At 42.0% G+C, this 61,541-nt stretch overlaps 2 pseudogenes; both read right to left on the bottom strand.

The window, feature by feature from the left end:
- Positions 1–39,653: 39,653 nt before the first annotated feature.
- LOC140344395 (uncharacterized) lies at positions 39,654–40,947 on the bottom strand (annotated as a pseudogene).
- Positions 40,948–41,240: 293 nt separating this feature from the next.
- Positions 41,241–41,375, bottom strand: LOC140344658 (U2 spliceosomal RNA; annotated as a pseudogene).
- Positions 41,376–61,541: the final 20,166 nt, after the last annotated feature.

Below are 61,541 nucleotides of genomic sequence, written 5' to 3'. Positions count from 1 at the left end.
GCCAGATACTAATGCCATCCACACTCCGTCTCAGAGCCCACCACCTCCTCCTCCTGCTGTAAAATTATGCTGCCGCCTGCCCAGTACCTGACTTTAGATGTCATATACGAATGCTGTCCACGTTCTGTCTCAGAGACCAACGCCTCCTCCTCCTCCTCTTGCTATAACTGATGCTGCCATCTGCCCAGTAACCGACTATAGATGCCAGATATTAATGCCATTCACACTCCGTCTCAGAGCCCACCGCCTCCTCTTCCTGCTGTAAATGATGATGCCACCTACCCAGTACCTGACTGTAGATACGAGATACTAATGCCATCCACACTCCGTTTTAGAGCCCACCGCCTCCTCCACCTGCAGTAAATGATGCTGCCACCTGAGCAGTACCTGACTTTAGATGCCAGATACTAATGCGGTCCACGCTCCGTCTCAGAGCCCACCGCCTCCTCCTCTTCCTCTTGCTGTAACTGATGCTGCCACCTGCCCAGTACACTTCTGTAGATGCCAGATACTAATGCCATCCACACTCTGTCTCAGAGCCCACCGCCTCCTCCTCCTGCTATAAATAATGCTGCCGCCTGCCCAGTACCTGACTTTAGATGCCAGATACTAATGCCGTCCATACTCCGTCTCACAGCCTACCGCCTCTTCCTCCTCATCTTGCTTTAACTGATGCTGCCACCTGCCCAGTACCCGACTGTAGATGCCAGATACTATTGCCATCCACACTCCGTCTAAGAGTCCACCACCTCCTCTACCTGCTGAAAATGATGCTGCCACCTGCCCAGTGCCTGACTGTAGATGCCAGATACTAATGCCATCCACACTCCGTCTCAGAGCCCACCGCTTCCTCCTCTTGCTGTAAATGATGCTGCCACCTGCCCAGTACCTGACTTTAGATGCCAGATGCTAATGCCGTCCACGCTCCGTCTCAAAGCCCTCCGCATCCTCTTCCTCCTCTTGCTGTAAATGATGCTGCCACCTGCCCAGTACCAGACTTTAGATGCCAGATACTAATGCCAGATACAGGTACTAATGCCATCCACACTCCGTCTCAGAGTCCACCGCCTCCTCCTCTTACTGTAACTGATGCTGCCACCTGCCCAGTACAAAACTCTAGAGGCCAGATACTAATGCCATCCACACTCCGTCTCAGAGCCCACCACCTCCTCCTCCTGCTGTAAAATTATGCTGCCGCCTGCCCAGTACCTGACTTTAGATGTCATATACGAATGCTGTCCACGTTCTGTCTCAGAGACCAACGCCTCCTCCTCCTCCTCTTGCTATAACTGATGCTGCCATCTGCCCAGTAACCGACTATAGATGCCAGATATTAATGCCATTCACACTCCGTCTCAGAGCCCACCGCCTCCTCTTCCTGCTGTAAATGATGATGCCACCTACCCAGTACCTGACTGTAGATACGAGATACTAATGCCATCCACACTCCGTTTTAGAGCCCACCGCCTCCTCCACCTGCAGTAAATGATGCTGCCACCTGAGCAGTACCTGACTTTAGATGCCAGATACTAATGCGGTCCACGCTCCGTCTCAGAGCCCACCGCCTCCTCCTCTTCCTCTTGCTGTAACTGATGCTGCCACCTGCCCAGTACACTTCTGTAGATGCCAGATACTAATGCCATCCACACTCTGTCTCAGAGCCCACCGCCTCCTCCTCCTGCTATAAATAATGCTGCCGCCTGCCCAGTACCTGACTTTAGATGCCAGATACTAATGCCGTCCATACTCCGTCTCACAGCCTACCGCCTCTTCCTCCTCATCTTGCTTTAACTGATGCTGCCACCTGCCCAGTACCCGACTGTAGATGCCAGATACTATTGCCATCCACACTCCGTCTAAGAGTCCACCACCTCCTCTACCTGCTGAAAATGATGCTGCCACCTGCCCAGTGCCTGACTGTAGATGCCAGATACTAATGCCATCCACACTCCGTCTCAGAGCCCACCGCTTCCTCCTCTTGCTGTAAATGATGCTGCCACCTGCCCAGTACCTGACTTTAGATGCCAGATGCTAATGCCGTCCACGCTCCGTCTCAAAGCCCTCCGCATCCTCTTCCTCCTCTTGCTGTAAATGATGCTGCCACCTGCCCAGTACCAGACTTTAGATGCCAGATACTAATGCCAGATACAGGTACTAATGCCATCCACACTCCGTCTCAGAGTCCACCGCCTCCTCCTCTTACTGTAACTGATGCTGCCACCTGCCCAGTACAAAACTCTAGAGGCCAGATACTAATGCCATCCACACTCCGTCTCAGAGCCCACCGCCTTCTCCTCCTGCTGTAAAATGATGCTGCCGCCTGCGCAGTACCTGACTTTAGATTCCATATACTAATGCTGTCCACGTTCCGTCTTAGAGACCAACGCCTCCTTCTCCTCCTCTTGCTGTAACTGATGCTGCCACCTGCCCAGTAACCGACTATAGATGCCAGATATTAATGCCATCCACACTCCGTCTCAGAGCCCACCGCCTCCTCTTCCTGCTGTAAATGATGATGCCACCTGCCCAGTACCTGACTGTAGATACGAGATACTAATGCCATCCACACACCGTTTTAGAGTTCACTGCATCCTCCTCCTGCTGTAAATGATGCTGCCGCCTGCCCAGTACCTTATTTTAGATGCCAGATACTAATGCCTTCCACGCTCCATCTCAGAGCCCACCGCCTCCTTCTCTTGCAGTACCTGATGATGCCACCTGCCCAGTACCCTACTGTAGATGCCAGATACTAATGCCATCCACACTCTGTCTCAGAGCCCACCACCTTCTCCACCTGCTGTAAATGATGCTGCCGCCTGCCCAGCACCTGACTTTAGATGCCAGATACTAATGCCGTCCATACTCCGTTTTAGAGCCCACTCCATCCTCCTCCTGCTGTAAGTGATGCTGCCACCTGCCCAGTACCCGACTGTTGATGCCAGATACTAATGCCATCCACACTCCGTCTAAGAGCCCACCGTCTCCTCTTCCTGTTGTGGATGATGCTGCCACCTGCCCAGTACCTGACTGTAGATGCAAGATACTAATGCCACCCACACTCCATTTTAGAGCCCACTGCATCTTCCTCCTGCTGTAAATGATGCTGCCGCCTGCCCAGTACCTGATTTTAGATGCCAGATACTAATGCCGTCCACGCTCCATCTCAGAGCCCTCCGCATCCTCCTCCTCCTCTTGCTTTAAATGATGCTGCCACCTGCCCAGTACACTTCTGTAGATGCCAGATACTAATGCCATCCACAGTTTGTCTCAGAGCCCACCGCCTCCTCCTCCTGCTGCAAATGATGATGCCTCCTGCCCAGTACCTGACTTTAGATGCCAGATACTAATGCCGTCCACACTCCGTCTCAGAGCCCACCGCCTCCTCCTCTTGCAGTAACTGATGCTGCCACTTGCCCAGTACCCGACTGTAGATGCCAGATACTAATGCCATCCACACTCTGTGTCGGAGCCCACCGCAACCTCCTCCTGCTGTAAACGATGCTGCCGCCTGCCCAGCATCTGACTTTAGATGCCCTATACTAATGCCGTCCACGCTCTGTCTCAGAGCCCACCACCTTCTCCTCCTCCTCTTGCTCTAACTGATGCTGCCACCTGCCCTGTACCGTACTGTAGATGCCAGATAGTAATGCCATCCACACTCCGTCTCAGAGCCCACCGCCTCCTCCTCTTGCTGTAACTGATGCTGCCACCTGCAAAGTACAAAACTCTAGATGCTGTAAATGATGCTGCCGCCAGCCAAGTACTTGCCTTTAGATGCCAGACTTTAATGCTGTCCACGCTCTGTCTCAGAGCCCACTGCCTCCTCCTCTTGCAGTAACTGATGCTGCCACCTGCCCAGTACTTGACTGTAGATGCCAGATACTAATGTCATCCACACTCCGTCTCAGAGCCCACCACCTCCTCCTCCTGCTGTAAATGATGCTGCTGCTGCCCAGCTCCTGACTTTAGATGCCAGATTCTAATGCCGTCCACGCTCCGTCTCAGAGCCCACCGCCTCCTCCTCCTGCAGTAACTGATGCTGCCACCTGCCCAGTACCTGACTGTAGATGCCAGATACTAATGCCATCCACACTCCGTCTCAGAGCTCACTGCCTCCTCCTCCTGCTGTGAATGATGCTGCCGCTGCCCAGTACCAAACTCTAGATGCCAGATACTAATGCCATCCACACTTTGTTCCAGAGTCCACCACCCCTTCCTCGTGCTGTTACTGCTGCCTTCCCAGTACCCAGTACCCAGCTTTAGATACCAGTTAACAAGGCTGTCCATGCTGCATTTTAGAAAGTTACAGCTAGCATTACAGCTAGATTGGAAGGGCGTAGGACGACCTAAGGTCAAGTTTAGTAAAAACTCTGGCATTGACTACCAGGCTTGTACACTGTCCATATTGGTGATGGCCTCAACCAATAATGCTGTCTTTGCTCTGTCTCAGGGCCTACCGCCTCCTCCTCCCAGTACCCAGCTCTAGATGCCAGTTAACAATGCCATCCACACTTCTCAGAGCCCCCCGCCTCTTCCTCCTGCTTTCAATGATGCTGCCCCCTGCCCAGTACCGAACTATAGAGATCAGTTACTAATGCCGTCCAAACTTCGTCTCAGGGCCCACCGCCTCCTTCTTCTGCTGTTAATGATGCTGCTGCCTGCCCAGTACCCTACTCTAGATGCCAGTTACTAATGCCGTCCACACTTTGTTCCAGAGCCCACCTCCTCTTCCTCCTGGTATTACTGCTGCCGCCTGCCCAGTACCCAGTACCCAGCTGTAGATGCCAGTTAACATGGCTGTCCATGCCGCATTTTAGAAAGTTACAGCTAGCAGATAGGAAAAGGCAGTCCCCTACACAGCAATGTCTCCAGTATCTAAAGCTTCTACACTGTCCGTATAGGTGATGGCCTCAAACAATGCTGCCCTTGCTCCGTTTCAGGGCCTACGGCCTCCTCCTCCCAGTTCCCATCTCTAGATGCCAGTTAACAATGCCATCCACACTACTCAGTTCCCACCGCCTGCTCTTCCTGCTATTACTGCTGCTGCCTGCCCATTGTCCAGTACCCAGCTCTAGATGCCAGACTAGACTCAAGCTCAACAGGATTTTCTTTCCCCACTGATTCCGCCAAGCCCCTTTTCCTTTCATGTGCTTTCACTCAATAGCAGGACCTGGGACGGAGTGTGGAAGGTATTATTAACTGGCATCTAGAGCTGGGTGTAGTGCATCTTTAATGACATCTCGAAGTGTGTAACCTGAAATTTGTGATTGAATGTAGTAGGCAACATCTTCTGTTTCATCCATCGGTACCAAGCTTTGTCAGACTGAATTTCTGTGTATGTTACCCCAGAACTGGGAAGTGGGACAGCAGTCCCTCTTTATATGTTGGGGGGATGAGATGGGAAACACCTGTATATTTAACGGGAACCGAGAGGTCCTGGATGACCACATTGAGCCATGAAGTTATTGAGCTCAGCAGACATCCAGGATACTTCTCCACAACAAGTATGTGGCCATCCTGGGAGACTCCATTTAAAGATCCGTCAACAAGGATGATAAGTTTCGGACTGAGAAGCAGCTGAAAGGGAAGGGTGAGATGTCATTTGCAAACGACACTTTGGGGGATCTCTGGGTGAAATGCACAATGCCATAATTTACCGCCAAGTGCAGCATTACACAACTGACCACCAACCTGTACGGTCCTATTTCCTGACCCGTGTCTCTTCGGAGTACATAGAGAGCGTGCTGGCCGACATCGAACATGGACCTTAGCCCGATGTTGTCATCATCAACTCGTGTATATAGGATGTTAACAGGTATCATGAGCTGCGCTCCAGGGTTAAAGATGCCACCCACTCGAATCAGCTGGCTCATCAGAAGTATACCTGCATCCTGATGGCTCATATTGATTAAGCCTGAGGCCTGCATCAGGAACAGCAGGAAGAGGTGGTGGTAGGCTTTGAGACTGAGCATGGACAGCATTGGTAACTGGCATCTAGAGCTGGGTACTGGGCAGGTGGCAGCAGTAAGAGCATGAGGAGGAGGCGGTGGGCCCTGAGATGGAGCAAGGAGGCATTAGAAGTTGAGGCCATCACCTATATGGACAGTGTCGAAGCTGTAGCTATTGGACACATGAATGGATGAACGAGATTCCAATCTGTCCTTACCTACTATGTAGCAAAACCACATGAAAGGGAACGGGCTTGGCGGAATCAGCGTGGAAAGAAAACCCTGTTGAGCTTGAGTCTAGTCTGGCATCTAGAGCTGGGTACTGGGCAGTGGGCAGGCGGCAGCAGTAAGAGCAGGAGGAGTAACACAGCCATCCACACTACAACTCATGGCCCACTGCCACTGTAGGGACAGTGGGAATCTCATTCATCCCAATAGCTACAGCTTCTACACTGTCAATAAAGGATGATGGCCTAAAGCTGTAATGCCGTCCGCCACTGTAGGGACAGTGGGAATCTCATTCATCCCAATAGCTACAGCTTCTACACTGTCAATAAAGGATGATGGCCTAAAGCTGTAATGCCGTCCTTGCTCTGTCTAAGGGCCCACCGCCTCCTCCTCTTGCAGTAACTGATGCTGCCACCTGCCCAGTACTCGACTGTAGATGCCAGATACTAATGTCATCCACACTCCATCTCAGAGCCCACTGCCTCCTCCTCCTGCTGTAAATAATGCTGCCGCCTGCCCAGTACCTGACTTTAGATGCCAGATACTAATGCCGTCCACGCTCCGTCTCAGAGCCCACTGCCTCCTCCTCCTGCAGTAACTAATGCTGGCACCTGCCCAGTACCTGACTGTAGATGCCAGATACTAATGCCATCCACACTCCGTCTCAGAGGTCACTGCCTCTTCCTCCTGCTGTGAATGATGCTGCCGCTATGTAGCGAAACCACATGAAAGGGAACTGGCTTTGTGGAATCAGCGGGGAAAGAAAACCCTGTTGAGCTTGAGTCTAGTCTGGCATCTAGAGCTGGGTACTGGGCAGTGGGCAGGCGGCAGCAGTAAGAGCAGGAGGAGTGAGGAAAGAAAACCCTGTTGAGCTTGAGTCTAGTCTGGCATCTAGAGCTGGGTACTGGGCAGTGGGCAGGCGGCAGCAGTAAGAGCAGGAGGAGTGACACAGCCATTCACACTACAACTCATGGCCCACCGCCACTGTAGGGACAGTGGGAATCTCATTCATCTCAATAGCTACACCTTCTACACTGTCAATAAAGGATGATGGCCTAAAGCTGTAATGCCGTCCTTGCTCTGTCTAAGGGCCCACTGCCTCCTCCTCCTGCTGTTGCTGCCGCCCCCGCCTGCCCTGTACCTGGCTCCGAATGGCAGTTAACAATGCTGTCCACACTCTGTCTCAGGGCCTGCCGCCTCGTCCTCAGGCTGTTACTACCGCCGCCTGTCCACTGCCCAGTACCCAGCTCTAGATGCCAGACTAGACTCAAGCTCAACAGGGTCTTCTTTGATGAAACCTGGTGGCCAATTTTTGGACCAGAGGAACCCCCTCATGTCCCTTTCTGCCTCTACTCAAAGACCGTATAAAATCTGGCATGTTCCCTTGATCCCCCCATAAAATGGCCCTGCCAGCAACAGAAAAAAGACTTCCTTATTTTTTTTTACATGTACAGTGTTGTGCAGAGCTGGAGGAGTCTTGACATGTCTTTTTAAATGTATTTATAGGCTGTAGAAGCTCTACACCGTCCCAAAAAACAACCCAAATTTTTCCCCCATTGACTTTATTGAACTTCGAATTCGACGGTCGATCACCCAAATAAATATGCATTATTCAACCGAATAGCGGTCGAATCGAATAGTGAGCTATTCGACCAACACTACTAATGGTCTTCCTTGGTAAATAGCAAGATGTATCAAACACTGAAATAGCTGTATTTTGTATATATTAGTACAGAAATTTTTCTATAATAATACAATAATTTTCTATAATATATGTAAAATAACTTTTTTGTAGGACAGATTTTTTTTTACTAAACTGTCTTTTTTAATTAATAGTTAATTGCAAGAGCTATCAAAGACTGATATTCATGTATTTTATATAGTAGGACAGAATTTTTTTTTTACCAGTCCACTTTGGTAAATAGCAAGAGGTATCAAACACTGAAATATCTGTATTTTGTATATAGTAGGACAGAATTTTTTTTTACCAAACGGTCTTCCTTGGTAAAAAGAAGGAGGTATCAAACACTGAAATATCTTTTTTACAGTAGAACAGAAATTTCTATTTCCAAACTGTCTTTTTTGGTAATTAACAAGGGGTATCAAGCACTGAAATATCCATATTTTTTTATATGATAGAACTGAAATTTTTCTGTACCTAACGTTCTTCTTTGGTAAATAGCAAGAGGTATCATACACTGAAATATCTGTATTTTTTATATAGTTAGACAGAATTCTTTTTTTTTACCAAAGGGTCTTTTTTGATAAATAGGGAGATATCAAACACTCAAATATCTGTATTATTTACTTAGTAGGACAGAATGTTTTTTTAACAAACTGTCTTCTTTGGTAAATAGCAAGAGGTATCAAACACTGAAATAGCTGTTTTTTTTTAATAGATCAAAAAATTTTCTGTACCAAACTGTCCACTTTGGTAAATAACAAGAGGTATCAAAGACTGAAATATATGTATTTTTAATATAGTAGGGCAGACCTTTTTTTTACCAAATGGTCTTTGGTAAATAGCAAGAGGTATTAAACACTGAAATATCTGTATTTTTTTATATTAGAACAGAAATTTCTCTTTCCAAACTTTCTTTTTTGGTAGAGATAAAACACCTGTATTTGGTAGAGATAAAATATCTGTATTTTTTATAGAGTAGGAACACGTTTTTTTTTTAAAAGTCCTCTTTGGTAAATAGCAAGAGGTATCAAACACTTAAATATCTTTATTTTTTATATAGTAGGACAGATTCTTTTTTTTAACAAACGGTTGTAAGGAATATAATTTTACTGAGTTTTGAATTTAAGTTTTTGTGTTTTTGCTATATTTTGCAGATAATTGAGTTGTGTCAAAACTACATGACCTCATCAGAGCTAAGTCTCAAGGCAATTTTTCCCTGCTCCTTCTCCTTGATCTTTCCTCTGCTTTTGACACCGTTGATCACCCCCTTCTAGTACAAATCATGCACTCTATTGGTATCTGTGACACTGCTCTCTCTTGGTTTGCTTCCTATCTGTCTGACCACTCCTTTCAAGTTTCTTTCAATGGTAACTCCTCCTCACCCACTCTCCTCCCTGTTGGTGTTCCCCAAGGGTCAGTCCTTGGACCGGTTCTCTTTTCTCTGTACACCTCCTCTCTCGGTAGTCTCATATCCTCCTTTGGCTTACAGTACTATCTGTATGCTGATGACACTCAAATTTCTCTGTCCACCCCTGACCTGTCTCCCTCAGTCCTGGATAAGGTCTCATGCTGCCTGTCAGCCATCTCATCATGGATGTCTGACCGATTCCTGAAACTCAACCTGGAAAACAGAACTCACCATCATCCCCTCCTCAAATTCCTAATCTCCCCCTGATATATATCTAACTGTTAACAACACTGTTATTTGGCCCTCCCCTCAGGCACGTTGTCTTGGTGTCACCTTTGACTCGGCCCTCTCATTTACCCCCCATATTCGGAACATTTCCAGGTCCTGTCGCTTTCACCTATGCAACATCTCCAAAATCCGCCCCTACCTGTCCCCTGAGACCACCAAACTCCTTGTACGTGCTCTTATCATCTCTCGTCTGGACTACTGTAACATCCTTCTCGCTGGTATTCCACTAACTCAACTCTCTCCTCTACAATCTATCTTGAATGCTGCAGCCAGACTCATCCATCCTTCCCTCCGCTCCTCTTCAACTGCATCTCTTTGTAGTTCTCTCCATTGGCTTCCATTTCACCTTAGACTCAAATTTAGGCTCCTTTGCTTTGCCTTCAAATCCCTACACAGTTATTGTCCCACTTACATTTCTGAATTGGTAAAAAAATACTCCCCCTGCCGCTTTCTCCGCTCCTCCAATGACCTAATGACTTCCTCACTCATAACCTCATCACACGCATGGATACAAGACTTCTCTGGAGCTGCCCCGACTCTCTGGAATGGTCTTCCTCGTCCTATTCGGCTTGTTCCTATTTTCTGCTCATTTAAACAAAAGGGCTCTAAACCCATTTTTTCAAACTTGCCTACCCGTCTTCTTCTGTTTTTTGAAACCACCACTACTTCCCAGCAATACATATCTCCTATCCTATTGTGTGTGAAATTCCCCCACCTACTAGATTGTAAGCTCTTCGGGGCAGGGTTCTCTCCTCCTGTATTACGGGGTCTTCTTTGCTGAATAGCAAGACATATAAAACACTGAAATATTCAAATTTTTATATAGTAGGACAGAAATTTTTTTTTACCAGTCTTCTTTGGTAAATGGCAAGAGGTATCAATCCCTTAAATATCTATATTTTTTATATAGTAGGACGTAATTTTTTTTTTACCAGTCTTCTTTAGTAAATTGCAAGAGGTATCAAACATTGAAATATCTGTATTTTTTTATGTGGTAGAACAGAAATATTTTTTGTTACCAAACATTCTTTGATGAATAGCAAGAGGTATCAAACACTGAAATATCTGTATTTTTCTATAGTAGGACAGAAATTATTTTTTTTACCGCACGGTCTTGTTTGGTAAATAGCAAGAGGTATCATACACTGAAATATCTGTATTTTTTTTAAAGTAGGATAGACATTTTTATTTTACCAAACGGTCTTCTTTGGTAAACAGCAAGAGGTATCAAACACTGAAATATCTATATTTTTTATATAGTAGGACAAAATTTTTTTTTTACCAGTCTTCTTTAGTAAATAGCAAGAGGTATCAAACATTGAAATATCTGTATTTTTTATATAGTAGGACAGAAATCTTTTTTTACCAAACATTTTTTTTTGGTAAATAGCGAGTTATCAAACACTGAAATATCTGTATTTTTTTTTAAGTAGGACAGAAATGTTTTTTACCAAATGGTCTTCTTTAGTAAATAGCAAGAGTTATCAAACACTGAAATATCTGTATTTTTTATATAGTAGGACAGAAATTTTTCTGTAGCAAACTGGCTTCTTTGGTACATAGGAACAGATAGCATCAAAACTGCTATATCTGTATATATACAGATATACAGAAGGCTCCTAATCTGTCCCTGTCACAGTCCACGTCCCTCCCTGCTTCTATCCTTCACACAGAATACAAGATGGAGTGACTAACCCCTCCCCCCTTTCCTGTAAATATGCCTGTGCTCATATGTCTCCTTATTGGGCTGCTGGGCCTTGCTGTGCACCCTGGGAGCAAATGATTTGCTCACAGCCATGATTCTTGCCAGAAATAGTGGGTGTTACCACCCCCTGCTTTTTCCCCCATTCTTTCGGCAAGAACACAACCTCATGGCGAATCACAAGGCCGTTCTCACTTAAATGTTCGGTAAGCGAGAAAGACCCAATTCGATCTCAAGATCCAAATCTCGCTTTCTCATCCCTACTGCCCATATCACCTAAATTTCAAGTATTGCAGCCTGCAGGCTGATACAAGCATTGCAGCCTGATACAAGTTTAAGCATTCAACACCTCCATGAATGTTATGTGTCTTGTTTGCTGTTATGCACCATGGTTCCAACCTTCAACCCCTACATTGCTTCTGTGTCCTGCATTAATGTAGGAAGTTGGAGAATAGAACCCCAGAGCACAAAAAAATCACAGCATTGTCTTCATTGTCTGTATTATCTTTTTTTTTTATATGTGATATCACCATCACTATTTTTTATCTACATATTCAAAGCAGGATTGTTGTCTAGATGACAACAACACTATACCTAATATGTAGCATGGTTGTCGCTAATAAACTATTCTTTAATTTTTTCAATGTTTTACCTTGCTGCACTCTGTATGCTGCAATTATAACCTTTAAATCCCAGTGACACCTTGTAGTTACTCACAGAAGGGTGACACAAAGCCTATCAGTCAATATAAAAAGATACTTCCCTAAGACAAACTTAGAGTAAGCAACCCACTTGCCAAACTAGAAGTGAATGTAAATGGATATTCAGCAACACAAGAAATTTATCTAGAATACCTTTACTCCTACCTAATGATGAAATGTGTCAAAATAACAAGTGACCTGTACTTAATGTAGTAAATACCTAAAGTGCATAAATATTACTTTTCTTTATTTTGTAGCAATATAGCCTATAGCGATGGAATTGCAACATTGTTATAGGCTATATTGTGCATTAATTTGTCATATGCTTCCCATGTATTAATAATGCAAAACAACATTATCATAAACACATTAGTGTTAGGTTGACACAAATGAGTTTAAAAAATATTCTCATGTGTGAATTTTTTATTTGGAAAAACTAATAATACTGATAAATAAAAACAATACATATTACTTATAATAATAAATAACATTTTAAGGATAGTTTGCTTCCTAATTTAATTTTTATAAAACTTGAACATAATGCTGCTAATAATATCTAAATAGGCCAAGAGATAAAACATAAGTTACCTCAAGTTTTTAGCCATTAAGGAGAGAAACCAATCCTTTCAGAATCCTTCACAGGTGACTACCCCAAGTTAATTAGGTAAATGACTGCATGTACTCACTTGCTACCTATACTGACAATGACTATGCCTGAAAACAAGTATTTTATTTATTCAGCAGTGGTAATTTTTGCTCCACCTATTTCCACTGTAACATTTTAACAAAGCTTTATCTTCTAGTACAATAAGCCCAAACAACACTTTTAGTGCTGCAAGTAGTCAAGTACCAGTCATTTTATATAAATACAATTATTTGATTATTGTTTCCCTAAAAGGCAGAATCATATTTACTGGTTGAAATTTTAGCCTATATATATGTAATAGCTTATTTGGTAAAAAAAAAAAAAAAACTTCAATTCCTGGCCAGGACAGGATGCATGTTCTCCTCACATGGCGCTCCTTTAAGCACTCTGATATCTCACACTCTTCCAAAACATTCAGTAAGATAAATAGCTCCCTCAGAAACTATCCTTGGTTTGTATGGAAAAAAAATAGCACAACCAAAGTGCAGCACAAACTGCCAGCTGCTGGGCACATGCAAATGATTATAACAAAATGAAAATCATAAAAATAAATAATAACGTTAATAATAAAATAATAATAAAATAATTAAATAGCACTCTAATTGGATATGTGTGTTCTTTATTACAAAATTCCAAGATGTTTTTAATTGCCTTGACCTGAAGTTGCTATTCCAGCTCTCAAGTGCTGTGCCACCTTCTGGTGAAAACTAGTAAAGAGACCCCGGGATACAGACATACAGTAGTTATGTATGAATGGTGTTTTCTAAATAATTAAACATCAACCTGCGGTGCACTGTAAAGAGCAGCATGAGGAATGTGCCATTTTTATTTACTGGAGGGCTGTGGGAGCCTGGGACCTGTCTGTAATAATGCATAAAGAAATGGAGAACAGATGGGAAATTTTATTTAAACTAAAATTTCCTTCTTAACACATAATAATTACATCAGACGTAGTGTGATGGAGCAGATGTTCAGATTGAGGGTTCTAAACACCTGTTAAGAGGCTGCAAGAGCAACCTTTAAGGTATTCAAGACCGTCATGTGACTCATAAGCTATAGGGTGGGAAACTGCCAGCTAGTTTAGACAGGGATGCCTTAGCACAGAAGCACAGATTAAGTGCTTTAGGGCTTTTCACACAGATTTACATTTTCTGTGAGTTATTTGTTTATTTGAAATTAAATTCCAGCTTTCCTATATTGATTGAACATTAATATTTAAAAAAATAGTTGTAATGTATATTTTTGTTTGCCAATTTTCTTTGTTCTCAAAAACAAAATTTCATTGCAAGAAGATGTTATAAATTACATCTAAAACATTAAGCCTGCTCAATTTTCTGAGTATTAAACATTAACGTATAAATTTAGACATTATTGCTATCATAATTCATTTATGAAGAAATGTTTAACGGCAACACAGGTAAAATGAACATTGTCTACCCCAGTGTTCTAGTATTTTTATACATAGGACATGGAGAATATGCCAGAATGTATCACCATTTTTTCATTCTCATAATAACAAATTTTATTTGAAGTACTGTTGCCAAGCTTCCTTCCTGGAGAGTTTTTAGAGGAAAGTGCCATGCAGGAACAAAGCTCTACTAATTAGCTTGGAGCCTGCCTGTCTGATGGGGGCTATCAGCCAAGAAAATGAGAAGCAATCAATAAAAGCTTCTGTCTCAAGAAAACATCAAAAGAAGCTGTCAAGATGTGTGGAAAAACAACAACACATTACTGTCACTGTGCCACTTCTCCCCACCCTTCCAAAAGAAAAAAAAAAGAACACCAAGCTTCTGAGTGTCTGGTGATTGTGAGACATCTGAGGTATGTCTTAACCCTGTCTCAAAAAGTAAACCATATCAATTATTAGAAATAAAAAGTAACATATTTCCAGAAAATTTCTAGAGCAAAGGATAGAAATTTATAATAATCAACCAGGTGGAGGGAACATTTTAATCTGGTATATATTATTTAAAAATATAAAAGCTGCTTTAGATACATATATAATTATATCCTAGAATATATATATAATTTTTTAATTATTATTATAATAACTATAGTAATTACAATTATATATATATATATATATATCTATATATATATATATATATATATAGGAAGCACACAAGAACGTGTGTGTGCTTGTGAATTTTGTGGGAAAATCCAGTCCAAAGGCAAAGCCAAGGCTTCGCCCGCGGAAAGTCTTAAGACTTACCCCGAGGCAGCTTCTCCGATCAGGCATCGTAAGCCTTTAGATAGGCGCCTATGTAGAGAAGTTGAACTCGGTAACCTCTGTCCCAACAGAAAAAAAATAGGTGATTTTAAAATAAGCTTTATTCTTAGCGCATATAGATGTTTCAAACATTTGAACAGCACAAACATTTTTTTTAGGGCTAAGGGTAATATGTGTGCCATTAGAAAGAATGCTTTTTTAGGGGAACAGTGACTTTTAATGCAAGCGCGCCAGTCTAAAACTGCCGGGGATGCGCGACTACAGCAGCGAGCTCATTCAGTTTCTGAAGTGCGTGCTGGCTTCCGATTTCGGATCGCGAATACGAATGCGCGAGCGAGTTTCCGATTTTGCTTAGTGAATCAGGGCCATGGTGTATTTTTCATTTGGATTAATTAGATGAATTACATTTTATGACATACTGCAAATAAGGATATATATAAAAATGGTCTACGAAGGAAGTTTGTTTTAAAATCATTGAATAGCTATATCACTCAAATATATAGACAGCAATTGAAAACAGATTTGAAACAGCAATCTCAATTGGGTCTCCTAATGCTTGTGCTGGCCATATCTTTGTGCCAATGGACACAACCTACCCACTCTCCCATCGCAGGCTCAGACCTACGATGGGAGAGTGGGTAGGTTCTGGCATCATGCTGTCACTCAGGGGGAAGTTTCTTCCCCTTTGAGTGACACACGGCTCACCGCGCATGCATGGTCCGGAGTCTGTGAGTTTAGTGGTCCAAAGGTCCCAAAAAGTTGGGGACCACAGCCTCACACATCATGAAATAAGCCACCTAGTCCAAAAAGGTCATCAAATCTTGGACAAACAAAATGATTCCACATAACCAATTTATACTGACCAAGCCTAGATAATGTAGCCTTCAAGAAGGATACTTGTGAGCATTACCTTATAGAGGTCTATTTTTAAAGCAGTGAATCTGACATTCACTAAAACATTCTCTGGTAGAGAATCAACTACTGCTATTGAAACACATGGACCTGAAGAATTTTCCATCAATAGACTCTAAAAGGCTAATTCATCAAGCAAAATCGGAAGCTCACTTGCATATACGTATTCTCCATCGAAAATCGGAAGCCTTTGATCAATTTATTAAAAAAATAAATTTAATTTCACTAAATTTCAGGCGCAAAACCTCGCTTTTGCCAGCGAACTAGATATTTCCACCTATATCCAAAGCACACACAAGTTCTTGCTTGCTCCTATAGATATATACGTATATATACATGTATGTATGTATGTGTGTGTGTGTGTATATATATATATATATATATATATATATATATATATACACATATATATACATCATATACATCATATAATATATTATAGAAAAATCTTCCACTCCTTGTTTTTACTTTAATAGCTGCTTACTGGTGTACAAATCTCTAGGATCGGATCAATACATTAATATGAAATGTCAAACTGTCAAAAAACCAAACAGTCAAATTTCAGGTACTGCACACACACAATTGCGTGTTAATTTTCAACACCTGTGTGCATAACAAAGGGCATATATAAGAGTGTTGTCTAACTTGCCTTTTTCCTTTGTCTTAATTTTTTTTTTTGGTCAAGGAGGGGCTGTTGTTTTGTTTTTTAGCCTTATGGATGTTGCTACATTTGATACTTTGCTTACCATTTAGCACAATAGCTGCTTTTGTTTTTTTGTACTTTGAATGTTTTAATGTCCATTTTGCTAATAAGAAGTCAATGTTAATGTTATGCTATTGTGTTTGTGGCCATATTGTTTCATTTCAATAATATGTCTATATTACCACCTTGAAATGTTTGTCCTGCATAAGTATTGTCTGATCCAGTTTTCCACACTTGATAGGTCAAAAGAGCATATTGGTTTGGTAAATATTTTTGGAATGCAATATTTTTGGGGGCACTTTGGAAATAATTAAGCTTTATTTGCAAGTGTGGGTTTACATGTGTATTTTTTGGTTGATTTTGTCATGTAAATTTAGTGTTATCTGTGTGTTCTCTATATTAGCAAATTTTAGCAAATAGGTTTATTTTGAATAAAGTTTTTTCCAAATTGTGTATATATTTTTTGTGGGGTTTGTTTTTGTGATTTCCTTTACTATGACCCAGGATCTCCAATGCAAAAATTCTATTATGTTTGTTTTTAAGCAGTTCCCTTCTTTGATTAGTTTGACTGGTTAAAAACAGCACAATTGGCTTAATAAAACTCAGTGTGATGTAACCACTATGTGAGTGTGAACTGTTCTATTAGTAGAAAAAAATTCCAGAGAAGGATCCTCATTCTGGTAAGTTTTTCTTTTTAGGTGTATATTTGTTTCATGTGCACTCGTGTATGTACATACCTGCATATATATCTGTATGTATGCATTTATGTGTGTACATATACATAGAAAAAAGAAAATATAGGAAAAAATAGGCATTGAGGAATTTTTAGGCCATATTGCTTAACATGATTTAAATTGAAAAGATTGCCTATTTCTTCCTGTGATTTCTGATGTCATGGGCTTAGCTCCAAGCAACATTCATGGATGATATTGCTTCGGGTTAAAGGAGGAAACCCTCTTTATGTGCTTCCACTACCAAGCTAAGGTAAGTCAATATATAGTTGGGCAAGGTCTAACATGCAATTCAAACTGAATAAACACCCTGAAAGGCTTGAAAAGCAAGAACTTGTGTTTGGCTCAAAGTGTACAAACCAGCATGTTAGTCTATAATTCCAAAAAGAAGCATAACAAAAAAAATACAAAAAGTATATTAATATTAAATAATAATATGCGCGTACCTATGCGTGACAATATAACAACGGTATATGCGGGTAATAATGCACATACAGCAGGTGTATGTGCAAATGCATGGCATGGGCACATTTTTCAGTAGATGGAAGTAAACCCAGAAGTTTCATATCTGCGCGCCCGTTGTTTGCAGAGAGGGACCTGCGCTTCATGCTCATCATTCAGCTAAGTGAATTTTTCAAAAAGTTTTAGGGGGGGATTCTTTTTAGTAGAATAAGCATACATGTTTATCCATGTTTGCACATTTAATTGTCTTTTTATGCATCATGCATGTTTGCACATTTAAATGTGTTTTATGCAATCATGAAGGTTTGCACATTTAAATGTGTTTTTATGCATCATGCACGTTTGCACATTTAAATGTGTTTTATGCATCATGAATGTTTGCACATTTAAATGTGTTTTATGCATCATGCATGTTTGCATATTTAAATGTGTTTTAAGGCTGCTTCTCATATTCCTTAGCCTAAAAACTCACCGTCTTTAATCCTTCAGATGTCCTAAACCCTTGTTTGTAACCACTTGAAATTTTTGAGGATTCTATTGGCTACTATTCAACCACATTTCTTGGAGGTTGTTGCTGTTTGCAAAGCAAGTGCATCTAGGAGGCAAAAGGTGAAAAGGCCACTTACCTAGCAAGGAGAATTGGGGTGTTACCCCAAAATTTATACCTACATTTCAAGGAACACCAATTTATTGGGAATGGTGAGGTGTATAAAGCAGAAAATGTAGGTTCAAGTGGGGGGACACTTGCTCCTTGCTTTGTAAGTGGGCCCTGGGGGCCACTTTTTCAATTAAGGACTCTGCATTAAGGACAATTAAGGAGCTGCAGATGAGAGCTGGGTAGTGGTCCACACACCTAAAGTTGGCTGTTGACAACTATGTACATGCACATATTTTGATGTGTGTATATATGGTTTTTCAAAAATCTTCATGATTCTACCCCATTAAGCTCAATCAGGGGTAGATCATTTGAAGAGCACTAATTAGCCTCCTCGCTATCAGGCAAGGTTGGAAATGATCTTTCTTTGTCCGGAGGACAGTGGAAGCCTTCTGGTGGAATCTCCTCTGGATAGCAGAGACCAAAATTCTGATTTTGGTGGAGGCACATCATTCTACTGTGTCACATAGATATTCCCATGTTTAGTATTTATCCACTTTTTTTATTTAATTTTTTTTTCCTGTGTCAACAAAATAAATCCACATGTGCTGCATTATCTATCCTAATGCAACAGTGCTTACATTTTGCCCCTAGATTGAATGTATGTATGTCTGGCACTTACTAATGCTTCACTAAAACCGGATAAACAGAGTATACATCTAGGAGCACAATTTTTGTTTTTACAATGGTTTAACTAGGATTAAGCTTAGTGGGGTGGCAACTGGAAGCTTCATAGTAACAGTAATAGTATACCCATATATATCTACACACAATAATAACAAACAAACAGTTTACAATTGCTACCAAACTAATTCAATTTGCAACAGAAAATTTATCAATCAGTTAATCAATCAGTGATCTCTTTTTTTGTTTTTAAGATGTGTTTGGTTGTTGTCCAAATAACTCACATTTTATTTCTCTTTTTCTTTAGACAATGATTCTGCTCACATTTTTGTTTCTTTTTTTCTTTAGACAATGATTCTGTGCCGGTATAACCAGCAGTGCTCTATTTATGCCAAGCGCTGGATTACGGAGAGGCTTGCAGACAGGCTGTGGACCCCTGCAGGTACGTGCCCAACTGTTACCCAGATCCAACATACATGGAGCGACTTTAAGCGGAGGAGGGCCAATTTGGTGCGTGAAGTGGGGGACCGCATCCTGTCTGGTAAGTTTGGCATTTTGTCTTCTGCTCTTGTTAAGGAGTGGTGTTTTAGAATGTTTGTTGTTTGTGTAAAGTAGTATTGTTTAGCCTAGAACTGTTTGTTTTTCACTTCCTATATTTTAGTACCCTTTAATAATTTTGGATATTTGTTTTTGTTATTACAGCCAACTCTCCATCACGCCGGTGGCTGCAAAATATACAGCGGCCACACAAGCGACTAACCGTCCCCCAGGATGTGGTGGAGGAGGAGGAGGAGACATCCCCGAGGGATGCGGAGGCTTCACCAGAGGAGGAGCCAGTCATGGAGGAGGAGGTGCCATCCTTGGGGGAGGAGCCATCCTCAGAGGAGGAGCCATCTCCAGGGGAGGAGCCCTCTGCCCAACATCTGCAGCCAGAATCCTCCGATGAAGGAGAGGAGGCAGCCAAGGCAGAGGAGATTGACTGTAAGCTAACCTTAGGATCAACTTTTGTAACATGTGGTGCAATTTAACACATTCTCACACTACTTTCACCATTTTTGGTTACAAATATGACAAATAAATAAAGAAAGACAAATAAAGAAAGATCTAGCAGGATTTCATTTAGCTTCCAGTCATTAATCATGCATCAAATGAAGGTTCTTTCTAGGTTGTTGGCTAGCATGAAGAAAAATAGACATGAGTTGTTTGTTGTCCATAGTTGTACTGACAAATGTTTGCTCAGAATTTTTTGACGTAGGCAAAAATTATTATATAGAAGTTCTGCAATAATCTATTCACCTTAACTAACCATACAAATCTACTTTAGTCCCACCACCCACTTTTACGTATAGTGTTCATTTTTTATCTACAGCTACTGGAGCGCCCTTGCCAGCACCTCCTCCACAGGACACAAGTTCCTCATCTGAATGTAAGTATTTCTCCATTTTAGATATTGTGAACATTCCTTAAAAACCATGAGAATAAAGTAGGAGATACTTTGATAGGCCTAGCTCCATCAAGTATCATTAGGAGTGTATGACTAGCTTCATGTCTAGGCAGCTTTTAACAGAAGACAAATGTTAAATGTCAATAGGCCACGTTTGTCCTTTGTGAAAACCCACAACCTTCATTGCCAAAAAACTGCATCACTTTAGTTCCATAGCCATATTTAGCTTGGCCCCAGGAATAACCTTTCTTTCTTGTTTGGCACAGTGTAAACAGCAAAACATTCAGATGAGATGACATAACTTGAATTCTTTAGCACTATGCAATTTAAAAACTAGTTGTATATTATACTGTTCATTTGGTCAGTACTTACCTCTCTTATTTTTTTGGTCTCCTTCCGCAAACAGCCAGTTCCACATCGATGGAGGCAGCCATCCCTCCTGAGGAGCTTCCGAGCCAAGTGTCAAGAGAAGTGATGTGTGCAATATTTAGTCCCTAGACATAACTAGATTTGTGTTCATTTAGTGAACAAAGATGCAATCATGTATTTGGAAATAATGTTTAGCTTTTTTTAAGGTCATTGCAACAATACTTGTAGAGTATTGAGCTGAGACTTCATACTTGATTAGAATCACTTTGATAAATTTACAAACTGGAACATTCTTCGGGAAATAGCAAAACCCAATTTGGAGCATACTTGGGCCACATCAAAGGAAAGGTAAAGTGTCAAACTGCGAGGGTCACTAACCTGTGGACATTGGGCAAACACAAAATAGGGATTATGCTATCTTTTACTCAAACCTACACTGGGGATCTCACGGAGCCCTGAAACAATTAAATGAAGAATGACAGGAAGAATGTGAAAAATGTTCTCACCTGGCACCCGGACTTCAACTACATACTTTGCCCAGACCGGGCACGGCCATGGGCTACTTCTTTAGCCCAGCCACAGTTGCGGGCCACCCCAATAGCCCGGCTACGGGTCACCTCTACATCCTGGCCTTGGCCACGGGACCCCCCCACAGCATGGCCACGGGCCTGGCCCACCTCCACATCCTGGCTGCTGCTACGGGACCCCCCCACAGCACGCCAACGGGTCCCGCCCTCCTTCACATTCTGGCCTCGGCAAGGGCCACCCCAACAGCCCAGGCACAGGATCCCCCCACAGCATGCCCATGTTCCACCTCCACAGCACTGCCCCGGGTGCATCCCACCTCCAGAGAACGGCGATTACTTGCCTGTGTGTTAAGAGGTGGGCAGGCGGGGGCACAGGGTGGGTGGCCAGAAGCACGGGGTGGGCTGGCAGAAGCACAAATTGGCCGGGCAGGGGCAATATTTGGTTGGCCAGGGGCACAGGGTGGCCAGGCAGGGGCACTGGGTGGGCTGGCAGGGGCACTGGGTGGGCTGGCAGGGGCACAAATTGGCCAGGCAGGGGCACTAATTGGGCGGCCAGGGGCACGAGGTGGGCTGGCAGGGGCACAAATTGGCCGGGCAGGGGCACTAATTGGGAAGCCAGGGGCACAGGGTGGGCAGCCAGGAGGTGAAAGTGGCCAGGCAACAGCCAGGGAAAAGGGTGGAGCTGGGGAGAAGGATGGAGCTGGGGAGAAGGATGGAGCCTGGGAGAAGGATGGCACTGGCTGCTCTGCAAAGGATGGGGGGCCAGCAGGACCTATTGGGATTTGCCAACCCAGCCTGTGAATAACCGCCTGATTTAGCTGAGATTGTTGGCCCAGGGATTCACTTAACATGTTACAGAGATGGTCAACTCTGAACATGTAGGCACCCAAAGTGGCCGATTGTTCTTGGACTGATTCTATCAGACGATGCATGGCCCCCTAGATGTTGTTGGTTAAATTCTCGGTCCTGGCGATTTTGATTGAGGTTTTCATGTAGGAGCATAAGGACCTGTTCCAAAGTATTTGAACTTGGGGCAGACATTCCTGACTCCACTACTCAAATCAAATCAAAATGGCCACCAAGCCTCTGAGTGAGCCTTAAAAGCTGGCTTCCCACACTGGGTTGACCCAATCCACCTGCATCCATTGGTTGCTATAAAGAGAAATAAAACATTACTACAGTATCACATAACTTTGTGGGTCACCATAACTTTATGCAGACAGCATCCTGACATTGGAACATCAACAAATGTTAGACAAAATGTTAGACACATTTATTCTGAATCCTAAACATTAACCATGGGTTGCTTACGGAAACCTCAGGTGTCTCCTCTTCTTCTTGTGGTAAATGTACACCTGAGGGACCCTAAACACAAAAAACACAAATGGAATACATTGGGAAGGGTTCATTCCCCCAACACATCCCAAAATAAACACTAATGGACCAGTTCTTGCCTACCTTCACAGTGGATGCAGCCCGTGAAAACTCTTGAGAACCAGAAACCAGCAGACATGGATCTTCTACAAAGGCACATGATATATCACATCAAAATGAATGAATGTGGTGACAAGTCTTCACATATCAAAAGTCCCCAATATTTCGCACATGCAAATTTATTTTTGACATATTAAGCTCACACATTCCCAAAGGAAGGCTGCACCAGAAACATCTCCCAAGAAAACTTAACAAATCTTATAGATATAGATATATTATGTAAAGATCCAAGGTAATTACTTTTGGAAGGCTGAACACACACACAAACCAAATTACCTGTATTCTCCTCCAGGCTTCTCTGCAGTGGATCAACGCCGCTTATGCGCACATTCATGCGCACTTAAATGTGCACCCGGGAGAGTATTTTGCTTGTTGTTGTCATGGAGCAAGATTTGGAAGTAGAGTTGCTCTTCACCTCTGCTGTTGTGGCGTCAAACGCAACTCTGCTTGTTACTGCAGAAGAGGAGCAGCAACAACGACAACCAGAGGAGCAAGCTTTAACTTCGCCACGGGTCCGGGAGCCAAGCGTTTTTTTTTTGCAGTCACGTAAATTCTCAGGGTGGCTACCTTGAGAATTTACATGACCAGGATGTCAAAAGGCGTTTCCGTCTGTCTCGACAGGTCATCCATGACCTGTACAGCTTGCTGGAAGAGAAAATTGCTCCAAAAACTAAGAGAAGCCAGGCAGTGCCAGGAATGACCAGGCTCTTGGCCACTCTGTATATTTTAGGAAGAGGTTCCTTTCAAACCTCATCGACCTTAATTTGTGGACTAAGCCAGCCTACAGTTTCCAGGGTTTTTCTGAAGGTCATCAATGCCATTGTGGACCTTGTCCCACTATATATTCACTTTCCTCAAACAGCTCAGGAGTGGAGGAAGGTAAAGGTGGATTTCTTCAGGCGAGTGGGATTTCGTAATGTTTTGGGGGCAATCGATGGCACCCATGTGGCAATTCAGGCCCCTAAACTGCAGGAAATCATTAAAATGTACAAATAGTCTGTGATGCCAACAGGAGAATCATGAGTGCACGCACAGGTTTCCCAGGATCATGCCTTGATGCCTATATCCTGCGTCAAACAGCCCTCTACCAGAAATTCATCTCTTGAGAAATGCCTGAGGGCTGGTAAATAGGTAATGTATAATGTTGTTACTGTAATACAACTAACAATAGTAAAATCCTAAAGACACCTATTATGTTGCTATATCTCTTTGCATTGTCAGAATGCCAGGCTATGACCTATATTGTATATATGTCATATTTTGTGCTAACATCTAATTTGGCAAATAGTTCATAAATATTGTACAATATTGGTAGCATGGGGGAAATTCTGGGATATTCCCAGAAGCCCTAGTATAATTACTATGTTCACAGCTCACAATACTTCAGTGTGGTAACAATGTCTCAGTAGTAATAATGTCTCCTAACAACCAAAAAGCAATAAAGTGACCGAAGAGCACAACCCTGAACAACCTTTGTAAAAAAACTCTAGTGTTACACTGCATTCACAGAACACTTTTTATACCAAGAACTAACACGAATAATGTTTGTCTTTTTACAGCTGACAAAGTATATGGGCAGCTTCCATGGCTTATGACAGTTGTGCGTCACCCCCAGTCTGAAGCAGAGCATAATTACAACAAGGCCCTGCAAAAAAGCTGGGGGGTTGTGGAGCACACCACAACCGGGCTGCTAAAAGCACGGTTTCTGTGCTTGGCGCGGCCCGGTGGTGAGCTCCTGTACGCACCATGGAAAGCTGCCCGAGTCAATATGGCATGCTGCGTCCTGTATAACCTATGCTTGCACCATAGTGATACCTGGCACATTCCAGAGGAACTCGAGCCAGAGGTACTTCAACATCCTGATTCCAGCTCCCAAAGCACAGCAGAAGGTCGTCGAGTCAGGGATGAACTTATTGCTTATGTCTTTGCGTTACATATTTTAGCACATCATGTTTGGGTTACAAACCAACCTAGGAGTTGAAGTCATAGCAAGCACACTTTAATCGTTTGGGAAACGAAATAGCAGACATATTTGTGTAAGAGCTGGACCTTTATGTGACACTTTACAAAAACATTTCCAAACTAGGGCAGAGTGCAATTTAGTTTAGATTTGGGCAAGCATTGCTTATGCAGCCAGAAAAGCATGAAAAATACAATCCAGCAGCATGTAGTTACCACTAAAGTATAATTAACCATGCTGCTTAACACATACTAATAATGTAATCTATTTCTTTACTGAGCCTCGTCATTCTTGGCACAGCCTAGCTTCTCTTGGATTTTGGAGAAATTTTACCTTCCAGAAACATGTACAGGTCATGGATGACCTGGCGGGACAGGCATAAATGCCTTTTGACATTCTGGTCATTGGTTTGAGGAGCAAAAAAAATGAGTTTGTTGGCACAAAGCAATAAAATATGTTGGCATTAGGTTAAATTGTCCCTGGCATTTTTCTAAACAAAATTACTAATACGATTAGAATCATGTAAACACATTAATAAAGCATATTATCTGGTATGTTAGAGTGCTTGACACTGCTTCTGAGCTTGGCAATCATTGTGGTTCGATGTTGTGCTTGTCAACCTGGACCTCCTTCCATCACCATCAGGTGTGTTACAATGAGTATGAAACTCAGCTGGACAACTATTTGACAACAGTTTGGACAGCAAGTGGAAGTGTGTTTGTAAAAAAGATCAGACAGCACAGACAAAATGACAGCAAACCTATAACACTACCACAAATGAACAGAGGAGTTGTTGTTAAGGGTGAACGTATTTCCCTCTTGAAGGATCAGAGACTCCTTGCTATAGATGTAGTTTTTACAGACAAATGTGTGAGAACAATCAAAGGTGGTTATTGTTCTGATTTATTCAGAAAAGGTGGTGGTATTTATACAAAGTGAATAATTACAGAAAGGTAACTAAAAGTAAACAGTAAACAGTGATCTTTCAGGAATCCAGAATCCTGAATAATGCATGGCCCTAATTTCCAGGATATCTCCTCTCATGCCCCAATTTATTAGCCATTGTTTCTAATTTATACATTGGTCATTGTCGTTGTTATTGTTTCCCATTTATACTTTGGTTATTGTTACACAAAAGAAACTTAATGATATTTACAGGACAATCACTCTTCACAATGCAGTCAGCTTTCCAGATATTTCAAAAATGGTGAACAATGGTCACAAGCCTTGGCCCAGAAAAACAAAAGGTGTAGATAAAAAAGCCATTTGTTGGTATGAGACAAAAGCCTTGTATGTAGTATACTTTATGATTCCTTCTTATATATCAAAAAGTCCACAAAATTTCCCTCTTCAAGTTCATTCGCTGAACTTATATTACCTTCAAGGATTTTGTACTAATACAAGAGACTTGGGGAGCCTGCCACCCACACCACTTACTCGTTGGCAACACTGGCTTAAATTCAAATTAGTGTTGCATAAACAAAGAGAAATAAAAAGGTATTCAGCATTGGGAACAAAGATGACTTCCCGAACTTGATGAAGGTCTTAGGTGCCAGGGAAGACTGTAGGCCTGGAACTTGCACTGTTCATCATGACTTTCATTCAACCTTCTGCCTTGGAAGAGTGGAGTAGGATCATCATAGGTGAGATGTTGGCCTATGGCTTGACCAGGCTTATCTCAGGACCTCCTGGAAACTTTTAGAAGAACAATGGGTTCCTTATAGCAACTTTTACCCAGACTTTGGTTTGAACAACAGATAGTCTTCAGGTGTGGATATAACAGGGTCAGGTACTCCTTAGCCATCTTGGATGAATGCAAAATCTACAAAACATTTAATGGTTTTCTCCAGGATATATGAGGTCAACATTAAATAAAGTTGAAACATATAGTAAAACAACAAAATCTTAAGTAATTTTAAGGTAAGAATGTTCATACCCAAGATTTTAGCATTAAACAATTTTATATTGTATATCTAAAAAGTTCAAACATAAGAAACTTTCCTAACCTGGGCAGTCAGAGCCACTCCCTGTACATACACTTCAACAAAAGGCTAATCCTTCTGATATAGTGGGACTTAGGCTCTTGCATGCACCTTATCCATTCCAAGGAGGGTGATTGCCCACATCTATCACACCTGTATTGATTACAATAAGATTCAATACATCTCAGAGGTGATTTAACTCAATTAATACCCAAAAAAGGTGTCCCCTTAGACGTCAGTAGTTGGAGAATCCCGTTGAAGGGTTGCCCCTACGTTATTCATCTTTCTTACTATTCATAAGGAGGTATCTAGTAGATGAACATGCTCTTTTTGTTTTATGCTTACTTTCTTAATTTTAAAATACATGATTATCATAAGCAAATATAGCAATACTGTGCAAAAAAAAGCAATATGATTACTGGATGAAGCATAGGATTTAAAAAAGTTTTAGTTTTAGGACTGTATCCAAATAAACTCTCTCACCTTGGCATCTTCCTCAAGAGCATGTGATACCTGCAACAGTTTACTTCGATCATGAGTCAGAGGTATGGTTGCTTGGTTTTCAAGGACCCTTAGTGAATTCAATATTTAATTTTCTTTATCAAAATTGAATACTAAAGTTTTTAACTCAGCTCCAAACCCAGATTTATTTTCTGCAACCTTACAGGGGTAACATGTTTGATGTCTAGTCTTTTTTCTGGGATGATAGGGGTGCGTCCTTGTTTGTCTGCTACATCCACACCGAGGATAGGGTAAGACACTCAATAAACTCCACAAGGTAAAGTACCTGTCTGAGTACAAATGAGGGCATATACAGAGAACATAGTATCATTACTCACTTGATACTAGTACCAATAACCTTGTCCCATATACATTAGGTAGTTATTGGGAAAATTATGAGCATTCATCAAACATGACCCTGTTTTATCTCAATTGTTCCCTTACAATTCTTTCTTGTTTTCCCTGACACCGTATAACATTTTCCTTTCTCTAGCATCCATCAGTGTCTATCATTCTAGGCTACCCTGACTCATAAACCATCAGTTCATGATCCAACCTAGGATGAAGGACAACGTTATCTGACAAGATGGTACCTAAATTAATAGTAGTATAAGCACGGTATGCGGTCCCTGAGATGGGTACTAAAGAAGAGACTGTGCAAGTCAGAATAGAACAACCATGAAATTGTGTCAATCACCAATTCAAGTGACTCATAGCAAATTTAGGTACCACCTTCCTAGCTTGTTTTCTGAGATTGAGTGGAAATTTTCCTTCATAAAGGGATGTGATCATCAAACCTGAGATCTTGTGACAAATGAGATTGTATTTGGGTGCAGGACAGAGCAAGTTGAATTTTTTTCCTGCTGTTTTACCAGCTCAGCAATCAACCTTTTAACTTTCATTTGCATGTTATCAGACAAAGAAACAGTAGCATCAATATGTGCATGTTGTAGATTTTACAATATATGATTTATGTCTAATTGTGCCTTCACTCCCTCCCCTATATTTTGAGCCAGACTCCCTAATTCGTTTCTTAACACTTCCAAATCCATAGTATTTAATTTTCCCATTGCAATCCCACCTGTCCCCAAAGCTGTATCCAAGATATCTCTTTTTACCTTTCTGCGAGTATACCCCGACTCTAGTCACCCCTTGAGCATATAGATCTGATTCTTTATATATGTCGCACATCTTTCATCCCAACTATCAACCCTAAAATCTTTCATCGCTATCCTCCAAATGTACAAAATAACCTGAGTTTCTGGTAATACAGTCCATTGGGACGATAATTGTGAGACTACCAAGTCTGCAGCTTTAACTATGGGTGTAGTACATTCACCAGGATTCATTTTTTGCAGGCTCCAATACATTTTCTCCATTTGGTATTCTAACCACTGTTACACACACCTTACCCTAACCTTCCCATGTGCGCCATTGTCTTGGATCCGTTACTGGGTCACTTAAACCCAGGTAATAATTTTTCCAATTCAAACATATTGATTGTGTAAATGTCCAACAACCTTCATCAGTACTTTCACAAAATGGCCATACAAAAGTTCCATCTAAGTTTAGATCAAGGTCCAAATCATACCCATGGGGGTCCTGCCATTCAGTTGTCACATACACACCTCTCGTATCCTCATTCATTGGCCGTCCATTCATCCACTCATTTATCCGAGGTTAATCTATACCATTACATGGAACATCCCACTTCCAAGGGTTTGGACCAAGAAAATATAAGGATTGATTTACATACCAATATGCCATTTCAAAGAAATAATATCCCTCAATGTCAGAGATGCAAGTGTCTCTCATAACGCGTATAATGAAACTACGTATGGACACACCACGCATGCTTTTATACATTTTGTTTTTTGCATCGGTTTTTACATTTAAGACCAGTGTCTTTGCATGTTTGTCACAATAATTTTGCTTGATATCTCAAACCTTTGGCCTTGTTGGGCTAGGCTACAATTTAGTTGTAATATAACCTTTTTCCGAGGCAAATAAGTAAGTGGGTGTATATCCTCTGAGTAGGCAGAACTTTTAGTAATCAGAATTTCTAGAAGACCATCTGAAGGATCAAAACACTTATTTACTAGGGAACCTGACCTAGGTTCCGGCTTATCATAATTATACCTCATATGTTGGTTTGCTTCCCCCACATTATTAGTAACATAAATAATATACCAGAATGCATAATTTTCTCCTTTGGGATCCTCAGGATCCAGTTTACCTTGTTTGCATCTTACCAATGATGGATCCTTAACATTCACAGAATCTAAACCAATAGGTAAGTCAGTCATTGTAAAGTTACTCATAGGCAACTTATTGTTAAACCCATCCGTATTAACCATTTTGGGAAAGATTCCGGGAATAAGACAAATGTCTACCTCCGGATTTTCTTCCGCATTACACTCTTGGATAGTCTCATCTCGCATTTTGGTTACAAAGAAGACAATTTCAGGTTTACCTTTTAATATTTCTCTTAAGTGATCCTGCCGTGCAGGACTAAACCTTCCGTACATATTGTTACAAAATTGCTCTAATGTGGTGTATTCTGTTTGTAGTTCTATAGGAGGTTCAACATTTGTAACATGTTCAAGTAGTTCACCATCCAGATTTACACTTGACAATGCATGAATGTGAACAATCCCATGAAAGTATAAAGGGTACCGAGGGAGTAGTTTCCCCTGACAACACTCTATTCTGTGAATTTGTGAAGGACTCCAGCAGTCTGGTTTTATTCCCCATATACCATACCTCTCTGGTGGGCTTCATGGTGTGAAGTTCATGCCATCCTGTAGGGGCATTCTCCTGATTCCTAAATGAACTGAAGCTAATTCCTCAGAATTCTTGTTTTCCTCAGAAAACATAAGTGTACACCAGCTAATTGAACATATCGCTAAAGTGCACAATACTGTTCACCGAGGTTTCCTAAACATTTTTATAAACCTTCTTACAGTGGGAGGCGTGAATCCAGGAAATGTTTCCTTCCAATTTTACAGAAGTGGGCATAGTCAACAACACCTGGAAAGGACCATCAAACCTTTGCTTTAGGCCTTTCCTCTGGAATCTTCTAACCACTACCCAGTCTGGTTGCAGGGAGTGTGCTTCAGTGTCAGCGTTGGGATCTGGAATAGAAGAGAGAACTTGCATGCAATATATTAAGCTGTTTATGCAATTCTAGTACATACATTTTTAATGAGCAGCGCATTAACTTCATTTTTTGGGGAAAAAATAATCCCGTCATAGGGGCCCTACCAAACAGTATCTCAAAAGGAGTCAATTTCTCTGGACCCCTCAGAGTATGTCGAATAGATTTTAGTACAAGGGGAAGGGCTTGTACCCATGTGAGACAGGTCTATTCACAATTTTTAGCAAGACGATTCTTAATTGTCCCATTATATCTTTCAACCTTTCCTGAAGCCTGGGGATGATATGGTGTGTGAAATTTCTGTTCAATCTGAAGGCCTTCCATAACCTCCGACAAAACTTGACCTGTGAAATGACTTCCACAGTCTGATTCTACTGATTCCATCAGACCATATCTACACACAACTTCTTGCAACAGTTTTTGGCTGTTATTGAAGCAGAAGCATTGGCAACTGGCCAGGCTTCCACCAATCCTGAGAACTTGTCTACACACACAAGAACATACTGAAACTGCTGACATTTTGGTAATTGGATATAATCAATTTGTATTTTCTGAAAGGGGTACAAAGCTTTAGGTAAGTGTTTCACAGGAGTCTTTACAAGTTTTCCAGGATAATGCAATTGACAAGTTTCACATCCATGACAGAACTGTTCTGCAACGGTAGTGAATCCTGGGGCAAACCAATGTGTGGTTACTGCTGAAATCCTAGCACATATGGACAGATGGGATGGACCATGTGTTGCCTCAGTTAGGTATACAGTTTGGAAGGTTCACAAAATCTACCATCCTCATGGGTCCATCTGAGACAATCTTTCTCAGAACAACCTAGATCTTTCCATTTCTGCTTTAATTTCAAATTAGTTTTCAGCTAAAGTTTTTTTTTAAAAACTTTGTTAAATCTACATTATCAGGTTCCTCAGAAGAGGAAGAGGCCACAAAGATCTCTGCAGGTTCAGTACGATTTAATGCTGCTAGTTTGGCAATTGCATCAGCTTTTTCATTTCCAAGTTAAATGTCATCACTACCTTTAGTATGTCCTTCACATTTTATTATGGCTACCTCCTTTGGAAGCAAAAGTGCCTCTAGGATCCTTTTAATGAGCTCAGCATGCTTTATAGGCTTCCCACTAATTGTCATAAAGCCCCTCAATTTCCACAACTAGCCAAAATCATAACATATGCTAAAAACATACCGTGAGTATGTGTACACATTCAGTGTCTTCCCTTTACCTATTATGCAGGCCTGCATCAGAGCCATTAGCTCTGATACCTGGGCTGATTGATTTCCAGGTAGCTTTCCTTGAAACAACACTTCATCCTGGGTGACAACAGAATAGCCAGAAACGGGATATCCCTCCTCAGTATAATAACGAGACCCATGTGAGATCAGCATCCTTGATAGGGGAATTTATTCTTTCTGCTTCTCCATAGTGACATTCCATTTCCTCATCACACCTTTTTTAGAGTAACATTTGTGGGTGTTAGTAGTGCCAATTCATACTTTGTCAGTCTCGCTGCTGAAATGTGTTTGATAGTTAGGTTTTGCATTACAGCATGTACTGTATGTGGGACATAAATGTCTTGCTGGTTTCCTAGAACAATGTCTGCTGTTTTTTCTAGCAGTTCAGCTGCCGCCGCTACTGATCTCAAACAGCGAGCCATTGTCACAACCACAGTATCCAGTTGACAGCTGAAATATCCAACGGGTCTATTAGCCTCCCTATGCTCTTGAGTAAGAACTCCAGAGGCCTGGCCTCCAGATTCATGGCAGTAAAATCTGAACCTCTTGGAATAGTTTGGTAGGCCCAGAGCAGGAACCTCACTGATTGCTGTTTTTAAGGTCCGAATTGCCGTTATTTGGATTTTGAATCATACAAGGGTCTACAAAGTTTAGACATATTTGGTATCCATTGCCTGCAATACCCAACCAACCCTAAAAATCCACTTAGCTGTTTTGCATTCTGAGGCATTTTGCAATTCAAAATGGCCTTTTTCCTATCTTGGGTTAAATGTTTTTGTCCATGGGAAATGCAATGTCCCAGGAATACAACTTTGCTTTTATTATACTGTAGTTTTGATGAGGATACTCTCTACACCCTTTTTCTGAGAGATGATTTAGCAATAATATGGTGACTTCCCTGCATTTTTCCTCTGAGTCAGCTCCCAGTAGTAAGTCATCCACATATTGCAACAGGGTGACATCCTATGGGCACTGCCACCTATCTAGGCAATCTTTCATTGCCTTACTGTATTCATTTGGACTAGAGACCATACCTTGAGACAATCTGGCCCATGTATATTGTTGCCCGTCAAAAGTAAAAGCGAACAAAAACTGGCTGTCAGGATGAAGTGGTATTGTAAAGAAGGCATCTTTCAAATCAATCACAGTAAACCACTTATTATTGGGTTGTATGTTAATCAAAATAGTATGAGGGTTTGGCACAACGGGTGTGTCCTCCAGAATAATTTTATTAATTGCTCTAAGGTCCTGTACCATTCGATAAACATTATGCATACAGTTTTTCATAAGCCATTTTGTCATTAACAAATTACTGGGTAAACGTTCTGTGATTCCTGAGTTTTTCTCTAAGGAACAAAGAGCTATGATGCTATCCCAAGTTTCCCCCATTTTTCTCTGATGAGGATCTGAAGGTATTTTTACTTCTACCCCCTCTTCTGTGAATAGTATTTGTGCTTTCATTTGGGTAAGTAAATCCTTTCCTAGCAAATTGCAGGGAACAGAATCACTTAGAAGTAAGGAGGCTTCAGTTTGAAAGAGGCCAATTCAAACTTTAGGGGGAATGGTTTCTAATAGGGGGTAAGGAACACCCCCTAATCCAACTCCTTTAATTACATTTTGAATGGGAAGACTCGCTTCCTCTGATTTTAAAACAGATCGAGCTGCCCCTGTGTCTACTAAGCAATTTAATTTCTACATAAGCACTCCCCTTCTTTTGTGTTGAAATAACGGCCAGCACCGGGAGCTCTTTCTGTCATTGGGGGTTCTCATTGGATACCCTGTCAATCTGTTGTTGATTATGCTGATTTGAGAATCTGCAATCCCTTGCAAAGTGGCCTATATTTCAAGGGCATTTCACGTTTTGTTTTGGACCATTTTTACCAGGGATTTGTTTATTTTTACTACCTCCTATCTGTTCCTTTATAATACAGATCCTTTAAGGTTTTCTAGCATCTAAATCTGCTATATTTCTCTTTATAGCAGTTGCCAATGACAGCAAAGAAGAGATAGGTTTGTCTCTCCAATCAGGATTTCCAATCATCAGTTTCTCTATGATTTTTCCTCTCAATCCTGAAATAAAGTTATGTAATAATACTGGTTTAAGGTCATCACTAGTGATGCCCCCACCAGCAGATTCCACAGCTAATCTGAAATTGTTAAATTATAACATACAGTCCTCAGTTGGTCCTTGGGTAACCCCAGACACCTTAGACCATGGTTGAGGTGGATAAACTGCTTTAATTTGATTTACCAAGGATTGTGTCCATGTGCATCCCTGTTGACTACAATCAGGTGACACATTTCCGGGAATGCCAGTTTTTTTGATTATTTCCTCCAAGTCCCCTCCTCCACAAACCCTTTTAATTATTTGAATCATATCCCTCCAATTTGCATTATAACATGTCTGAAAATCCAAGAGCTCTTTGGCAAATCTCATTGGATCTGTTCTGGGATAAGGAATTGTATTTAAGGATCCTTTCATCTTGGAGGGAGTCCAGGGAGCATGATGTGTCACTGTTCCTGTGTTTCTCCCTCTATTATCATATAACACTTGCTCTCTTACAGGACAGATTAAGTTTTCCTGTAAAGGAGAGCAGTCCACACCTGATAGGGCCTGGGGTTTTTGTCTCAGACATCCCCTGTTTGGGTATGGCATTTTGTCAATCATCAATATGCAGAGTACCCTGAAGGGTGGCATTATTGGCCCCTTGGTATGCTGGAGCACTAAGATGTGGTGTTGACGTTGCATTTGGAGTAGTATGAATTGGTAACCTTCTAAAAGGGGGTATCAGATTATTTGGTCTTTGAGAAACATATCTTGTCTTTCTTAAACCAAAATCATTCAGATCAGTTAACAGGTCTTCTATTTCTCCCATTTTAGGAGCATGTGCCCATGAAGTAAATTCCTGTTCTTTGCCAGTGAATCTAGACTCACAGTAACAAGGTAGCATTTGTTCTGAAGGTGCTGTAGGTGAGAGTACTTCAGATAAATCAGGGGAACCCTGCACTTCGGACAGGAGATGTTTCTTGTATTATCTCTTGCACATGTTACCCAGTATTAAGTTGCCTGTCCATTAAATATTAAACTGCTTTTGAAAGTTTGGAAACATTAATTAAAGGCTCTACATTCCCCTGTGATTCTTTCAGATCATCAGGAGTTGTATCAACTTTATTTAATAGGAGACATTTTTGTTTAGATCTAACTGCTGGAAGGTCCTGTCTCCCTAATGGATTAGGATAATTTTCCAGCAAATGCTGGGCTGCTTGAAGAGTCCCCATCCTTGTCAAGAGATCATCTTGATCTCCCTCACTCTCTTCATCTTCTATATCAGTTGCTTTTTGTTTTTGTGTTTTACTCCTAGTTTCCATTCCATGAGTTTCTAAAGTAAAGATTTTAACATCCTCTGCTCTACGCATTGATTCCATCTTCCAACGGCTCCATGCTTCCCTTTAATTTGGGCAAGTCATTTTATCTCAGCACTGTTCCCACAACTCCTCCTAAATTTTTGGTTTGAAAGTTCTCTTGCTAGCACATTTCCTTCCAGTCCACCAATCCCAGTCACCTAAATATCTGATGACCCACTCCCCAGACTTATCTATCATTTCTTCCCTGGGGGTCAAATGGCAGGGTTTGCCATATTTTGACCTCCTCTTATATGATAACTTGTTTCCCATACTGGCAAACACTGAGTGGATTCAGTGGATCCCAAGTGATCCCCGCTAGGGTAGGCCAATTTCCCTAGCCCAGTGACTGGTTGAACAGGTCCCTCCCCTGTTCTCCTTTGCTCCAAATAGCAGAGAGTGTTTCTCACTTGGTTTGGATCGCTTTGTCAGGTAGCTTTCTTGTCTTGCCTTGCTAAATTTCCTTCCCTGAATGTGAATCTTTTCAGATTCCTCAGAAGCAGTTTTTCTATCAATCACTGATACAATAGTTACAATGATATGAACACCTTTTATTACACAATCTGATATTTATAAACAACTGATTTTAAGATTAAATTTATCTATGAATTAAAAAGTTACAAGCCCCCCATTAGCAATTACAATGAAGATAGTGCATTCATCACAAGACCATTCTGAGCGGCACTGCCTACTGGCTTTCCATTTAGAGAATGGGGGCGTCCTGACAAGTGCCAGAAGCTAGGGTCAACTGTTACTTTTAAAGTCAGATCCCTTTTAGTCACACCTACACTCTGCAATCCTTCTGTGTGAAGCCACCTAAACCTCACACAGGTGAGTAATGCTACTGATGGAATACAGTCTCTTCATCGATCAGACCACCTCCTAGACATCAACCTAGTGATGTTCTCACATACAATATCTATTCATAGATAGGCTGATCGATCCAAAAACTGCAGTAAACAATACATAAAGGCGCCGCATCTGGACTGCAAGAATGTATTATCACTTTTATTCCCAGTGAGGCTTTATAACCACAAGTACATCAGTCTCATACAACATTCACAAAAATTATTAGTTTATGGAAAGAAGTGCAGTTCAGGTAAAAACTTACTATCTCAGGTGAGCGAACTGGTGAAAGAGAGCAAGGTGAAAACAGACAAAAAAGGTAAAAAATTTACCATAAGCCTGCTGTAGTTGTCGCTCATCCAAGAGTTCAGTCTTTCCTCATAACCAGGCACCAAAGCAGTTGAGGATGAACGTATTTTCCTCTTGAAGGAACAGAGACTCCTTGCTATAGATGTAGTTTTACAGACACATGTGTGAGAACAGCAAGTGGAAGTGTGTTTGTAAAAAATACAGCTAAGATCAGACAGCACAGCACAATGACAACAAACCTATAACTCTACCACAAATGAACAGAGGAGTTGTTTTTTGATTGAATAAAATGCTTTATTAATCACATACTTCTAAAACAATACAATCAGGGTTCATACATACATGGAATTGCGACGCAGCGCATACCACTACATTACAATCCCCCACAACACACTCGCAAATAAATACATACATCCCTCCACACTGCGGCTTTGTGCCGCAAACCACCCCGACAAATTGTTAATCCACACCTTAAACTAGTCTGTAACCATCCCTAAGAGCTCATCCAAGGCCCGAAGCTTTATTTGAGCTCTTACAAAACTAAACACACACTTTTCACACTTTTAAACATTTCTGAAGAGAACTTGAGGGGGTGGAGGGGAGGGGGGAAAGGGGGGCCTTCTCAGACGTCCTCTTCCGGAAAGTCCATGAGGGTGTAGTCTCTGATCAGACTGAGGGACAGTCTGCGTCAGTCCTCGATGGACATTCTCTCCCTCCAGAGGATAAGGCGCTTCCTAGCACACCAGATAGCGTCCTTAATACAGTTCAAAACCCTCCAAGCTCCTTCGACTTCTTCTTCCGTGAATTCGCCGTGGAACAGACCATACAGCATAGCTCAGTACGTGATGGCTGTTCTCGGGATGAATTGGCTCAGTTCCTGTTCCATGGTCTTCAACACGGCTTGGGCGTAGGGGCACTGCCAGAAGCCGTGAAGGTGCCTGTTGGTAAGTCTTTTGGACCCGATGTTGATCCAGATTTCTTCGCAGGTAACTGCGTTTCTACCCGGAACAGGTTCCATTGAGTCCTTTCCACGGATTTGCTTGTAGAAGGTCTTCGGCTTCCACAGGTCGGGCCTGACGCCCTGCAGCTCATTCTCCTTGATGAACTTGAAGTTGTCCAAGTAGAACCAAGGTGTGTCCCAGTTGTATGGCACGGAGCTGTCCCACCTGTCCCATCCTAGGCTCCTCCAGAGTGGGAGGAGGAAGATTCTTGACATGGCTTTCCCTGCAGAAGTCGAAGATCTATCCACCAGCGTCCTTCTTATGGCATTGCAGGCGAAGAAGATCCTCAGCATCTCCGTGATGTCCGGAACTCCTTTGCCACCCTTCCGATGTTCTTTGAACATGGTCGTTCTCTTTACTCGGTCCATCTTCGAGCCCCAGATGAAGTGGAAGGTCGCCCTCGTGATGGCCTTGCAGGTGTTGGTGCGCGGGGGCCAGGCTTGGGCGAGGTACTGCAACACAGGGAGGATTTCGCTGCGGAGTACTAGCGTCTTCCCTTCGATGGTGAGGTCTCTGAGGCTCCAGAGGCCGAATTTTTGCTTCATCTTAGACAGCCTCTCTTCCCAGGACTTCAGGGCTGCTCCTTCCTTCCCGAACCAGACGCCAAGGATCTTGATGAAGTCCGGTTGGATGTTGAAGGGGATGGGCGCAGAGGAAGGCAGATACCAATTCCCGAAGAGCATGGCTTCCGACTTCCCACAGTTGACTTTTGACCCCGAAGCTCGGCCGAAGTCTTCGCAGATCTGGACGAGCACGTAGATGGAACGCTTGTCTGCGCAGAACACCGTCATGTCATTCATGTAGAGCGAGCACTTCGCTTCCCTTCTGTCTGAACCTGGTGCGGTGATCCCACTGATCTCTGGGTTCCGTCTGATGCTTTCGGCGAAGAGCTCTATACAACAGACAAAAAGAAGAGGTGACAGAGGGCAGCCTTGTCTGACCCCGGAGAGGACAGGGAAGGGGTCAGTCTTCCAGCCGTTCACCAGCACTGAACTGTGGATGTCAAGGTACATTAGGTTAACATATGAACAGAACATTTCACCCAGACCATACTTACGGAGGGCTTTAAGCATGAGCCCGTGCGAGACACGGTCGAACGCCTTCTCCTGGTCAAGGCTGACCAGAGCGGCATGTATGTTGCGGTCCTGGATGTAGTGAACCGTGTCTCTGACCAGTGCGAGGCTGTCTGCAATCCTTCGCCCTGCGATTCTGCACGTCTGATCCGGATGGATGATCTGTCCGATGACCTTCTTTAGCCGGTTGGCCAGTACCTTGGCAAGGATCTCGTAGTCCATGTTGTGGAGAGAGATGGGACGCCAGTTTTTGAGGTCACATTTCTCGCCCTTCCGCTTATACAAAATCGTGATCATGCCCTCCCTCAGCGATGGCGGCATTTTGCCCTCCAACTCCTCGTACAGCTCGAGCAGGTCCAGGCCCAGGAGGTCCCACAGCGCCCTGTAGAGTTCCGTTGGGAGACCGTCGCACCCCGGGGTCCTACTCTGCCTGAAGGATTTGACTGCGGAGGTCAGCTCCTCCAAAGTGAGGGGAGCGTCCGTGGACGCTGCGCCTGCAGGATCAAGGGTGTTGGTGATACCTGACAGGAACCGGTTCGCAGCGTTGTCATCTGTTTCTTTGGGTATATAGAGGTTCCGGTAGAAGTCGCTGACAACTTCCATTACCTCTGACTTACCCTTCCGGAGAGCGCCAGTCAAGTCCCGCAGCTCGGCGAGGAGGGTGTGGCCAGAATGGAGCTTCCTGAAAAAGAAAGAATTGCACTTCTCACCTTTCTCGAGGTGCTCCACCTTTGAACGGAAGATGATGCGCCTGGCGTCCTCCTCAAAGTGCTGTTTCAAGCGCTTTTTGGTCTCTTGCAGGTCTCGCCTAACGTCCCAGCCGCATTGGCAGTCTCTTGAGTTCTCTCTTCCTTGTGCACACCTGCTGGCGTCCCCACTCACTTTCTCAAAGATTTCCTTGTTCTCCCTCCAGTTGACATACTCACCCCTCAGTTCCTCCATCAGTTCCTCTTTTTCCAGCAGGGTGGTGTTCAGCTTCCAGGAACCTAGGCCTGGGCCAAAGCCCTTGCCGAGGTCCCCCTGGAAGAGAAGGGCCCTGTAGTCCGAGAAGAAGCAGGGAACCATGGAGTGGCTGTTGTGTGTTACCTCCCTGGATGTAAAGATGAAGTCTATCCTTGAGCGGACGGATCCATCGGGGCGGCACCAGGAGTAGTTTGCAGCGCCGCTTCCGATGGAGCCTACGATGTCCTTCAAGGAAGCTTCCGCCACCATCTCTTTGAGAAGGCGGGAGGTAACGTCCAACTTTGCCATGATGCCTGAGCTGCGCCCCTCCTCCTCTATTTGGGAGTTGAAACCACCACCCATTATTACTGCCCTGGTGGTTGCGAGTTGGGTCTTCAGGGTCTGGAAAAGTTCCAGCTGCTCATTCTCCTCAGGGGAGGCGTACACGTTGATGAGCCTAATTGGCTCTCCTGCCCACGAACCATCTACGACCAGAAGCTGAGATCATGGACAGCGTCAAGCGTGAAACGCCCACCCCTGATCAGAATGGCTACACCTGCTGACTTGCAGTCGCCACCCCCAGACCAGTAAGAGGGACCCTGGGTCCACTGGGAGCACAGGTGACTGTATTCCTCCTCCTTGGCCTGCCTCTTTAAGGACAGCTCTGTATCGGGGCGGGTCTTGCAGGGTTGGGGTTTGGGGCCAGGTCCAATGGGCCTGGGGGAGGTTTTTGGCCGGGTGGCCTGGGTGGGGTCCTGGGGGGTGGGGGGGCTGGTATTGGAGGAGGATGGTCTGGTAGGGACCGGTAGGGGGGTAGGTTGCCTGCGAGCATCTGGGGGTCTGTGCTCACCTCTGGTGGACGGTCCCCCTCGGTTGTCATGTCCGTGGTTGTCGCCTCCATTTCCTGTGCCCCTTAATACCCCAGCATAGGACCTGGTCCTCTTGGTGCATTCCCAGTACAGATGGTCTTTTCCCCTGCAGAGATTGCAGATCTTAGTCCGAGGACAGTCCTTGAACTCGTGCCCTGTGACACGCCAGAGTCTACAGAACACTGCGGGGCAATCCTTACCTACGTGGCCTTCTGCTCCGCACCTTCTGCAGGTCCCGGGCATGTCCTCGTAGTGGAGGATTCCGGGGCAAGTGCCGAGGTTGATGCACTGGGGCAAGTGCAGGAGGTCCCCCGTGGTGGCGTCTCTCCTGAGCTTGCATGTGAGGGTCCACTTACCAGTCCAGAAGCCGTTGGCGTCCAGGATCCCGGTCGGCTCTTTCAGCACCTGCAGAACCTCTTCAGGTATGTGGCGATGTCTTGTCCCGGGATGTGAGGGCTACGTATGGACACCGTGACTCTTCTTTCCTCCCATTGTGTGGGCGAGTTGGCAACAAAGTTGCCGAAAGGAGATCCGGGCTCTGCCGCCTTCACTTTCTCACAATATCTTCTGCAAACTTGTAGGGACATAAATGTGATATAGAAGATTCCTTGTACAAAGGCCTGGATGGAGAGGGTCTCCGCCTTGGAGAAGCCATCTTCCATCCGAAGACCTCCGCTGTCATGTCTGGGACCCTTCCGTTCACCTCCTTCAGTTGGAGGACGACCGTGTGCTTCATCCAGGGTTCCAGGGCTGGAACCCCATCTGCCATCTGGCATCTTCCGCTTGCCTCTGCTCCTGCAGCTGGGGCTGGTCTTGCTGGGGTGGAGGTGGAGGGTCTCTCTTCCTGCACCCAGCTGGCTTGGGCCTGCTCTGAGTGCTTCTTCTTTTCTTGTTGCTTCTTGGGGGCCATGTTAGCCTTTCTCTCAGACACCTCGGGCCTCGGCTGCAGCTTCGACTTCAGGCTTCGGCTTCTGGTGTCGGCTTCAGGCTTTGGCTTCTGGTGTCGGCTTCCTTGACGGCTTCCTCGATGGTCGGCTTCTGTGGCTCCTCGGGCTCTTTTGCCTTTGAAAAGGCAGTTTGGGGTAGTGACACAAAAGTGGGGGGTAAGGGAAGATCGCAAGCTCGTTCCTGGCAAGGGCTAAGCCTCTAACCCAATAGCAGCAAGTGAAGCCGAATTTAATCTACGATCCTACAGGGCCGAGTAGAGGGTACCTCACCAGGACCAAATGGCTGGGATAGACCAAGCGAGATCCACTGTATCAACTTAAAAAGCTTCAACACCCATAAGGGCAAAGGTAGATACTACACTTGATCTTAGCCAAAAGGCCGAGAAGCGATCGGAGGATGAACAGAGGAGTTGTTGTTGAGGATGGACGTATTTCCCTCTTGAAGGATCAGAGACTCCTTGCTATAGATGTAGTTTTTACAGACAAATGTGTGAGAACAATCAAAGGTGGTTATTGTTCTGATTTATTCGGAAAAGGTGGTGGTATTTATACAAAGTGAATAATTACAGAAAGGTAATTAAAAGTAAACAGTAAACAGTGATCTTTCAGGAATCCAGAGTCATCGATGGCCCTGAACAATGCATGGCCCTAATATCCAGGATATCTCCTCTCATGCCCCAATTTATTAGCCATTGTTTCTATTTTATAGGTTGGTCATTGTCATAGTTGTTATTGTTTTCTATTTATACTTTGGTTATTGTTACACAAAAGAAACTTAATGATATTTACAGGACAATCACTCTTCACAATGCAGTCAGCATCCAGATATTTCAAAAATGGTGAACAATGGCCAGTTGGTGACAAGCCTTGGCCCAGGAAAACAAAAGGTGTAGATAAAAAAGTCCTTTGTTGGTATGAGGCAAAAGCCTTGTATGTAGTATACTTTATGATTCCTTCTTATATATATCAAAAAGTCCACATCATTGTGTGGCAGCAAATCAACATGAGTGCAAATGTCAGAGTAATAAAATTAAAACTAAAAACAAAGAAATAAAAAACATGACAATGTATCCCTAAAATAAATATCTACATAATACATTCAAATACCAATATGTGACAATGTGACTTTGAAAATGGGACAAAGGCAAACGGGGTTCAAGTAGCAGTTTGGAGTGTAAACCATGCAGACATTTGTACTGAATATTGGTTTTAAAAAAATTACAAAAAATTGCAGAAGATTTGCTAAACAGCAGACACTCTCTTTACAAACCAAGCACAAAAACATTGCAGCAAAAGATGAAACTAATAATAATGAGGATTACAAAGTCACATCAATGCATAACATCCAAGCAAACTTACTTATGATCCCCCCCCCCCCTCACAAACCAGTTCAGTTAAATAGAAATTATGAAAATGCACATATATTTATATGCATTTAAATGTATTTTGAAATACACACAAATGTGAAATCACTAAATGTTTCTTGATACATCTTTGGCAACAAACTTTTTTTTCAAATATTTGATTTCTATCAAGCCAAACTACAATGAAATTTTACTTAGATCACAAATGCTTGGTGACAATTTTTTTACAATTCATGCTAATGTGTGATGACATATTATGAAGTGTTAACTAGTATATATGCAGCTTGATATAAATTAGTTTGCAGTGTTGCAAAGCAAACCAAAAAGTATAAAAAACAGTGCAACAAACGTAACAATAAATTAATTATTCTTGTGAATGAGTACAATGTAACATATAAAAATAGCACTTACCCAAAAGAAGATGAAGCATTAAAGATTCAAATTGACCTGTAATGGACTATAGATGCGCACAGAACAGGGAGCAGGTGTGCGCTAATTAATTGCTATGACCTCACCATTGACAGCGCTTAAAAGATCCTCCTGAATTGCGCAGCTGTAAACTAATCGCCTTTATTGGCGGATTTGTGACTCTTATTGGTCATTTATCAAGGCAGGAATCCAGCTGGTAAGTGAAGGTGAGTGTACTAGCAACTAGGCTCCGGCCCTCGGAAAAAGCCTTGTATATCGGCTCGTAAATACGCACGTCGAGCTTCTGAGTATTTGCTTGTTAAATCAGGGCCATTGTGTTTGTCCATTTGATAAATAACAATCAGGATGTTTATTCCAGCCATATGAAAAACAATATACACTTCAGGCATTTAGCCATAAAGCAAGTCCAGAAAAGATTAAATTAAAGATGCCCAGCTCCACATACCATATAGCCGGAGTCCTGTATGAGATGGGTAGTCCCTTCTTTTGGCAACTTAAGAGCTGCAACCATTTAACTCTCAAGCCACCTACAGCTTGGTTCAGCTGAACCTTTTCAGCAGGCTTCCCTGAGAGAGAACAAAATTGCTCCAGGAAATTGGGAATCCACTCCACCCTGATCATGAGGATTGCCAATGAAACCAGCCCCAATGTATGTTTTGTAAATAACAGATAGCGACAATGCTTTATCTACCAAAATACCTTGCTTTCTTCACCTTAAAGCAAAATTTGTTAGGAAGCCATGCTACTAAATATGTCTCACCAAACACAAATAAAGACCCTGTACACCAATATACTGCTTTTTATGTCATAAGATTTAATTGATACAACATACAATATAATTCTGCTATTCTTCCTTAACAAAATACAACAAACAACTAAGAAGGTAAACAGTAGTGTTGGTCGAATAGCTCACTATTCGATTCAACCGCTATTCGGTCGAATAATGCATAATTATCCGGGTGATCGAACGTCAAATTCGAACTCCATTACAGTCACTGGGGGAAAATTTTGGGTTGTTTTTCAGGACGGTGTAGAGCTTCTACAGTCTATAAATACATTTAAAAAGACTTGTCAAGACTCCCCCAGCTCTGCAAAACACTGTACAAGTAAAAAAAAAAATTAAGGAAGTCTTTTTGCTGTTGCTGGCAAGGCCATTTTCTGAGCCGGTCAAAGGAACATGCCGGATTTTACATGGTCTCGGAGTAGAGGCAGAGAGGGACATGAGGGGGTTTCTCTGGTCCACAAATTAGCCACCAGGTTTCACTGCTCTGTTACAAGCCATACACAGGCTTCAGAGTACAGGCAGAGGTCTCTGAGGGGGGTTTTTCAGTCAAAAAGTTAGCTAGCTTCACAGCTCTGTTATGAGTTACAAATGACAGGTGGCAGCAGCAGGAGGAGGAGGCGGTGGGCACTGAGACAGAGCGGGGACTCCATTGGTAACTGGCATCTAGAGCTCGGTGTAGTGCATCATCAATGCCATCTAGATGGCTGTAATGCCATATTCATGAATGGAGTACTGACAGGTGGCAACAGCAGGAGGAGGAGGCGGTGGGCCCTGAGACGGATCATGGAAAGCATTGGTAACTGGCATCCAGAGCTGGGTATTGGGCAAGCGGCATCAGTTACAGCATGTCCACGCTCCGTCTCAAAGCCCACCACCTCTTCTTCCTGCTGATCCTGCTGCTCTTCCTGCCATCAGTATGAGCCATCAGGATGCAGGTATACTTCTGATGAGCCAGCTGGTTCGAGTGGGTGGCATCTTTAACTCTGGAGCGCAGCTTGAAGCATAAGTGGAAGTGCAAGTCAATCACATTCAATTAGTGCAAATCTGCCAGTGCGGTGCTGTAGAAATTCCCTTCTATGATGTCCCAGTACACATTAGTAATTGGGTACTCTAGCACTTCACCACTTCAAACCGAATAAACAAGTGGTCCAGGTTGGTTTTGTACATTTGCAGTGATTGCTCATGTTACCTGATAACATCCTATATACACGAGTTGATGATGACGTCTGGCTGAGGTCCATGTTGGAAGTTGGCCAGCACGCTCTCTATGTACTCCGAAGAAACATGGGTCAGGAAATAGAACCGTACAAGCTGGTGGTCAGTTCTGTAATGACGCACTTGGCGGTAAATTATGGCATTGTGCATTTCACCCAGAGATCCCCCAATGTGTTGTTTGCAAATGACATCTCACCCTTCCCTTTCAGCTGCTTCTCAGTCCGAATCTCATCATTCTGCAGTATTTTCACAAGATCCTTGTTGACGGATCTTTGAATGGAGTCTCCCAGGATGGCCACATACTTGTTGTGGAGAAGTCTCCGGACGTCTGCTAAGCTCAATTAATTTATGGCTCAATGTGGTCATCCAGGACTAGTGTTGATGTTCGAATTCGGGTTGTCCCTATATTCGACCCGATATGGCTGTTCGAATTCGGGTAGACCCGACCCGAAAAACACGGGATTCGACACCAAAAATTCAGGAGGAAAAAAAAATGAAATTTTTTTTTCATAAAATATTTATTTCGTATGTGTTTTTTATTTTAAACTTGTTTTTTTATATTTTTTACAGATTATCCGACAATGACATTATGAATCATAATGTCATTGTGGGATTCCTGGACCGTGGGATCTGTGCGGTTACAGCTAATTGAAAGCAGGTGCCGTTCATTAGAAATGAACGACCGCCACGGTGGATCTGATTGGCCGACGATCTTTCACTATCTATCGTGTGTACAGTATCGTGACGTTCAGTGATTGTGCATGTTTCTGAGGTACACTTTCTCCTTTACATGTCCCTCCCTGCATCATTCAAACGATTGAATCTAGCGTGTGGACGCTGTTGGTGGATTATATATGAACGATCATATTGTTACAGCATGTACAGAATTGTGCACAATATGATTGTTCAAGTATAATGGTGCATAATCGTTGATTGGTCGTAATCGTTCATTTTCTAACAATAATTATTGGAAGTGTGTACCTAGCTTTAGCCTAAAATAGATTTGACAGGTGCTCTTTAATGTTCATGTGAAGTACAGGGGTATGTAATAGTGTTATGTATCTTTTTATGTATCCTTTTACAATGTATCTCTTTATGTATCCTTTTACAATGTATCTTTTTACATCTGTTTGGAGGCTGTAGAAGCTCTACACAGTGCTGAAAAAAAAACAAAATTTTTCCTCCCATTGACTTTAATGGTGTTCGAATTCGATGTTCGACCACCCGAATTTTTTTGCTGTATTCGAGCGAATAGCTGCCGAATCGAATAGTGAGCTATACGACCAACACTATCCAGGACCCATCTCATACCCCCAACATATACAAAGGGACTGCTGTCCCACTTCCCAGTTCTGGGGTAGCATACACAGAAATTCAGTCCGATAAAGTGTGGTACCGATGGATGAAGCAGAAGATTTGGCCTTCTACATTCAATCACAAATTTCAGATTACACACTTCAGGGTGTCATTAAAGATGCACTACACCCAGCTCTAGATGCCAGTTACTAATGCCTTCCACACTCCGACTCAGGGCCTGCTATCGAGTGAAAGCACATGAAAGGAAAGTGGGCTTTGCGGAATCAGTGGGGAAAGAAAATCCTGTTGAGCTTGAGTCTAGCCTGGCATCTGGAGCTGGGTACTGGACAGTGGGCAGGCAGCAGCAGTAATAGCAGGAAGAGTAGGCGGTGGGCCCTGAGTAGTGTAGATGGCATTGTTAACTGGCATCTAGAGATGGGTACTGGGAGGAGGAGGTGGTCGGCCCTGAGACGGAGCAAGGATGGCATTATTGTTTGAGGCCATCACCTATAGTGTATACACCTACAGTGTAGAAGCTTAAGCTACTGGAGACATTGCTGTGTTAGGGACTGCCTTTTCCTATCTGCTAGCTGTAACTTTCTAAAATGCGGAATGGACAGCTTTGTTAACTGGCATCTACAGCTGGGTACTGGGTACTGGGCAGGTGGCAGCAGTAACAGCAGGAGGAAGAGGTGGTGGGCTCTGGAACAAAGTGTGGACGGCATTAGTAACTGGCATCTAGAGTAGGGTACTGGGCAGGTGGCAGCATCAGTAACAGCAGAAAAAGGAGGCGGTGGGCCCTGAGACGAAGTTTAGACGGCATTAGTAACTGGCATCTAGAGTTAGGTACTGGGAGGAGGAGGCGGTGGGCCCTGAGACGGAGATAGGACGGCATTAGTGGTTAAGGCCATCACCATTGTGGACAGTGTAGAAGCTGTAGCTATTGGAGACATGAATGGATGAGCGAGATTCCAATCTGTCCCTAACTACTATGTAGCGAAACCACATAAAAGGGAATAGGCTTGGTGCAATCAGCGGGGAAAGAAGACCCTGTTGAGCTTGAGTCTAGTCTGGCATTTTGAGCTGGGTACTGGGAGGAGGAGGCGGTGGGCCCTGAGACAGAGCAAGGAGGGCATTAGAAGTTAAGGACATCACCTATAAGGACAGTGTACAAGCTGTAGCTATTGGAGACATGAATGGATGATCGAGATTCCAATCTGTCCCTAACTACTATGTAGCGAAACCACATGAAAGGGAACGAGCTTGGCGGAATCAGAAGGGAAAGAAAACCCTGTTGAGCTTGAGTCTAGTCTGGCATCTAGAGCTGGGTACTGGGAGAAGGAGGCGGTGGGCCCTGAGACGGGGCAAGGAGGGAATTAGAGGTTGAGGCTATCAACTATATAGACAGTGTCGAAGCTGTAGCTATTGGAGACTTGAATGGATGGCGGGATCAGCGGGGAAAGAAGACCCTGTTGAGCTTGAGTCTAGTCTGGCATCTAGATCTGGGTACTGGGAGGAGGAGGTGGTGGGCCCTGAGAAGGAGCAAGGAGTACATTAGAAGTTGTGGACATCACCTTTATGGACAGTGTCGAAGCTGTAGCTATTGGAGACATAAATGGATGAGCGAGATTCCAATCTGTCCCTACCTACTATGTAGCGAACCCACATTAAAGGGATTAGGCTTGGCGGAATCAGCAGGGAAAGAAGACCCTGTTGAGCTTGAGTCTAGTCTGGCATCTAGAGCTGGGTATTGGGAGGAGGAGGTGGTGGGCCCTGAGAAGGAGCAAGGAGGACATTAGAAGTTGAGGACATCACCTATATGGACAGTGTACAAGCTGTAGCTAGTGGAAACATTGCTTTGTAAGGCACTGCCTTTTTCTTTTCTGCTAGCTGTAACTTTCTAAAATGCGGCATGGACAGCCTTGTTAACTGGCATCTACAGCTGGGTAATGGGTACTGGGCAGGCGGGTGCAGTAACAGAAGGAGAAAGAGGTGGTAGGTTCTGGAACCAAGTGTGGACGGTATTAGTAACTGGTATCTAGAGTAGGGTACAGGCAGGTGGAGCATCAGTGAAAGTAGGAGGAGGAGGAGGCAGTGGGCCCTGAGATGTGTGGATGGCATTGTTAACTGGCATCTAGATCCGGGTACTAGAAGGAAGAGGCGGTGGACCCTGACACGGAGCAAGAACGCATTAGTGGTTGATGCCATCACCTATATACAGTGTAGAAGTTGTAGCTAGTGGAGATATTGCTGTGTAGGGGACGGCCTTTTCCTATCTGCTAGCTGTAACTTTCTAAAATGTGGCATGGACAGCCTTGATAACTGGCATCTACAGCTGGGTACTGGACAGGCGGCAGCAGTAACAGCAGGAGGAAGCAGTGGTGAGCTCTGGAACAAAGTGTGGATGGCATTAGTATCTGGCAACTAGAGTTTGGTACTGGGTAGGTGGCAGCATCATTTAAAGCAGGAGGAGGAGGCGGTGGGCTTTGAGAAAGAGCGGGGACTGCATTGGTAACTGGCATCTAGAGCTGGTTACTGGGCAGGCAGCAGCATCAGTAACAGCAGAAGAATTAGGCGGTGGGACCTGAGACGGAGTGTGGACGGCATTAGTAACTGGCATCTACAGTTGGGTACTGGGCAGCAGCAGTAAGGTGGAGGCATTTAGCACTGAGACGGAGTGTGGACGACATTAGTAATTGGCATCTAGAGTCGGGTACTACCGTGTTTCCCCGATGATAAGGCAGGGCCATCAAATAAGACAGCCCCCCTTTTTAGGGAAAAATGAAAAATAAGCCCCCCCCCCGCAAATAAGCCACCCACCGATTACTTAATCAGAAGTGGACATGAATGGCACATGAACAAAAACTGTGTACTGTAGTCTTCTTCATGGGTAAATAAGGCATTCCCCTGAAAATAAGCCCTAGAGCATATTTTGGCCTTCCAAAAAAAATAAGACAGTGTCTTATCATCGGGGAAACAGGGTAGGTAGGCAGTGGCAGCAACAGCTTGATTCGAAGGCGGAGGGCCTTGAGACGAAGTGTGGATGGCATTAGTATCTGGCATCTACAGTCTGGTACTGAGCAGGTGGCAGCATCATTTACAGCAGGAGGAGGAGGCGGTGGGCTCTGAGACAGAGTATGGATGGCATTAGTATCTGGCATCCACAGTCGGGTACTGGGCAGGTGGCAGCATCATTTACAGCTGGAGGATGAGGCGGTGGGCTCTGAGACAGAGTGTGGACAGCATTAGTAACTGGCATCTAGAGTTGGATACTGGGCAGCAGCAGTAACAGCATGAGGAGGAGGCATTTAGCACTGAGACGGAATGTGGACATTAGTAATTGGCATCTAGAGTTGGGTACTAGGCAGTCAGCAGCAGTAACAGCATGACTCGAAGGCGGAGGGCCCTGAGACAAAGTGTGGGTGGCATTAGTATCTGCCATCTACAGTCGGGTGCTGGGAAGGTTGCAGCATCATTTACAGCAAGAGGAGGAGGAGGAGGAGGTGGGCTCTGAGATGGAGTGTGGACGGCATTAGTATCTGGCATCAAGAGTTTTGTACTGGGCAGGCGGCATCATCAGTTACAGCAAGAGGAGGAGGTGGTGGGCTATAAGATGGAGCGTGGACAGCATTAGAATCTGGCATCTAAAGTCAGGTACTGGGCAGGCGGCAGCATCATTTAAAGCAGGAGGAGGAGGTGGTGGGCTCTGAGACGGAGTGTAGATGGTATTAGTATCTGGCATCTAGAGTTTTGTACTGGGCAGGTGGCAGCATCAGTTACAGCAAGAGGAGGAGGCGGTGGGCTCTGAGATGGAGCGTGGACGTAATTAGTATCTGGCATCTAAAGTCAGGTACAGGGCAGGCGGCAGCATCATTTACAGCAGGAGGAGGAGGTGGTGGGCTTTGATACGGAGTATGGACGGAATTAGTTTCTGGCATTCACAGTCGGTTACTGGGCAGGAGAGACGGTGGGCTCTGAGACGAAGCGTGGACGGCATTAGTGTCTGGCATCTAAAGTCAGGTACTGGGCAGGCGGCAGCATCATTTTCAGCTGGAGGAGGTGGTGGGCTCTGAGAAAAAGTGTGGACTGCATTAGTATCTTGTATCTAGAGTTGGGTACTGGGAAGGCGGCAGCAGTAACAAGCAGTAGGAGGCGGTGTGCCCTGTGACGGAGCGTAGACCGCATTGGAGGTTGAGGCCATCACCTCTATGTACAGTGTAGAAGCTGTAGCTAATTGAGAAATGAATGGATTAACGAAAATCACACTTTCCATACCTACTATCCAGTGAAACCACATAAATGGGAACGGACTTGGTGAAATATGCGGGGAAATACATACATTTTTTATCATTTGTGGATATCTAGCAAGTGCTATCACAGTTAAATATCTGTATTTGTTTCACATAAATACATACATTTTTTATAGGATAGATACCAATTGCTATCATAATAAAATATCTGTATTTTTTTTACAGAAATACAGACATTTTTAGTTATTTTGTGATAGATTTGCAAGAGGTATCCTAAATTATACTTCTTGTAATATATCACAAAAGACAAAAAAATTTCAATATTTATCCATTAAAGTACAAATATTTCATTATGATAGCACTTAGTATCTATCTAAAAACCCATACCATTTTCTTTATTTCTGTAAAAAAAAAATACAGATATTGAATTTTAACCCCACTTGCTTTCTATCTAAATGGCCATAAAAAATGCATTTCTCTGTAAAAAATACTGATATTCAATTATGAATCATAATTAAATATGTATAGTTTTTGGAAAGAAATACATACATTTTTATGGCTTTTTTGATAGATAGCTACCATGTTTCCTCGATAAGGCATTCCCATCAAATAAGCCACCCCTGATTTTTGCTAAAATAATTAAAATAAGGCACTCACCCGTGAATAAGACATCCTCCGATACCTGATACTGTGTGTGTCTCCTCGATGCTGGCTGCAGTGCAGAGCGAAACTGAAAGTAACAAGCCGGCACACGCGCCCCCACGCTTCTACACCAGCAAGCAAGCTGCTGATCCCTGCCCTAACGGAGTTACCCGGCCATACAGTAGAAAAAAAGGTAAGTCAGTGAACAGAAGGGGACAATCAATGGCACAGAGTGATCAGAAGGGGACAATCAAAGGCACAGAGTGATCAGAAGGGGACAATCAATGGCACATGAGTGATCAGAAGGGGAATACGGTATGAATTGCACATGAGTAATCAGAAGAGAAATATGAATGGCACATGAGTGATCAGAAGGGGACAATCAATGGCACATGAGTGATTTTCAACAATAAATGTGTACTGTATACAGTCTTCTTCATGGATAAATAAGACATCCCCCTGAAAATAAGACCAAGGGCATATTTTGGCATTTCAAAAAATATAAGACAGTGCCTTATAATCGGGGAAACAGGGTAGTTGTAGCCTGAATGAAATATCTTCATTTTTTTATAGAAAAACAGAAATTTTGCTGTTTATTTTGATAGATAGCAAGTGGTATCAGAATTAAATATCTGTATTTTTTTAAAAAGAAATACAGAAATTTTTATGGATTTTTATATCGATAGCAAGTGGTATCAGAATGAAATATCTTTATTTTTTTACAGAAATACATACATTTTTCTGTTTATTTTGACAGAATCATAATTTACGCTAACTCTTGCAATTTATCAAAATAAACAGAAAAATGTATGTATTTCTGTAAAAAAAAAAAATACTGATATTTAATTCTGATACCACTTGCTACCTATCAAAATAAACAGCAAATTTTCTGTTTTTCTATAAAAAATAAAGATATTTCATTCTAATACCCCTTGCTATCTATCAAAATAAACAGAAACATTCTTGTATTTCGGTAATAAAAAACAGATATTTAATTCTGATACCACATGCTATCTATCAAAATAAACAGATAAATGTTAGCATTTCTGTAAAAAAAATACAGATATTTAAATCTGATACCACTTGCTATCTATCAAAATAAACAGAAAAAATTCTGTATTTCTGTAAAAAAAATACAGATATTTCATTCTGATACCACTTGCTACACTTGCTACCTATCAAAATAAACAGAAAAATTTCTGTATTTCTGTAACAAAAATACAGAGAAATAGATCTGATCCTTCTTGCTTCCTATCAAAATTAACTGAAAAAATTCTATATTTCTGTAACAAAAAATACAGAGAAATATTTCTGATACCACTTGCTACCTATCAAAATTAACAGAAAAAAATCTGTATTTATGTAAACAAAATACAGAGAATTAATTCTTATAACACTTGCTACCTATCAAAATAAACAGAAACATTTCTGTATTTCTGTAAAAAAATACAGAGAATTATTTCTGATCCTTCTTGCTTCCTATCAAAATAAACAGAAAAAATTCTCTATTTCTATAAAAAAAAATACAGAGAAATATTTCTGATACCACTTGCTACCTATCAAAACAAACATAAAAATTTCTGTATTTATGTAAAAAAAATAAAGAGAAATAATTCTGATACCACATGCTAAATATCAAAATAAACAGAAAAAAATCTGTATTTATGTAAAAAAAATACAGAGAATTAATTCCGATAACACTTGTTACCTATCAAAATAAACAGAAACATTTCTGTATTTCTGTAAAAAAAAAATACAGAGAATTAATTCTGATTTCTGTATTTCTGTAACACAAAATACAGAGAATTATTTCTGATACCACTTGCTACCTATCAAAATAAACAGAAAAATTTCTCTATTAATGTAAACAAAATACATAGAATTGATTCTGATAACACTCTGCTACCTATCAAAATAAACAGAAACATTTCTGTATTTCTGTAACAAAATACAGAGAATTATTTCTGATACCACTTGCTACCTATGAAAATAAACAAAAAAAATTCTGTATTTCTGTAAAAAAAATACAGAGAATTAATTCTGGTCCTTCTAGCTACCTATTAAAATAATCAGAACATTTCCTGTATTTCTGTAATAAAATACAGAGAATTATTTCAGATACTACTTGCTCCCTATCAAATTAAACAAAAAAAATCTGTATTTCTGTAAAAAAATACAGAAAAAATACAGATATTTAATTCTGATACCACGAGCTATCTATCAAAATAAACAGAAACATTTCTGTATTTCTGAAAAAAAATACAGATATTTCATTCTGATACCACTTACTATCTATCAAAATAAACAGAAAAATTTGTGTATTTCTGTTAAAAAATAAAGATATTTCATTCTGATACCACTTGCTATCTATGAAAATAAAGGGAAAAAATTCTGCATTTATGTAAAAAAATACAGATATTTCATTCTGACACCACTTACTATCTATCAAAATAAAAAGAAACATTTCTGTATTTAGGTAAAAAAAACTGATATTTAATTCTGATACCACTTGCTATCTATCAAAAAAAAAAAAAGAAAAATGTCTGTATTTCTGTAAAAGAAAAAAAAACAGAGAATTATTTCTGATATCACTTGCTACCTATCAAAATAAACAGAATATTTTCTGTATTTATGTGAAAACAATACAGTGAATTATTTCTGATAACACTACCTATCAAAATAAACAGAAAAATGTTTGTATTTATGTAAAAAAAAATACTAAGAATTAATTCTGATAACACTTGCTACCTATCAAAATAAACAGAAAAATTTCTGTATTTCTGTAATAAAATACAGAGAATTAATTCTGATAACACTTGCTACCTATCAAAATAAACAGAAAAAATTTCTGTATTTGTGTAAAAAACATACAGAGAAATAATTCTGATCCTTCTTGCTTCCTATCAAAATAAACAGAAAAAAATCTGTATTTCTGTAAAAAAAACCATTCAGAAAATTAATTTTGATCCTTCTTGCTTCCTATCAAAATAAACAGAAAAAATTCTGTATTTCTGTAACAAAAATACAGAGAATTATTTTTGATACCACTTGATACCTATCAAAATAAACAGAAAAATTTCTGTATTTGTGTAAAAAACATACAGAGAAATAATTCTGATAACACTTGCTATCTATCAAAATAAACAGAAAAATTTCTGTATTTATGTAAAAAAAATACAGAGAATGAATTCTGATAACACTTGCTACCTATCAAAGAGAAAAATTTCTGTATTTCTGTAAAAAAATACAGAGAAATAATTCTGATAACACTTGCTACCTATTAAAATAAACAGAAAAAATTTCTGTATTTCTGTAAAAAAAATACAGAGACTTAATTGTGATCCTTCTCACTACCTATTAAAATAATCAGAAAATTTTCTGTATTTCTGTAATAAAATACAGAGAATTATTTCTGATACCACCTGCTACCTATCAAATTAAACAGAACAAATTCTGTATTTATGTAAAAAAAATACAGAGAATTATTTCTGCTAACACTTGCTACCTAGCAAAATAAACAGAAAAAATTCTGTATTTCTGAAAAAAAAAAATACGAATATTTAGTTTTGATACCACTTGATATCCATCCAAAAGGACAGAAAAATGTATGTATTTCTCTACTAAAAATACAAATGTCTTAATTATGATTCACACAGCTCCATTACAAGTGATATGGGCCTCAAAGTAGATAAAGGCAGAGGGCCCTGAGGGGGGTGATCGATAAAAAAATATTTGCCAGTTACACAGCTCCATATCAAGTTATATACCTCAGAGAAAGAGTAGAGGTAGAGGGCCACTAGGGTGAGGAGTAGAAGGAGATGCCAAAAGGCTGTGAATGTGCTCTTCCCATTTTGATGCCCGTGCAGCAGTTGACGACTAATCAGTATAATCTGCAGAGGGGGTGTTAAAGTCATTGTCGATCCAAGCCTTATTCATTTTAATAAAAGTGATTCGGTCGACATTTTCTGCGGAAAGCCGAATCCGTTTATCACTCACTACACCCCCAGCTGCACTGAACGCTCTGTCAGATAACACACTTGCTGCTGGGCAGGCAAGGATCTGAATGGCATGTTCTGCCAGCTCCGGCCACTGCTCAAGCTTGGATACCCAGTAGCCCAGTGGGTCCTGGCTTTGCAGGTTGCAGAAATATGTGTGCCATTAGAAAGAATGATTTTTTAGGGGAACAGTGACTTTTAATGCAAGCTCGTCAGTGTAAAGCTGCCGGAGATGCGCGGCTCCGGCCGCGAGCTTTTTCAGTTGCTGAATAGCGTGACGGCGTACGATTTCGGATCGCTAATACAATTCTGCTTGATGAGTCAGGGGCACTGACTGACTATCTATCTATCTAGCTTTCTAGCCTTCTAGCTTCTAACCTTCTAGCTTCTAACCTTCTAGCATTCTAGCTTCTAACCTTCTATCTATCTATCTATCTATCTATCTATCTATCTATCTATCTATCTATCTATCTTTCTATCTATCTAGCAAGCAGTGAAACACTCTTCCTGAGTACAGTAGATTTCAGGACTGCACAAATACAGTACAATCCAACAATCTATCTGACTAATAGTGTGAGTGTGACACAGTCTAACAAAGTAAAGCACTTTTTTTCACTTGACAAAGAAAGCAAGCCAAGCAGCACAGAGAGCTTGTGTTGCTATCAGCAAAATCTCTGTCAGGAGTGGGAAATGCAGGCACGTCTTCGCCTTATATAGGCCAATGGCTGTCTGTGTGGCATGCAGTGACAGACAGCCAATGGGCTGTCTGCCACAACAAAGATGGAGGAGGCATCCCTGCTGTAATTGGAGGGCATGGGGGAGTTGCCCACCCTGCCCAGTTGTTTCAGTGTATTCTGGGAAAATCGAATTTGGGTTTGTCGAATGGAGCAAAATTCGGGTCGGGTCGACCCGAATTCGAACAGCCATATTCGGGTCGAACATAAGGACGGCCCGAATTCGAACAACAACACTAGTTTCAATGTCTATTTTGCTATTAGGTCAATGTTAATGCTATGTTATTGTGTTTGTGGCCAGATAGGTCAAAATTGCATATTGGTTTGATAAGTACTTTTGGAATGCAATATTTGTTGGGCAATTTTTGAACTAATTTGGCTTTATTTGGAAGTGTGGGTTTACATGTGTTTTTTTTTATTTTGTCATGTAAATTTAGTGGTGTCTGTGTGTTCTCTAAAATTTATTGTGATCTTTTAGCAAATAGATTTTTTTTTAATAAAGTTTGTTTTTTTAAAAAATGTTTTGGGGGGGGTTTGTTTGTATGTGAACTCCTTTACAATCTCCTAGGACCTACAGCTTAAAAAATCAATTATGTTTGTTTTTAAGCCATTGCCTTCTCTGATTTGTTTGATTGGCTAAAAGCAGCACAATTGGCTTATTAAAAATCAGATTGACGCGCATAATTGTGTGCAAAGGCACAACCGCTATGTGTGTGTAAACTGTGTTCTATCAGTGTATATATATATATATATATATATATATATATATATATATATATATATATATATATATATATATATATATACAGGTCTACAATTAAAAAAAAAAAATTCATGAAAAACAGTGTACCGCTTTTGGTACAGAAATCTAGACATCAGTGTAACGCCCAGGAGGTTAAGGCGATTATTTTTCAGCTGCGTGATAAAGGAGGATCTGTTAAGCTGTCAATGGTGAGATCATAGCAATTAATTAGCGTACACCTGCGTGTTCTGTGCGCATCTACAGGCCATTACAAGTCAATTAGAATCTTTAATGCTTCATCTTCCTTTAGGTAAGTGCTACTTTTTTATGTTCCATTGTACTCATTCATAAAATTCATTAAATTATTAATTTTCATACTTTTTGGTTTGCTTTGCAACACTGCAAACTAATTTAGATCAAGCTGTGTATATACTAGTTAATACTTCATAATATGTTATCACACAATAGTATGATTTGTAAAAAATTGTCACCAAGCATTTGTGATCCAATTAAAATGTCATTGTAGTTTGGCTTGATAGAAATCAAATAAATCAAAAAGGAATCTTGCCAAAGATGTATCAAAGGTCATTTAGTGATTTCACTTGTGTGTGTATGTCAAAATACATTTAAATGTATACAAATACATATGCATTTTCATTAGTACTATTTTAACTAGACTGGTTTGTGTGTGTGTGTGGGGGGGGGGGGGGGGATCATCAAGTAAATTTGCTTGGATGTTATGCATTGATGTGACTTTGTAATCCTCATTATTGTTAGTTTCATCTTTTGTTGCAAATGTTTTTGTGCTTGGTTTGTAATGATAGTTTCTGTTATTTAGCAATTCTTCTGCAATGTTTTGTCATTTTTTGAAACTAATATTCAGTACAAATGTCTGCATGGTTTCCACTCCAAACTGCTACTTGACCCATTTGCCTTTGACCCATTTTCAAAGTCACATAATATTTTTTGAATGTAATATGTACATATTTATTACTCTGACATTTGCACTCATATTGATTTGCTGCCACACAACTCCTCTGTTCATTTGTGGTGGTTTTATAGGTTAGTTGTCATTGTGCTGTGCTGCTTGATCTTAGCACTATTGTATACAAACACACTTCCACTTGCTGTCCAAACAGGTTGTCAATTAGTTGTCTAGCTAAGTTGCATACTCATTCTAACACACCTGATGGTGATGGAAGGAGTTCCAGGTTGCCAAGCACAACATCAAACCACATTGATTGCCAAGCTCACAAGCAGGGTCAAGCACTCAAGCTCCTGGACACTATATATTTTAGGAAGGGTGTCATTTCAAACCACGTTGCCCTGATTTTGTTTACTGAGCCAGTATACAGTTTCCTGGGTGTTTATGAAGGTTTCAGTGCCATGTTGGACCTTGGCCCACTATATATGTTATCGCCCTGTAAAGAAATAGATTACATTATTAGGATGTGTTAAGCAGCATGGTTAATCATGCTTTAGTGGTGCAATAGGCATAAGCAATGCTTGCCCAAATCTAAACTAAAGTGCACTCTGCCCTAGTTTGGCAATGTGTTTTTGTAAAGTGTCACATAAAGGTCTAGCTCTTACACAAATTTGTCTGCTATTTCATTTCCCAAATGAATAAAGTGTGCTTGCTATGACTTCAACTCCTAGGTTGGTTTGTACCCAAACATGATGTGCTGAAATATGTAATGCATGCATTGTAGACATATGTAAATACTCACGAGTAAAGACATTAGCAATAAGTTCATCCCTGACTCAACAGCCCTCTGCTGTGCTTTGGGAGTTGGAGGTGGGATGTTGCACCTCTGGCTCGAGTTCCTCTGGAATGTCCCAGGTATCACCATGGTGCAAGCACAGGTTACGTAGGATGCAGCATGCCATGATGACTCGGGCAGCTTTCCATGGTGCGTACAGGAGCTCACCACCGGGCTGCGCCAAGCACAGAAACCGTGCTTCTAGCAGTCCGATGGTGTGCTGCACAACCCAAGGTTTTTATGCAGAGCCTTGTTGTAATTATGCTCTGCTTCAGACCGGGGGTGACGCACAGCTGTCATAAGCGATGAAAGCTGCCCGTATCTTTTGTCAGCCGTAAAAAGACAAACATAATACATGTTAGTTCTTGGTATAGTAAGCGTTCTGTGAATGCAGTGTAACATCAGAGTTTTTTTACAAAGGTTGCAAAGGGTTGTGCTCGGGTTCGGTCACTTTATTGCTTTTTGGTTGTTAGAAGACATTGTTACTACTGACTACCACACTGAAGTACTGTGAGCTGTGAAAATAGTACTTCCCCCATGCTCTCAATATTGTACAAGATTTGTCAACTATTTGCTAAATTAGTTGTTGGCACAAAATATGACATATATACAATATAGGTATTAGCTTGGCATTCTGACAATGCAAAGGGACATAGTAACATAATAAGTGTCTTTAGGATTTGACTACTGTTAGTTGTATTACAGTAACGACATTATACATTACCTATTAACCAGCCCTCCAGGCAACCCGGCATTTCTCTAGAGATGAATTTCTGGTAGAGGGCTGTCTGACGCAGGATATAGGCATCATGGCATGATCCTGGGAAACCTGCACTCATGATTCCCCTGTTGGCATCACAGACTATTTGTACATTCAGTGAATGATATCGCTTCCGGTTGCTAAAGGCAATTTCCTGCAGTTTAGGGGCCTGAATTACCACATGGGTGCCATCGATGGCCCCTAAAACATTAGGAAACCCCGCTCGCCTGAATGAATCCACATTTACCTTCCTCCACTCCTGAGCTTTTTGAGGGAAGTGAATATATAGTGGGACAATGTTTGAAAGGAAACCCTTCCTAAAATATACAGAGTGGCCGAAAGCTTGGTCATTCCTGGCACTGCCTGGCTTCGCTTGGTTTTTGGAGCAATTTTATCTTCCAGCAAGCTGTGCAGGTCATTGATGACCTAGTGAGACAGGTGGAAAGGCCTTTTGACATCCTGGTCACGTAAAGTCTCAAGGAGGCTACGCTCCAAAAAATGCGCGGCTCCCGGACCCGTCCCGAAGTAGAAGCTTGCTCCTGTGGTTGTTGCTGATTCTCCTCTGCAGTAAGAAGCAGCGTTGTGTTTAATGCCACAACAGCAGTAGTAAAGAGCAAGTCTACTTCTAAATCCTGCTCCATGACAACAACAAGCAAAATTCTCGCCCCGGTGCACATTTAAGTGCGCATAAACGTGCGCACGTACTGTATCACTATAAATTTGCACAGAGCTTCTTAGCCATTCTGCATGCAAACCAAAACTTTACAAAGACAAAAATGAACAAACAAACCAGAAGGCTGCTACAAGAAAAACGAAAAGTAAGAATACACCATTCACTTTATTTATCAAACAAATGTTTTTGGTGTGTTGTCCCATAACTCTTTTATTTTTTCCTTCTAGTAACATGGAGCCAAGGGGAATGGCCACCACTGCTGCCACCACCATCCTCATTGCTGCTGCTGCCGGCCCCACCACCATCGCTGCTGCTGCTGGCGACCCTGCCACCACCACCACCACCCCAGGGTCTTCAGTCCATAGACCAACAGGCAGCTCCCTCAGGCCAGCTAGGTTGCTCTGAGAAGCTGGCCAAGTAACATCTAAGCCCCTGGCCCCTCAACCTGGCACCTCAGCCAGTTTGAGCCGGACAAGGGATTCTGCTTCCAAGGCAACCAGCTTCACTCCTGAGCAAAATGCAGCCCTCGTTGAGTCCTATGTACAACATTTTCCACGACTCCGTGGGGGCTCGCACTCCCCGACCTCCAATGCTGTAAGGCAGGGACTCTGGGAGGAAATTGCCAGGAGTGTAAATGCAGTGGGCAGTACACAACGGACCATTACCCAGTGTCAAAAACGTGTGAGTGACATCTTCAGACACATCAAAAGGCTCCTGGGCACAGAGGCCAGAAGGCGTGGGACCTATCGTGAACATCTTGTGCAGCGTCTCAGGGAGTAGGAAAGATTGGCGTTGCCATTCATTGGGCCAGAAACGGTGGTAGGGGTGGACTACCGAAATGACTCCGATGCTTGGCAACCATGTTAGTTCAATCCTTTTAAATTACCTAATTACCAATGTGAATTGATTTTTGCATTTTTGTGGGATTGCAACAGTTAAGTCATTAGCATTGAGAACAATATAGGACAAAATAGGATTGTGTTTTTCCTTTTTATGTATAGAGTGAAATATGAGATAATTTTTTTAAAATGACCTCTTTAGTGTATTTTTACCTTCTTTTGACTTGCATCAACAATGTGTGTATTTCAATTTTTTTATAATAGTACACCCTGAGACGCAGCAGTCCCCTTCTGCCCTCTGTGCTCGGGGTGATGTGGATGATGAGGATGTCACTTTGCATCGAGATGACACTGGGCTTCCTCCTGGTAAGATGAGTAATGTCATGTGTAATATGAGTGTTGAATTTCACACATTTTTTGTTCTGGGAGTGGTATATTTTGTGGTTAGATTTGTGGTGAACCGATCAATCCAAATGAACTTGGGTTTGAGTCAAGCTCACTCTATTTCATTTGTTTTTGTGCTTTATTTAACAGATCACCATCTACAGGAGGAGGTTGTTGATCCACTGCAGAGAAGCCTGGAGGAGAATACAGGTAATTTGGTTTGTGTGTGTGTTCAGCCTTCCAAAAGCTAAGTAATGACCTTGATCTTTCTATAATATATCTATATCTATAAGATTTGTTAAGTTTTCTTGGCAGAGGTTTCTGGTGCAGCCTTCCTTTGGGAATGTGTAAGCTTAATATGTCAAAAATAATTTTGCCTGTGCCAAATATTGATATTAAATATTGATAATAAATATTGATAATAAAAAATATTGACTTTTGATATGTGAAGACTTGTCACCACATTCATTCATTTTGATGTGATATATCATGTGCCTTTGTAGAACATCCATGTCTGCTGGTTTCTGGTTCTGAAGAGTTTTCACGGCCTGCATCCACTGTGGAGGTAGGCAAGAACTGGTCCATTAGTGTTTATTTTGGGATGTGTTGGGGGAATGAACCTTTCCCAATGTGTTCCATTTGTGTTTTTTTTTTGTTTAGGGTCCCTCAGGTGGACATTTACCACAAGAA

This window comes from Pyxicephalus adspersus, chromosome Z (assembly GCF_032062135.1).
Source record: "Pyxicephalus adspersus chromosome Z, UCB_Pads_2.0, whole genome shotgun sequence".
Classification (NCBI taxonomy): domain Eukaryota; kingdom Metazoa; phylum Chordata; class Amphibia; order Anura; family Pyxicephalidae; genus Pyxicephalus; species Pyxicephalus adspersus.
Note: the sequence above shows the minus strand (reverse complement) of the source record. Positions and strands in the feature narration are given on the sequence as shown.